This window comes from Benincasa hispida, chromosome 1 (assembly GCF_027475165.1).
Source record: "Benincasa hispida cultivar pf3 chromosome 1, pf3_genome.v1.1, whole genome shotgun sequence".
NCBI lineage: Eukaryota > Viridiplantae > Streptophyta > Magnoliopsida > Cucurbitales > Cucurbitaceae > Benincasa > Benincasa hispida.
This window is the reverse complement of record NC_143478.1, coordinates 86,632,399-86,704,487: the sequence shown is the minus strand read 5'-3', so window position 1 is coordinate 86,704,487 and position 72,089 is coordinate 86,632,399. Positions and strand designations below refer to the sequence as shown.

Below are 72,089 nucleotides of genomic sequence, written 5' to 3'. Positions count from 1 at the left end.
CTTTACGGTCCTCAGGGCACCTCATAACCTTAAAACATATTTCAATCAAATCCAACCAGATCTCAGCATTCACTAGATCCGTGGCTCCATCGAACGTTGTGACACTTAAAGCTTTCAGCCTCTCGACGTCGAATTTCTTTTCTGGATCGTTCTGAATCGATCTTACACTCGCTGTTAATCTTTGAGCGATTCTATCAAACACTCAATCTTCCATCTGGGGATCTACACCTACTTTTGGTGTACTAGACTCGTTTTCAGAAGTTGCCTCCTACTCTACTGAGTCTAACTCTTTTCCCCTTCAGATCTGGGTCTCGTCTGACCTCAGGATCTCCGCTGGTAGGGTCAATATTCCTCTCCTCAGTCTGCCTGCTCGACTTGCCTCTTCTCCTCAGCATTTTTGCCTAGTTATTAAGTACACATGTTAGGGACTTATCTATGGGACTTTAATCTAATACATGAACTCTCTCTTTCACCCAAAACTTTATGCTCTAATATTAAGCTAGCTCAAATCTTTTCCCAAGTTTACGTATACCTTTGCTCTGATACCAAGTTGGTATCAATTAACTCTTTAACCTTCCCAGAAACTTATAAGGGATACTGAGCTGGTATAAACTAATTCCTCAATTGTCCCAAAAACTTATGCTCTAATACCAAGTTGTCACACCCTGCCCCAGACCACACTCTTAGCTTAGAGAAGGGCGTGACTGTAGCTGTTATCAACACTTAGGCGGACACTTACACATAAGCCTATATTCTTATTTATGCGATGACAAAATGACACACATAAATAAGGCGGCCACATAATATCATAACCTACCTTTAGGGTGCATGCGATGTAGGTTGGGAAACAGAGCTTATCTCTAAGTCTCTATCTCTTACTTATACAGATCTAATCTTGCTCTCTCGAGTCTAGATTCTAACCTCGCTCTCTCAAGTCTTAGGTTCTTTCTTTAGACTCTCTCTCGAGTAGCTCTAAAGGGGTATTGGGCACAACATAAAACAAGATAATCGCATGCGATGAAGATCCTAGGACATGTTAGCTTAGTTCTTCTCAACCCATTTGGTAAATTTAGCTACTCATGCGTGCTTTCAAGAAAGTGAACAGATGTAGAATAAGAACTTCCATTGTATAAATATAGAGTTGAAATACAAAATAACAATGCAAGGAGAGAATAAAGAGCTTGGTAGTAATCTCATACTTCCTAAGGCTTTTACACTATCTTTTCTACTCTGTTTAAAAGATAGTCTTGCTCTCGCGAGAGTTGGCCCGCTCTCTGCTTTTCCACGCCTTCGGGTTCTCTCTTGAGTTGCCCTGAGCGATCTTCCGGCGTCTCTTCCCTTCTCTCGCTCCGCCTTAAAATAAAAGAAAAACTAAGAACAAGGTTATTCTATCTATGAGAAAATTCTCTAACTGTCCGAACTTGCTGAACTAGCTTTTCTAAAGGTTGCCTTCGGTATTTATAGAGCTCTGGAGTGAAAGGCTGATTCTCTCTTATGATTGCATAGATGGGATGACTTTAATTCTCTGACTGATGCGTCGAATATTTGTCACCGAAAAGCTGAGTGGACTTGTTATCGTTAGCGGCTTGTCAACTTAATTCGGATTCGACCGTCATCAGCTTTCTGTCCCATCATGATTAATTATGCTTTTCACCCAGATGCACCCACCAAGTTGCGTCGGCTCTATGCGAAAATCCTTCTTGAGTAGTTATTTGAGAACAGAAATCACCGCAAAGCCTTGCGGTAACGCTGCGCTCGACCATTGATTTCTTGTAATCGCACTTTTCGCCTTACGTCAACACATATTCTGAATAAAAATACACAAGTTAACTGTTTTTATGCGATGGACGCATGCGACCGTAATGTTATGAACTTAATACTTTTTGGATGCAATCTAACATATTTTATCAACGCAAACCTTCATTGTTTAATAACTTAGCATTGTAATAATGTGCCTTTCTGTCCGTTATAAAAAAGCAACAAGAAAAAGAAAAAAAGTTAGTATAAAATTTTATTCCTAGAAAGCAAATAAAGAAAAGTGAATAAAAGTTGTTTTATTCTTTACGCTTAGCTATTGCTCGACACGACCCATCTTTTATGCTTTTCAAGGTACATAAAAATTCTCATATTTCTCGGTCCTCTCTTGGATGAATAAAATATGTTAGATTGCGTCCAAAAGCATTAAGTTTATAATATTGCAGTCACTTGTGTTCATCGCATAGAAACAATTGATTTTTGTATTTTTATGCAGAATATGCGTTGACGCAAGGTGAAAAGAGCGATCACAAGAAATCAACGGATGAGCGCAACATTACTGTAAGGCTTTGCGGTGATTTATGTTTGCAAACATCTACTCAAGAAGGATTTCCGTATAGAGGCGGCACAACTTGGTGGGCGCATCTGGGTGAAAGGCATAATTAATCATGATGGGATAGAAACTAATGACGGTCGAATCCCAATTAAGTTGACAGCCGCTAACGATAACGAGTACATTCAGCTTTTCGGTGACAAATATTCGACACATCAGTCAGGGAATTAAAGCCATCCCATCTGTGAAATCATAAGAGAGAAGCCGCCCTTCACCACAAAGCTCTATAAATACCAAAGGCATCCTTCAGAAAAGGGGTTCAACAGTTCAGTGAGTTCGATTCTTTTTGTTCATAGTTTCGCTTTGCCTATAGTTCTCCTTTGTATTTTAAGGCGGAAGCGAGATTAGAAGGTCGTGTCAATAGATCATTTCGATGAGCTTGGGACAGCGCCGGAAGCTTCAAGATCAGAGAGAAGGCCAGCTTTTTCGGAAACAGGAATATCTTTTGAATCGAATAGAGATTGCCAGTATAAAAGCCTCGGTCAGCAAGGGATTGCTACTAGGTTCTCTACCTTTATCTTCCATTGCTATTTTGTATTCAAACTCATTTATAAAAATGGAATTTACTTCTCTATATCTGTTCACTCTCTGTTATTTATGCATGAGTAGCTAAATTTGTTGAAGAAGCACTTAGCTAGCTTAATTGGGGATATTCATTCCATGCGATCATCTTGTATTATGTAATCTTCATTCGTCCACTAGAGATACTAAGGAGAGTAGTCTAAGGATAGGATCTAGGCTTGAAAAATTCAGGTTAGAATCTAGGCTTGGGAGAGTCAGATTAGAATGCATAATCAAGAGATAGGAGCATAGGAATAAGCACTGTTTGCTTTTAACGCATCGTATGCATCCTAGAGATAGGATATGATTTTGTGCGGTCATCTTGCCTTTGTGCATCTTGCATCATTGCATAGGAAAAGAGTAGAGACTTAGGAATAAGCTCTATGGACACTTTTGCATTCAACACATGCGTCCTAGACTTAGAAGCACCGCATTTGCATTGGAAAATGCCTTGTTGTGCATGGGTGTAGCATGATCGCATAGTCTGATGCATTCCCAAGTAACGCTAGCTAAAGACCTTCTTAACCCATTCATCTGCATACTCAATGCATCTATCACACAATCAACTTTTCTCAAATCCGCCGCATTTATTTATTTCATTACCGCAACAAAAAAACCAACAACTATTTGAGTTACCCGTTATCGCAAGGTTTTCCTAAAAATTACCACTACAACCAGTTTTCCCAAGTCCCTGAGTTCGACCCTGAACTTACCAGGAAACTCAGTGGGGTTTACACTTGGATTCCACTGAGAAAACATGAGTGCTCAATGCATTTTCATCATCACATTTCATCCATAATTTCACATCATAAAATAATGCATCAAGTTTTTGGCGCTGTTGCCAGGGACTTCGCAAAATAGTGTGCTAACGGTAATTTTTCTGATTTCTTTGTAGACTCTCAATCTCTAGTGAATTATGACCTGAAGATTGAGAGGACATTCAGACGAAGATTAAGAGACCGCCAACAACAATAGTCAGATAAAGAAGATATGCCGGAGCAGCTTGGAAACGGAGCACTGATAACTTGTAAAAATACAAGTTATTTATGCCACCTTATCTAGATATTGCGGCCAAAAGTGAGTGAATATGCGCCGAATGTATGAAAATTAGCTTAGAATTATAATAATTATAAATGATTGCAATTGCACCCACTAACACCATAAAGATGGAAGACAAGCCAAATTTTACTCTGTTTGCAGGAAACCAAGTCACCGCTTGCGCTCAAGGCTCACGAGAAGCTGATCAACGCATCTTTGTCACATTACGCTTGTCAATCAAAAATGAAGAGACGATTATTGCAATGACGACGCAATGCGACAGTCGATCCAGAGCTGACTTTCAACCGCATGTGGTAATAAAAATAACACCGTATGCGAACTCATGATCGAAAGATGCAGCTGAGCAACAGAAAAGCGGAGGATTGAGACACGTGTACAACTAACGGTTGTGCAGAATTGGGTTTGATTGCATAACAGAAGGAATAATATCCCTCCATCTTCGGAATTATCATAACCATCAGTGGGGACCACAAGGCCAGAGTCAAAGACCTGCACCTATAAATACCTCATAGATTTCAGAGAAAACGTATGCTACTTGATATGGGGCTAAGTGCTGCTAAACTATTGAGAGAAAAGGCTGAGCTGAGTGCTTAAGTGAAGAAATCTGGGAAGAAGACGAGATAAGGCTGAAAGGTGAATCTCAGATCTAACCTGCCGAATAGGGAAGCTCTGTGCATAGATCTCTGCTACCGGTGGAGCAAGCCTGAGAGGGAAGCTCTTCCTACCATCAAATCCATCCTATCCGGCAAGCAGATCTCCATCGAATCAGTGCCAAGACATTAGCACCTATTTGTATCTGTTCTATTTCTTTCTTCGTTGTATTTCACTTTCTCTTTATCTCTTAATTCACACACCATGTATCAAATGCTTAATAGACATATTAAATGTTTCGATAGCTTTCATATACCATTCTCTGTCTATTTCTGTTCCTCCATTAATCACTTTCTCCATGATGTCTTTTTTTTATCCCCTGATAGTTAATATGAAGCAAACAAGTACTTAATCTATGTTAAGGTATAAAATTCGTTTAGTATCAAACGCTTAATAGACATATTAAATGTTTCGATAGCTTTCATATACCATTCTCTGTCTATTTCCGTTCCTCCATTAATCACTTTCTCCATGATGTCTTTTTTTTATCCCCTGATAGTTAATATGAAGTAAACAAGTACTTAATATGTGTTAAGGTATAAAATGCGTTTAGCTAAGGCATGCTAGACGACATCTTCACCTGTGAGAGCAGAAGTGAAGATGCCATTCTGATCTATCGAGAGAGGGTTAGAAGAATGCGTTAACTAAAGTGAGTAGTACTTCCAAACATGGAAGCAACCTTGCGTTCATTACGTTATTCTCTGTTTCACCACAGATATGTGGGAGCGCGGCCGATCACTGGAAGGTGTACGCCAAGAGAAGAGCGGAACAGTATTTCTAGCTTCAACACAATTGGGAACTTGCGCTGTTTATATTATTTATTGTTCTCTTTCTATTCTATTCATAAGACTTGTCGCCGCATTCCACGTTCTTTGCATAACCTTCGCAACCAGCCTTGACCCCAACATCTTGTATCAAGAGCCTGTATCTTGTATCATCTAGCTTAGGTTTACTGTATTTCATTTTATTATCGCATTTTTACTGCTTTACTTTACTTGACTGCAATTTTAATACTTGTACAAACACACCTTTAAAGATTGAAAAACCTGGTCGCATATATCATGAATATATCACAATAACCTAAAACAGTCCCTATGTTTTACCTCGGATCACACCGAGAAACTTACGGTGGAATTATACTTGGTTCCATCGTAAGGAAACTTGTGACAATGCATGGCATACTACGTGAACATCCATAATTAACGCATATTTACAGTAGTATCGCATCATTTCGAGCATAGAACGTCATCAATCATATCTATCAGCATTTTCATTGACAAGCACCAAACGAAAATAACGTCATGGCGAATCCAATCCTCCTGGAAAACGATCGTAATAGGCTCATTAGGGACTATGCATCGCAAAACCTCTATGATTTCTCTCCAGGAATCATGAAGCCTGCCCTTGATGGAAGCTGAATCGAAATGAAGCCGGTGATGCTACAGATGATCCAGACTGCAGGAAAATTCGGATACGCCCACCTCTATAGCTTTATAGAAATCTGCAATACTTTTGTGTTCCCAAACATCTCTGCCGAAGAAGTTTGACTAACTCTGTTTTCATTTTCTCTGTGTGATCAGGGAAGAAAATGGGTGTATTCCCTCGAGTCGGGAGAGATCACTTCATGGGAACAGGTCGTAGAGAAATTTATGAAGAAATACTTTCCACCGACTGAGAATGCTAGACGAAAGAAACTAATCACCAATTTTGAACAAGACATGGACGAATCGCTCAGCGATGCCTGGTGATAATGGGCAGAAATGCACGTTATCATAGTGTTAAGTTCTTAAAATATGGTGGATTTTGTTGATGAAATATGTTAATTTGCGTCCATTAAGCATCAATTTCATAATATTGCGATCGCATGCGTTCAACGCATTAAAACAGTTCATTTTTGTATTTTTGTGTAGAATATGCGTTGACGCAATGCAAGAATTGCGATCATAGGAAATCACTGGTCGAACGCAACTTCACCGCAAGGCTTTGTGATGATTGTGTTCGTAAACATTCGTTCGAGAAGGATCGCCGCAACTTGGTCAGCGCAACATGGTGGGCGCATCTGGGTGAAAGGCTAATTAAGCGCGAAGGGACATAAAGCTGATGACAATCGAATCCGAATTAAGTTGATAGCCGATAACGATCACAAAGTATAATAAGCTTTTCGGTGACAATTATTTGGTGCATTAGTCAGGAATTAAAGTCGTCCCATCTGTACAACCATGAGAGAGAAGCCGCCTTTCACCATCAACGCTCTATAAATACCAGGGGCATTCTTCAAAAAAGGGGTTGACGAGTTGACGAGTTGATCAGTTCACCATTCTTTAGTTCATATGTCTTTGTTTTTAGTTTTCTTTCATTTTAAGGCGGAAGCGAGGAAGGAGGTTGTGCCGGCAGATCGTTCCGGTAAGCTTGGAAGAGCGCCGAAAGATTCAAGGGCAGAGAGAGGACCGACGCCTGCGGAAGCAGGAATATCTTTAGAACCGAATAGAGATTTCAGTGTAAAAGCTTCGGTCAGCAAGGAATTTCTACCAGGCTCTCTACCTTTAACTTCCATTGTCATTTTGTACTCAAACTCATTTATAAAAATGGAATTTCCTTCTCTATATCTGTTCGCTCTCTGTTATTTACGCATGAGTAACTAAATCAGTTGAGTGGGTTGAGAAGCATTTAGCTAGCACAACTAGGGAATCTTCATTCTTTGCGATTATCTTGTATTATGTATACTTCATTCGTCCATTAGAGATACTCGAGAGGGTATTCTAAGGACAGGATCTAGACTTGGGAAGGTCAGGTTAGAATCTAGGCTCGGGAGAGTCAGATTAGAACACATAATATAAGAGATAGGAGCTTAGAATGAGCACTATTTGTTATTAACGCATCGCATGCATCCTAGAGATAGGATATGATTGTATGCGGTCACCTTACTTTCATGCATTTTGCATCATTGCATAGGACAAGAGTAGAGACTTAGGAATAAGCTCTATGGACACTTTTGCATTCAACACATGTGTCCTAGACTTAGGAGGATCGCATTTGCATTGGAAAATGACTTGCTGTGTATGGTTGTAACATGATCGCATAGTCTAACACATTACCAAGTAACGCTAGCTAAAGACCTTCTCAACCCATTCATCGCATACTCATTACATCTATCACACAGCTGCCTTTACTCAAATCCGCCGCATTTGTTTATTTTCTCATTAACGCAATCAACAACAAACCAACAATTTATTTACTCGGTTATCGCAAGGTTTTCATAAAAATTACCAACGCAATCTATTTTCACAAGTCCCTGTGTTCGACCCTGGACTTACCAGGAAACTCAAAGGAGTTTACACTTGGATTCCGCTGGGGAAACTTGAGAGTACAACGCAATTTCATCAATGCATATCATCCACATTTCCACTTCATAAAATCAAGCATCACCTGGGCGAGGTTTAAGAGGTTGGTTCGGGACTGTCCATACAACGGATTGCCAGACTGCCTTCAGATGGAAATCTTTTATCATGGTTTAAATCCCGCTTCGCAGACTGCTGCCAATGCGGCAGCTGCTGGTGGTCTGCTTGACAAAACGTATGTTGAGGCTAAGAACATCTTGCATCGCATCTCTAAAAACCATGAGGATTGGAGAGAGAGTGATCAGAGACTGAGAATTAAGGATAATGATGCAAGTAATGGTGTTGTTACTTCACTATAGAATCAGATGACTGCAATGATGAACTTAATTCAGGGAAATGCTATCAACAATCCAACACCGCAAAATGGGCAAGTCAATGCAATTAATCAAAACACCGCAAGGTGTGCGACTTGTGGTGATGGACAAGCAATGGAAGAATGCCCACAAAATCCACAGTCTATTTACTTTGTGAAAAATAATCCATTTTCTAATACCTACAACCCGGGTGGAGAAACCACCCCAATTTTGCATGGTATAATCAACAGCATAATTTCCAATTTGTGGCACAGAAAGAAGGGCCACCTGGATTCTTCCCACAAAATAATGATTAGACAAGCAATCAAGCCAGTTGCTCGCAACTGCCGTAATCCTCTCCTTGAAAAGCCTATTGAAGCAGTATATAGAGAAAAGCGAAACTGTGCTTCAAAGTCAGGCTATGTCCACCCGCAATCTAGAATTACAGATGGGCTAGATTGCAAGTAAGCTAAAGAACATACTGCAAGGGGCTCTATCGAGTTCAACAGAACTCCCACGCAACCCAGGGGGGATCAGGTAAAGAGCAATGTCAAGCTGTGACATTGCAGAGTGGAAAAACTGTGGAGGGAGAAAAGAAGGAGCTTAGTCGCACTGCTCCCATTGTGTTGGAACCTGAAATTGCGGTGACTCAAGATAAAGAAGAAGGAGAAAAAGAAGCAATAGAGCTAGAAGTTGCATCCACCTCAAAGCCAATAGAGAAAGGAACTGTGAGAGTGCAGTTACCACCTTTCCCGCAGAGACTCAGAAAGAAAAAGAATGAAGAGGTACAGTACCAACATTTTTTGTCTATGTTAAAACAATTACATATTAATATTCCATTCAGTGAAGCGATTGAGAAGATGCCTGCATACACGAAGTTTCTGAAGGAAATGGTAACCAAGAAGAGGGGTACTGGTAAGTTTGCCATGGTGGCTTTACAGAGTTCGAACTCAATAATTACATCGAAGATGAGCGATCTTGGGAGCTTTACTATACGTTGCTCCATAGGAGGACTGTACATCTGGCAGGCATTGTGTGACCTTAGAGCCAGCATCAACTTGATGCCTCTGTCGATCTTTAAGCAGCTAAATGTGGGGCAACTTGTGCCCACGATCGTGGCTCTCCAACTTGCAGATAGAGCTTTGGTGCATCTAGAGGGGAAGGTGAAGGACGTGCTGATCACCATTGACAAATTTATCCTACCAGCCGACTTCATCATCTTAGATTACGAAGTTGATAAAGATATGCCCATCATCATGGGGCGACTATTTTTATCAACAGGTTGTGCCCAAATTGATATGCATAAAGGGGAGATCACTTTGAGCATAAATGAACAGAAGCTCAAGTTCAACATCATCCATGCCATGAAGTTTCCTGACGAAGAAGACCTGCATGACTCAGATGACGACCAAAATTTGACTGAAAAAGAAAATCTTGAGGAAGAGAATGAAGAAGAAGATGCATGCGCATCCATTGCTACCTGTAATGCGATCATAAAAAAAAAACAAACAAGGAAAGATCATTTCCCTCTACAGTTCATTGATCAACTTGAACTTGAGCCACGAAGTTGAGCCACAAACTTGACTAACTTGTAATGCGATCCAAGAAGAAGAGCCAACAAAAAAAGAAGAAAGAAAAACAATGCAACCGTCCTTAGTAGAACCACCAACAATGGAATTAAAGACCCTGTCGAACCACCTAAAGTAAGCATTTTGGGTAGAATGAGAAGCTGCCAGTAATTATTTCCTCCGAACTTAACGAAGACCAGAAGAATGCATTGATGAGCATTCTGAGCAAACATGTGCGAGCAATTGGCTGGACGCTCGCCGACATTTAAAGAATTAGCCCAACCTAATGTATGCATCGAATTCGTTCCGAAGAAGACCACAAAGCAACGATCGAACATCAGCGCAGGCTCAACCCTGCGATGAAAGAGGTCGTTAAAAAGGAGATCATCAAGTGGTTAGATGCGACATTATTTATCCGATAGTAGATAGCACGTGGGTCAGCTTCGTGCAGTGTGTGCCAAAAAAGGGTGGCATGACGGTAGTCCCGAACGAAAATAATAAGCTGAGATCGCAAAGAACCATCACCGGGTGGCGTATTTGCTTGGACTATTGCAGGCTGAATGCGGCAACAAAGAAAGATCATTTCCCTCTACAATTCATTGATCAAATGCTAGATCGTCTAGCCGGAAATGACTTCTACTGCTTTCTGGATGGCTATGCCGGGTATAACCAGATTATGATTGCTCCAGAAGATTAGGACAAGACCACATTCACCTGCCCATATGGGACTTTTGCTTTTCGCCGCATGTCGTTCGGCCTCTACAATGCGTCGAGCACGTTCTAGAGGTGCATGATGGCCATCTTTTCAGACTATCTTGAGGACTCTGTTGAAATTTCATGGACGACTTCTTTGTCTATGGGCACAAATACGAAGTTTGTATTGCCAACCTAGAGAAGATACTGAAAAGATGCGAGGAGACGAATCTCGTGCTTAACTAGAAAAAATTCCATTTTATGGTGAAGGAGGGCATTGTGCTGGGGCATAAGGTATCGCGGGACGGGTTGGAGGTGGATAAAGCAAAAATAGAAGCAATTGAAAAACTCCCACCTCCAACAGATGTAAAGGCTTTAAGGTGTTTCTTGGGGCATGTCGGATTCTACAGACGTTTTGTCAAGGATTTCTCAAGAATAGCATGATCGCTGAGCGTGTTGTTGGAAGCTGATAGGAAATTTGACTTTGATGATAATTGTCGCAACGCATTCATGATTTTAAGAACGTATTGAAATAATGTGCGATGCAAGCGGGTATGTGAGGGAGTTAACTATGAGGAAACTTTCTCACCTATTGTCATGCTGAAGTCTATCAAGATTCTCCTGTCCATAGCCACATTTTATGATTATGAAATATGGAAAATGGACGTCAAGACTGCTTTTTTGAATGGTAATCTTGAGGAGACCATCTATATGACTCAACCAGAGGGGTTCGTAGTTCCAGATCAAGAGCAAAGCGTTTGCAAGCTTAATAGGTCCATTTATGGGCTGAAAAATAAGCATCTCGATCTTGGAACATCAGATTTGACACTGCTGTCAAGTCGTTTGGCTTTGACCAGAATGTTGATGAGCCTTGTGTTTACAAGAAGATCATCAATAGCTCAGTAGCTTTCCTGGTACTGTAGGTTGATAACGAGCAGAAATGCATGTTATTACAGTGCTAGGTTCTTAAACAATGCTGGCTTGCATTGATAAAATATGTTAGATTGCATCCAAAATCATTAAGTTTATAATATTGTAGTCGCATGCATTCATCGCATAGAAACAGTTAATTTTTGTATTTTTATGCAGAATATGCATTGATGCAAGGTGAAAAGAACGATAAAAAAATTCAACGGACGAGTGCAGCATTACCGCAAGGCTTTGCGGTGATTTGTGTTCGCAAACATCTGTTCAAGAAGGATTGTCGCATAGAGCCGGGTCAACTTAGTGGGCGCATCTGGGTGAAAGGCATAATTAATCACGATAGGACAAAAAGCTGATGACGGTTGAATCTGAATGAAGTTGACAACCACTAACGATAACGAGTACATTTAGCTTTTCGGTGACAAATATTCGGTGCATCAGCCAGGGAATTAAAGCCATCCCATCTGTGCAATCATAAGAGAGAAGCTGCCCTTCACCCCAAAGCTCTATAAATACCAAAGGCAACCTTCAGAAAAGGGGTTCAGCAGTTCAACGAGTTCGATTTTTTTTGTTCATAGTTTAGCTTTGCCCATAGTTCTACTTTGTGTTTTAAGGTCGAAGCGAGAGAAGGAGGTTGTGCCGATAGATCGTTCCAGTGAGCTTGGGAGAGCGCCAGAAGCTTCAAGATCAGAGAGAGGGCCAGCTTCTGCGGAAGCAGGAATATCTTTTGAATCGAATAGAGATTGCCAGTGTAAAAGCCTCGGTCAGCAAGGGATTGCTACCAGGCTCTCTACCTTTATCTTCCATTGCTAATTTGTATTCAAACTCATTTATAAAAATGGAATTTACTTCTCTATATCTGTTCACTCTCTGTTATTTATGCATGAGTAGCTAAATCTGTTGAATGGGTTGAGAAGCACTTAGCTAGCTTAACTGAGGATATTCATTCTATGCGATCATCTTGTATTATGTAAGCTTCATTCGTCCATTAGAGATACTCGGAAGGGTAGTCTAAGGACATGATCTAGGCTTGGAAAAGTCAGGTTAGAATCTAGGCTCGGGAGAGTCAGATTAGAACGCATAATCAAGAGATAGGAGTTTAGGAATAAGCATTGTTTGCTATTAACGCATCGCATGCATCCTAGAGATTGGATATGATTGTGTGCAGTCACCTTGCCTATATTCATCTTGCATCATCGCATACGAAAAGAGTAGAGACTTAGGAATAAGCTCTATGGACACTTTTGCATTCAACACATGCATCCTAGACTTAGGAGCACCACATTTGCATTGGAAAATGACTTGTTGTGCATGGGTGTAGCATGATCACATAGTCTGATGCATTCCTAAGTAATGCTAGCTAAAGACCTTCTCAACCCGTTCATCCGCATACTCAGTGCATCTATCACGCAATCAAAATTTTCTCAAATCCACCGCATTTATTTATTTCATTACCGCAACAAACAAAACCATCAACTATTTGAGTTACCGGTTACCGCAAGGTTTTCCCAAAAATTACCACCGCAACCGGTTTTCCCAAGTCCCTAAGTTTGACCCTGGACTTACCAGGAAACTCAGTGGGGTTTACATTTGGATTCCACTGAGAAACTTGAATGCTCAACACATTTTCATCATTGCATTTCATCCATAATTCCACATCATAAAATAACACATCATAGGTCCATTCATGCTTGTATATGGAGCTAAGAACCCGATCCTTACGGGATACAACATTGCTGATCCCTTTACGATGGCCCTCACAGTTAATGACGAGGGTCACCTAGAGAGTCTAGGTCTGCGGGACATGCGGCATCTTGTCTAGGGCAAGTGGGAGATGATAATGGGGTATGCCCTAATTTATTGTATATTGTACATTTTTATATTGTATTGTACATTAGTCTCTCGAGTCATTAGGACAAGTGGGAGATTGTTGGGATTGGTGTCCTAATTCTCCCGGAGTCTCGTTGTTTTGTAAAGATACACATTGTTCAATGAATAAAATAAGTGTTATTTAATTCTGGCATTTACTCATATCCAATAAACAAAGCTCTTTAGTTATCCTATGTGAACTTAAGCATATATATGTGATATACAAGTGGATCATGCCTTAAATGATAACCTAAATCGGTCTGTAGTATAAGGATTAAGGTGGGATACTTGATCTTGATGACACTACGGATACGGCCCACTTTGTAGAGGTTTGCAAGTGTTGTAAACTACTACAGATGGTAGATCCTGACCATTCGTGTAGAGATGTGGAGCAGAGGTGTCTTATACAAAGAGTTTATATAAGACCTTGACCACAAGATGACTAGACTCTGTATATAACGCCGTTGATACTAGAGACTTATATCTCCCCTAAACGACCATAGGTGACACGACCTTAATCTCGAGTGTTTTGGGAACTCTTGCCTTTGAGGGCAGTCCTTTGATTAGTATGGGTGAGAGTGGCCAGATTTCCAACTCAACATGCCTACTTTTCTGGTGACTTGTCTAATCTGGGAGCTGGGAACTCAATCCACAAGATGGAATTCACTTCTTTCCCAAAGCAGGGATAAGTAGAGAGATTACTCCCTTAAGGGCTGATTCTGGGGCTTGAACATAGTAGCCACAGCTTCTCTTTGGAAGAGAAAACTCAGTCATAATGGGACTATAACTTATGTTCATTAGAGGCATCAGTGGTACTTAAAGAGACAGATGTAACTACAGGGGCATAACGGTTATTGGCTCAGCTGTACTTACGAGCGATCTGTGAAGGGTTGTCGCACTGCTGATTGGTTAAGATGGACACATAATATATCTGTAGTAAGGAGAGTTCAGCTATCGGAGTAGAGTGTCTGGCAGTTAACGGATGGTGGATCCCGTGACTAAAGAGTTTAGTCAGTTATTCATGTATCGTTGGAGCTTCGGAGCTACAGATCCATGAGGTCCCCTTGGTAGCTTGGATTATGTTGAGGATCAGTTCATGGTGTTGATTTGAAATGTTCAAATTGACAAGAGATATTTTTATTATATATGATATAATTGGTGTGATGTATAAGATACATCTAATGGAGGATTGATGTAAATGAGATTTACGTTAAGTACCATGGAATAGAAAAAGAACTATGGTTTATATATTTCATGAGATGAAATATTAAAACTATAGGTTATAAATATAGTATGATAAGCTGATTATCATTTATGTTTATAATAATATTAATTATTAGATAATTAATTCTTTTTCTTTTAAATAACCAAAGTAGTGGGTAGTTATTGGATCATGGTAACCGTGAGTTTAAAAGGAAAATTGGTTTTCCTATTTGAAAAAGAAGTTTTACAAAAGATTTGAAAAGGATTTTGAGTTTTTCTCTCTCACGCAAAGAAACTCACGGGTCGTCAAGTAAATACGGATTTACTAAACGACGGCTAGGCAAGCTAAACGATCGTGTAGGTGCGAGCTAAATGATTATGCAGTATTTACTAAACGATCGCATAGTTTTCCTAGGCGATTGCTGGCCCAAGATGAACAATCGTGTAGTGTCTGTAGGCGACAGACTGAGCTAAACGATAGACTAAACGATCGCATAGCTTTTGCTAGATGATCGCATAGCTTTATCTAAATGATTGGGCATTGACCTATATGATAGGTCTCCACCATCTCCCACTTGCCCAGTCGTGTACGTGATCGTTGTTTCCTCCATTTGTCTGCCTCATACCAAGTTCGAACAGAGCCCACCCTCTGGATTCTCACATTGAGAATACCAAGGTCGCCTTGTTGGTGGTGTCAGACTCAACTCGACACCGTCGAGGTTTTCTAGGAGGCCATTCGTGGTGCTGTGGAGGCCGTTTGTATTGCTGAGGACAAGCGCAGTGTTCGTTCGTGTTGCGGAGGAGTTTGTGACCGAGGAGATCGTTGAAGACGAGCACGAAGTGTTCGTGCTGTGATGCGGTCGTGTAGATCGAGTGTTCGTGATCGCTGTTGTTCGAGCGGTCGCACAACGGAGCGTGGAGACGCTTCTGCCTATGTGCGTAGAGTTTTAATCTCCATTCCTTTGTATTTTACATGCTGTAATTTTTGTATGAATCATATAACCGTTTGTTTGAAGTCGATTTTAAATGATTTGTTGATTCATGATTGTAATTTAAAACAGTCTTGTTCCGTTGCTCATGGAAATCACGTTTCCGATTTCCTTCACCAACCCCATACTAAATCTTGTCAGAACAATGAAAATCGATTTCTTTAAGACTATAAGCACCTTCTCAAGAAAAAAGAATATTGATTTATGAAAAGTGGGGTGGCCAGCGAATTACCTTTTTTGAGCTATTGAATATTGTTAGATGAAAATCAATCTTTTTAAGATTGACAATCTTTTTCAAGAAAGATGAAAACCGATTTATGAGAAGTGGTGTGACTAGCAAATGGTTCTATTTAAAATTTTCTCTAGAAAGATAAAAATCGATTTCTTAGAGATTATGCACTCCTTCTTAAGAAACATGAATGTCTATTTCTAATAGGTGGTGTGTCCAGTAGGTGGTCTTCTTTGGAGCTTAAGATTTTATTCTAGCAAGATGATAATCAATCTCCGAGAGATGATATGACTTTAATATACTTATCCTTGATTTTAAATATGGGTGTCCAACCCCAATTTCTACCAAATAATTTTACTCAAAAAATTGTCTGGGTCCCAACTGGGTTTCCCACGACAATTGCCTTTGTGTATAATTTAGTCTCCTTTTGAGGGTGAAAGGTTGATTTCATAAAATTTTACATCCAAATAACTTATATTTTGCGGTTTTGTACATATCCATAGAACTTTGCAAAAATTGTAGTTGTTCAATCCCTTGTAGCTTCTTTCACCTTAATTTCCACAATTCAATATTTGCAAAATTGTAATTAAAGACGGTGTTGAGACTTTAATGGGGCCTTTGATAATGGGGCGTTTAATGGAGTTTCTTCAAAATGCAGAGGTTGGTGTAAATGTAGAGGCACCATGGGACCATGTAAATAGGTTGTCAAAAAGTTAAAATATTCATGGTTGCACTCCACCATTTGTCTTTGGTTCAGGTGGATTGTGAAGATATTGCGTTGAATATTGATTAGCACCTGCCACGTCATCGCAATACTGCATTGCACCTCTGTGTGGCTCTCTTGTAACTCCATTATTCTTTAGTAGAAGAATTTTTGTTGATGAGAGAGAAGAGAACGCATCTCTGCTAGGTCAGCAGCAAGGGTTGCGGTGGAGGGGTGTGCCTGCTATGTTTAACCAGCAGCGGTTTGAGGTTGAGCAGAAGTGCCTTCACTCAAACTGTGTGGGTCGTCAACATGCAGCGATGGAGGAGAAAAATGCGGTGGAGATGGATGGGAGGAAGATGCTATTGGGAATGTGTTGGGTGAATCGGGAGCAAGGAGGAGATTTGTAACTTGTTCCAGGAGTGGGGAAAGGGGTTCCGCTGGTGAGCTTGGAGGGAGAATAACTAAAGGTAAGGGGTCCAAGGGTATTTGGTCTTGTGTTGATTGCTCTTGGACTTTTTCCTTGCCTTTGTCATCTTTGCACTGCTTCTTTGGCCTTGGCTGCTGGAGCGCATTTAAATCGATAAGGGGCCGTTTAAGTGGAGGCTCGGGGTAATGAGAAGAGTCCTTGAGAAGCATTCTAAAGATCTTTGTGTTGATGAGACCATGGACTTCCAGCATTGGCTCTTCTTCAATATCTACACCCACAGAGAGGCATGAGCTCGAAACCGTCCAAGGAAAGAAAAATTGGCCTCTCACACGCCCCACAAAACCTCGAATTTTCTTTGCAATCAGTTGGTCCACATCGATCGGAATACTACGCGCTATGCAATACTCGATCCCTTGAAATTGTTTTGTCATGCGATGTAGGGATGAGTCGCCTTTTCACCAAGTAAACCCAAAGACACGCTTTCGAAAGTAGTTTATTGGACGCAAGGGTTTTAATGCCTTTCAAAGGTACCGACACTGAGTGCATGATTGTGTTAATATTCTCAGCGCATCCTCCATTTGCTCTTCTTGGGGATCATCAATAATTTTGTTACCCGATGCATCCGTGATGTCCTTCATCCTATATAACTCGTTGATGTCCCTTGCGTAAATGGCACTGTACACCTATTCATGATCATCGCATCTTTAGTACCATGAAGTAATCCATTGTAAAAAGCTCTCACTACTGTTGGAATTATGATGGATGGGCACTGGCAGAATGTCTCCCACCCATGCTCCAGCACAACACTTGTAATTAAATCTAGTAGTGGCGTTGACGCAGGAAAGAACCCCATTTCCATCATCATGTCATCATTTTCCTTCTTCTTTGATGGGCGCCCTTTGGTAAACATAGGCTCACTGCTTTCAACTTTCGCTTTGCCCTTATCTTGTGCCAACACAAGGCGGGACCTTTGTCTTTGTTTACCTTCCTATTCCTCGCGCTGATCTTTTTCTTCCCTTTTCCACTCGCAACTTCTTTTCTTTTAGTCTCTCTAATGCGCTACACGTTTGCTTTGCGCCATTTCTCCTTCTCTTCCTTCTTCTTCTTTTCTTCCTCTTCTTCTTCTCTCATTTCTCTTTCAAATTGCTCCGAGGCCAGCAATATGCGTTGTTTATCCTCGAGCCCTTTTCTCTCTTCTTCTGCTAAAATTGCGTTGTTACCTTGTACTTCCTCATCTTGGAGTTTTCTTTTCAAATTTCCTGTTGCGATGATTTGTTGCGCTCGTAACATCTTTTCTTGTTTTTCCTCTTCTTCTTTTCTTCTCCTTTCCTTCTCTTCTGCTAGACTTTGACAAAATTGTGGGTCGCTTGTTGACCCTTGTGGCGCATTCTCCTTGTGACGCTGCATTAGAGGGGTAATGTCTGGATCCTCTCGGTCTTCAGTCGCAACCGTCCTAATATGCGTTGATGCTTCTTGAGGTTGCGCTGATTCTTTTTTTTGCGTTGACATCCCCTCTTCCACCCTTGCGGTGGTGGATTCTCCGTCGACATCCGAGCTTTCCACCCTCTTCCTCTTTTCTTCTTTCTTTAGGCGGTTTTCTTCTCGCTTGCGCTCCTTCTTCTCACTCGGTTCTTTTCTTTCTTCTTCTTCTTTGGCTAGGCCTTTTCATCTCCTTCTACCCGCTTGCCTTTGCTTTTTCTTTTTTTTTCTTCCCTTCAACCGTCTCAGGCTGCTTCTTCGCTTCCACCTCATCCAAAGCGACCTTGATGGGTCCCTCATAGGATTCTGTTTAAACAGTTTCCTTAGGATCCGCAACGGCCAAGGCGCTTCTCCGCAAAGCTTCTACCATTTCCTCCTCCGAAGGCAAGGGCTGATTAACAACTCTAGCTTTGGATAGCCCTCCCTTCTTCTCCAGTTGCTCAGGATGCTCCCAAACACTTCTTTGTCATCTCTTCTTTTCTTCTCACTTTCCAATGACAGAGCTGGGAATGTGGCTCTTCGTGCTCGGCCCCTCTCAGATTTGGAGTGGTTTGGCTACAAAAGGTTTTCGCCGATTCTTTGGATAGGCTTTGGCTGGGCAGCGAGGTGGTGGCTTGCTGCAAGAATGTCGCCTTCCTTGCAATGACTTGGGCTGGGGAAGGTGATGAAGGTAGGGAAGATGAATGTGAGGACTGTTCGGCCATGGTTCCGGTGAGTGATAGATTTGGAAAAAATTCTTTGGGATTTAGGAAGAAATTTCAAAGGTTGGGTATGCAGAGGATTTTCCTAGGGTTTCTTTTTCGCAAAAGATTCAAATAGACTTCCTCAGACGAAGGAGGAGGGAATTTTAGGCCCAACGCAAATTCTGCGTGGCAGGCTTTGAGGTACTCAAAAAGCCTATCCGCCGCGCTCCTCACATTATGAAATAGCAGAAAAGGACGTCCCTTCGTTTGCTAAATCATCATTTCCTTGGAAGCCTAAACGATTGGACTACTCTCTTCGAAAAAAAAAATTATCTTTTGTGTCTTATTCGGACGGGCGCAAGGTTAAAGATTAATGCAATGCATTCGTTACTGCAAATGCATATTTGCAGAGGACGGGCAACAACGCATGCATTAGCGTAACACACCCCTCAACTCAGCGCATTTCTGGAGGATGAGCGCATGGTATTTCTACTGGTGCAAACTACCTAAACATAGTGCGTTTTCGCTAAGGACGAGCGTAGAATACATATGCGTGCAACACACCCCTCAGCGCAATGTATTTGTGTAAGATGGATGCAAAGTGTATCTTATCAACGCAAGATGCACCTGTCATTGCAATGCATACCGAATGTTTATTAAAGTTTATTATTTATTATTTTATTTTATTTTTATTATTTTTAAAAAAAAATTCATCAACAACGCAAGTCGATAAGACTTTGCGGTGTTCATTTTCATTCACAGAAATTTTAAGAACAACGCAACTAATGCAGAAAAGTAAGTAAATTGAACAAGGCAGGGAAGTAACGCAATTGAATTAAATAGAAAGTAAATTCATAAAGCAGTAAAGGCTAATTTTAATAAGCAGTAAATAACACAATGTAGAAAGCAGTAAAGGAAAGCTGTAAAGAAAGCGATTAAACATAGATTTTAGAGATGCAGATTGAAAGACAAATTTCTCATGATTATCGCAATCCACACCCCTGTAGACGGTCAAACTTGCATGCACAATGTCATCAAGGACATTGTTCCTTCCCATGAGATCCCGGGGCTTCTGAGTTACTTCATAGCGTTCCCGGTGTTTTATTGCGAAGTTCGGCTGCCAATTGCCCGACTTGGATCTCCAAGTTCCTTATTGAAGACGCCTGCGACTACATGACTGCGTCATTTTTCTCAATATATTGTTTCAGCAGGGACTCCAATGATGACAAATTCACAGAGGTGTTCGATGAGGACGGTTGGTTATGCAGTTGCCTTTGATGACTCTGATTCTGATTCTGGTGAAAAGATGGAGGATTTCCTCGATTCCCTGAATTACTGTTCTGATGGTTACTTTGGCCTCTTTGGTTGTGATTCCCTCCCCAACTGAAGTTAGGGTGATTCCGCCAATCTGGATTGTAAGTGTTGCTGTAAGGGTTGTTTTGGATAGAAAACACTAGTTGCAGGTTCAATGGGCACATCTCTGTAGCATGGCCCCCTCCGTATTGGACTCAACTTATTGCGGCCATTTGCACCGGCGCATTGGGTTGCGCTGAACTTTGAGAGAGGGCACCTTGATTAATTGCCATCGTTTGAAGGAGAGAGGTCACCGTGGCCATTTGTGTGGCTAAAGTTGTCATTGTATCTGCTGGTACAATGGCGTTATCAGTTCTTCTTCTCTCGGGGCCTCTTCCCCCATACCCATCATCCACCAAGTCATCCGTGTTTCGCGAAATGCGATCAAGGATGACCTTGGCTTCCATGTAGGTCTTATCCATAAATCCTCCTACTATGGAGGCATCAGCAATGGCTTGTGTTGTATGATTCAAGCCGTTATAAAAAGTTTCCATCAGAACACTGGCAAACGCAGAAGATATATAATGTAATGCATGTCCATGCCATAAACTTGTAAATGCAAAATGTAATCTTATGCGTCATAAACTTGTTGTGACATAGATTTTATGCGATGATGATATGTGATACTACTTCTAGATATGCATTATTGACAAATGTTCTTGTAGTATGTTGTGTGTTGTCACAAGTTTCCTTGTGTTGAAACCAAGTATAATTTCACTGCAAGTTTCTCGGTGTGATCCGAGGTCGAACACAGGGACTGTTTTAGTTTATTGCATTGTGCTTGTGATATATGCGACCAGGGGTTTTTCAACTTAATAAAGATTTTGTGTACAAGAAATTAAACATGCGATAAAGTAAAGTAAAGCGGTAAAAATGCGATATTACATAAATTGTGTTAAAGTAAATTGCGATAAAATAAATTGCGTTAAAGTAAATCTAAGCTAAGATGATACAAGATACAGGATTCATGATACAAGATACTGAGATCAAGGCTGGCTGTGAAGATTATGCAAAGATTGTGTAATGTGGTGACAAGTCTTATGTATGAAGCAGAAACTGAAAAGATAACTAATATAAACAGCGCAAGTTCCTTAGTTGCGTTAAAGATATAAGTACTATTCCGCTTTTCCCTTGGCTTACACCTCTCGGTGATTGGCCACGTTCCCACATCTTCCCACATCTCTGTGGTGAAACAGGGATGACCGTAATGAACGCAAGGTTGCTTCCATCTCTAGAAGTACTACTCGCTTTAGTTAACGCATTCTTCTGACCTTCTCTCGACAGATCAGAATGACATCTTCACTTCTGTTCTCACAGGTGAAGATCCCGTCTAGCATGCCTTAGCTAAACGAATTTATCTCTTTAGCACAGATTAAGTTACTTGTTTAATCCATATTAATTATCAAGGTATTAAGAAAACTTCATGGAGAAATCGATTAATGGAGGAACGAAAATAGACAGAAAAGTGGTAATGAAAGTGATCGAGACATTCAATAAAACTATTTAGCATCTGATACATGTTTTGTGAATGAAGAGAATAAGAAGATGAAATACACTTGATGAAATAGAGTAAGAAAAAAATAAAAAAAAAGCGCCAACGTATTAGCGTCGATCTGGATGGAGATTTGCTTGTCGGCGTGGATGAAGTGAATGAAAGGATGAGCTTCCCTCTCAGGCTTGTTCAACCGGTAGCAGGGATCTAGCATAGAGCTTCATGGCAGGGATCCGGCAGATTTGTACTGAGACTCACCTCTCGGCCTTGTCTCTTCTCTTCCCAGATTTCTTCCAATCAGTACTCAGCTCAACCTTTTCTCTCAATAGTCCAGCAACAATTAGCCCTCGTATCAATTATACCCGTATCAAGTATATCTTCTCTGAATTCTACGGGGGTATTTATAGATGAAAAGCTTTGACTTTGGCTTATGGACCCCACTTCTTGTTATGGGAAGATGAAGGAATAAATATTCCTTCTGTTATGCAATCAGGCCGTCAAATCTACACAACGCTTAGTTGTACACGTGTCACAATCCTCCGCGTTTGGATTGCTCAGCTGCATCTTTCGATCGGTTGCTCGTATGTGGTGTTGTTTTTATTACCACATGGGTTGAAATTCAGCTCAGGATCGACAGTCGCATTGCGTTAATTATCTCTTCATTGTTGATTTGACGGGCGCAATGTAACAAAGATGCGTTGTTCAGTTTCTCGTTGAGCCTTGATCGCAAGCGATGACTTGGTTTCCTACAAAACAGAGTAAAAATATCCTCTTCTACCATCTTGGCGATGTTAGTGGGTGTAATTGCGATAATTTATAATTATTGTATTTCTGAGCTCATTTTCATACAATCAACACATATTCCTTCTCTTTTTGCCGTAATATCTAGATAAGGCAGCATAAATAACTTGTATTTCTACAAGTTATCACACCCCCAAATTTAGATATATGCTTGTCCTCAAGCATATCTTCTACTAAGACAATAAAGATAAATTCCTCTCCTATATTTTTGCGTCGATTGGCTACTCTGAATGTTACACTTAGGCACATTTCTTAACAACATAATTTCCTTCTATCCTTGTTAATTCTTAACAAAGCCCTACTTTATTCTTCTATATAACAAAATTCTGCTCAAAGATGCCTTTCTAGTTTTCAAAATAGAATGTTTATCTCTTCTTTGTCAAAACAACTTGATATATCTATATGTGATGGTCAAACTTTGCGTTATTTACTAGAGACTGTTGGTCATGGTTACACTCTTCATTTTGGTTTGTTCCCATGGGTGTCATGCGAACATCCAACTATGGTTGTGTGCCAATTTCAACCTTAACTCATGGTATTCAGAGGAGTTGTCTCTTACACTCTTTTATTGTCTTTCATATTGCGTTGTTCTTGGAAACCCACCTTTGTTTTGGCTTGCTCCTACGGGTGTCATATGAACATCCAACTACGAGTAGGCTCCTTTCACAACTAAACTCTTATCAGGTTCGGACATTTTTGAAGTTTTCCCTTGCGCTGACATTGGAGTTTTTTTTTATATTATTATTATTATTATTTTTAAAAAATGAAAATGAATGCATTTTTTTGAAGATCGCATATTCTTGATCTTATCTGCCCAGACCTTCCCCACCCCCAAAGTTAAAGATAAGCAAGGTCCTCATTGTGTTGTTTGGATAGACTAGACAAACACTTAGAATAAAAATTTCAAAACGAAGGTTTGCGCAGAACTTTGAAAGATAAAAGGTAAAGTACTGCTAAACTAAGAATTAACTAAGTGTTGGTCAAAATTTACAAAGTATGGAAAATGTTTCTAAGTATAAACATATATTACATCAAGGCAGCGCAATGAATAACGCAAAAGTAAAAGATTAGAACATTGCAAATATTGACAAAGGATGATAAAGAAAAAGGCACATGCAAAGGAGTGAATATGTACTTTGATTGTATTGAATTTTAACAAAGTATACAAATAATTAAAAATTAACGCAATACAAAAATTTGTTGTCTATACAAAGAATCAAAGAATTTAATGAAAAATAATGAATTGAATAACAATATAGAATGGCTGCAAAAAAAAAAAATATAAAGATTATTATTGAGAAGCAGGAGTGTCTTGAGGAGGATTTTGAAGTGGTATGGCAGGAGCTTCTTCAAAATTCAGTTGCTGCCTGAGATGCGGAGGCACCATGGGACCATGAAGATAGGCAGTGAGAAAATTAAAGTACTCATGGTTACGCTCCGCAATCTGTCTTTGGTGGCGATGGACTTTGTAAATATTACGCTGAGTATTGATCAACGCCTCCCTCGACGTAGCAACACTACGTTGTATATCGTCGATTTAATCCATTACCACATCAAACCTTTGGTTGAAGAAGGCTTGTTATTGTGCGAAGAGTTGTTGTTGTTGGGAGAAGAAGGACCGCATTTCAGCTAACTTTGCAGCCAAGGAGGGGATGGAAGGTTGTGCCTGTGATGTCTCGCCAGCATCGTTTTGGGGTTGGGCAGAGGTGCCTTTACCCAAATCGTGTGGGTCATCAATATGTGGCAGTGGAATGGAAGGTTGCAGTGATGAAGCTAAAGGTGAGTAAATTGGTGCGTATGCGGGTGGAAAGTTTGGAGTGAGGAGAAGGTTGGTAAAATGCTCATGGAGTGGAGAAGAAGGTTGTGCAGGTGGGCTCGAAGGGCTTGGATGGCAGATTATTAAGGGTAAGGGGTCCAAAGGTTCTAGATCTTGCGTTGTTTCTTCTTGGACTTTCCCTTTTCCCTTATCCCCTTTGCGCTATCTCTTTGGCTTGGGTTCTTGCGGCGCATTAAGATCGATTGTGGGCGTCTTTAAAGGTAACTCTGGGCAATGCGGGGAGTCTTTGAAGAGAAGCCTCAGGATTTTGATATTAATGAGGCCATGGACTTCTTCCATGGGTTCCTCCTCAATGCCTACGCCCACTAACAGGCACAGACTTGAAACAGTCCATGGAAAGAAGTATTGTCCTCTAATGTGCCCCACAAAGCCTCGAATTTAACTTGCGATCAACCGGCCAACATCTATAGGAATGTCGTGTGCAATGCAGTATGCGGCCATAACTCGATCCCTTGAAATGGTCTTGTCATGGGAAGTTGGGATCAACCACTTTTTAACCAAATAAACCCAAAGCCTTGCCTCCAGAAGAAGAGTCTTGGGCGAAGGGTCTTGATGCCTTTTAAAGAAACCGACCACTTCGTGCCCGGTTGCGTTAATACTCATAGCGCATCTTCCAACTATTGTTCCGTGGGATCATCAATGATTTTGTTACCTGGTGCATTCGGGTTATCCTTCATTTGGTATAGTTCATTGATGTCCTTTGCGCTGAAAGGCACCACTTGCCCATTTATGGTCACTACATCCCTGGTGCCATGTAGCCGTCCATGGTAAAAGTCACGCACTTCCTTTGGAACAACAATGGTTGGGCACTGGAAAAATGTGTCCCAACCATGCTCCACGATCACGCTTGATGAGGTCAAGTAGTGGCATTGGCGCAGGGTAAAATCCCATCTTCATCAACAAGTCATCATTTTCTTTCTTTCTGGATGGACGTGTCTTTGCCAACATGGGCTTGCTGCTTTCTTTGACCGCTTTGCCCTTTCCTTTGGCCGACGGAAGGCGGGATTGTTGCCTTTGTTTTCTTTCCCATTTCTTGCGTTGTTCCTTCTTCTCTTGCTCGGCAAGTTCCTTGGCCTTCTTCTTTTGTAAGCGCCTCCTATTAGCTTTACGCTTCTTCTCCTTCTCCTCTTCCAATCGCTTTTTCTCTTCTTCCTTCTTCTTTTTCTCTTCCTCTTCTTTTTCTCTTTCTTCTCTCTCAAACTCTTCTACAAACTGCTCAGAGGCCAGCAGCAGACGTTGTTCCTCCTCACTCTGCCTTATTTCTTCAAGCCTTGAGAGCTCATTATTGTGGCGAACTTCCTCATCATGCAATCTTCTTCTTCTATCACCTTTTATGGTGATGAGTTTCACCCGCTCCATTTTCTCTTGTCTCTCTTCCTCTTCTTTTCTCCTTCTTTCCTGCTCTTCTAATGTGATGATCGAAATTAAAGGGTCAATAGTAGACCCTTGCGGTGCATTCTCCTTGCGACGCCGCATTAGGAGGGTATCTTCTCCTTTTTCACCTTCTCCGTCGCAACCAATTGCGTTGTTCTAGGTTGTGCTGGCTCCATCAATTGCGTTGTTTCCTCCCTGTCTTCCCTTACAGAGGTTGATTCTCCATCATTTTCTGGGCTCGTAGCCCTCTGCTTCTTTTCTTCTTCCTTTTCTAGGTGTCTTTTCTTCACGCCGTCACATTCTTCTTTCTTCCTTCTCTTTCTTCTTCCTCTCCTTTTTCTCTTCCTCATCTTCATCATCATCCTTTTTCTCTTTATTCTTTTTCTCCTTGCGATGATGAGATGACTCAGCTTCTCCAGCCTTTCTCCCTTTACTTTTCTTCTTCTTCTTTTCCTCTTCAACTACTTTCGGTTGCGCCTCCATTGCAACCTCCTCCGCCGTAACTTTGGAGGTTCCGTCATAGGTTTCTGCATTAGCAGTTACCTCAAGAGTTTCTAAGGTCAGAGTGCCTCGTTTCATCTCTTCTTCATTCACCATTGCCTCCGCCACCACCATTTCTTCAGCCACCGCCGCCTCTTCAATCACCACCGCTGTCACCTCCTCCGTGGACAGTGGTTGGTTTACAACCCTTGCCTCGGGTAATCCTCCTCCTTGCTCCAAATGTCTCAGAATGTTGCCAAACACTTCCTTGTCATCACGCCTTTTCTTCTCGCTCTCTTTGAGACAATTGTGGTTGGAACAGGGGTACCTTCAGTGCTTTGCCCCCTTTTGAACAGAGGAGGTCGGACGGACAATGGGTTTCTCCAGGTTCTACCCATGATTCTCGGGATGGTATGGGGTTGGGCAGCAAGCCTACGACTGGCAGCAAGGAATGCTGCCTCTCGCATGGCGATTTGGTCAGATGAAGAGGTTGATGGTGAGGTAGCTTTGTTGGAAGCTTGGTTAGCCATAGATGATAAGCTCGGGAGAACTGGAAAATCGTTGGGATGCTGGAGGAAGAAGAAAGCTCTGTATGCTGGCGCTAGGGTTTTTTAGAGTGCAAATGAGGTAAAAATCTCACAGACGGGGAAGGGTTCCTATTTATAGGTTGGGCCACAGCGGGCCCAACGCGATTTTTACGACGACAAGCCTCGAGAAGCTCAAAAGGCTCGTCGTTCGAACTTCCCTCATTTATGAATTTTCAGAAAAAACGTCCTTTCGTCTGCAAAGTCATTATTGCTTTGGGATACGAAACGATTGGACTTCTTAAATGCAAAAAGAATTTTCTTTAATATTTTATTCAAATGGACGCAAGATAAGGATTAACGCAATGTGCTCACCAATGCAATTGCATCTTCGCAGAGGACGGGCAACAACACATACACCCCCGCAACACACCCCTTAACTAACATATTTTTGGAGGATACCTCAACATACTGCATTTAGCTAAGGATGGGCAAAGGACATATACGTGTGCAACACACCCCTCGGTTTCAAAGCATTTGAGTTGGATGAACGCAAAGTGTGTCTTACTTGGCTTAAGATGCGTCCATTATCGCCTTGCATACTTTGTTGTTAATTATATGGCTTTATTTTATATTATTTTATTTTATTTATTAATTTTTTCATCAATGCAAGTTGCTAAGACTTGCGACAATAAATTTTTCTTTATTTCTCAATCATTCACCATTAAAGACTAACGCATTAATTACGGAAAAGCTAAAAGAATTAAAGACGATATAAAAATAAATGCAAAGAAAATAAATGAAGAATTAAATTCATAAAGTCAAGATACGAATTAAATGCAGAAGTAAAGACAAAATTCAAGAATTCAATAAGACAGAAATTAAAGAAAGCATTAAACATAGTTGTGAGATATGGACCGAAAGATGTATGTCTTCGAATGAGCGCACCACACCCCTGCAGGCGGTCCGACTTGCCTGCCTAATGTCCTAGGGACATTGTTCCTTTCCATTGGATCCCGGGGCTTCTGAGTTGCTGGGCAACGTTCTTGGTGCTCTATTTCTCACCTCAGATGCCAGCTAACCCACTTGGATCTCCAAGTTTCGAATTGAGGACGCCTGCGCTTGCATTACTGTGTCATTTTTGTCCATATATTGTTTCAGCAGGGCCTTCAATGAGCTTCTAGAGGTGTTAGAAGATGAGGGTTATTGGTTGTGCGATTGCCTTGATTGCCCCTGGTTCGAGTTATGGTGAAAAGGAGGATTTCCTCGATTGCCACTCTGATGGTTGATTGGCCCCCCTAGTTAGGATTGCCTCCACAACCAAAGTTAGGATGGCTCCTCTAGCCAGGATTGTAGGTGTTGCTGAAGGGGTTATTCTGGATGGCGCATACTTGCTGAAGATTCGATGGACACATTTATGCTATATGAGCCCCTCCACAATTAACGCAACTTATTGCGGCCACCTGAGCCGGTGTAGTGGGTTGCGCTGATTGTTGAGAGATGGCTCCTTGATTGATTGCCATCGATTGAAGGATGGAGGTCACCACGGCCATCTGAGCAGCCAACATGGTCATTGTCTCCGCAGGGACAATGGCAGTTTCATTCTTTCTTCGTTCAGCGCCTTGGCCTCCATAGCCATCATCAATCCAATCATTCATGTTCTGCGATATGCGATCAAGAATGACTTTAGCCTCAGTATAAGTTTTGTCCATAAAACCTCCTGCCACGGAGACGTCAGCAACAGCCTGCGTCGATCTATTCAGATCGTTATAAAAGGTCTCCATCAAGACGCAATCGGGGATCTCGATATGCGGGCAGTTTTTTACCAATCTTCTAAATCGCACCCAGGCAGTGCTCAGGGTCTCATTCTTCATTTGTTCAAAGTTCAGCACGTCCTTTCATCGCCTTGCGTTGGCGGCTGGTAGGAAGAACTTCTTCATGAATCGCTCTACTAGTTGATCCCATGATGTGATCTCGTTTGGCTTCAGTGAGTGAACCCATCTCTTGGCTTCGTCCCTCAAGGTATAAGGGAATAGATACAATCTAATACTCTCCGGGGTTACGCCAGGTAATGAGAAGTTGGTGCACATTTCGACAAAGCTGGTCAAGTGGACATGCAGGTCTTCACCTTGCAGACCCCCAAATTGCCCTGCATTTTGGATCATTTATAGCATGACCGACTTTATTTCGAACCTTGCGTTCTTCTCAACAGTAGGCCTCGAAATCCCAAACGAAAAATCATACAGGTTGGGTGCCGCATAATTCTTCATGGGGATGTTGCGATCAGCAGCCAGGAACACAGAATCCTGCGCTGGCCTAATAGCCTTTTGATTTACTACGGGAACTGCATTGTCGTTATTATCTGCCATACTCGTTGCTTTCTTTCGCCTTATCCGATTCTAATGTGCCCGTGTGCGAAAGGTACGCTCGATCACAGGGTCAGCTTCGAATTCTGGTTCAGCACTAGTACTCATAAACTGCCAAGCTGCTCTCCACGTTGAACACCCAGTACAATGAGATCTGTCCTGCAAAATATAACAAACACACTCAAAGAATAAGTTATTAACCAATCCCCGGCAACGACGCCATAAACTTGGCAAATGCAGAAGATGTATATGCAATGCATGTCCATGCCATAAACTTGTAAATGCAAAATGTAATCTTATGCGTCATAAACTTGTTGTGACATAGATTTTATGCGATGATGATATGTGATACTGCTTCTAGATATGCGTTATTGACAAATGTTCTTGTAGTATGTTGTGTGTTGTCACAAGTTTCCTTGCATTGAAACCAAGTATAATTTCACTGTAAGTTTCTCGGTGTGATCCGAGGTTGAACAAGGGACTCTTTTAGGTTATTGCATTGTGCTTATGATATATGCGACCAGGGGTTTTTCAACTTAATAAAGATTGTGTACAAGAAATTAAACATGAGATAAAGTAAAGTAAAGCGGTAAAAATGCGATATTACATAAATTGCGTTAAAGTAAATCTAAGCTAAGATGATACAAGATACATGATTCATGATACAAGATACTAAGGTCAAGGCTGGCTATGAAGATTATGCAAAGATCGTGTAATGCGGTGACAAGTCTTATGTACGAAGTAGAAACTAAAAAGATAACTAATATAAACAGTGCAAGTTCCACGGAAATAGATAGAAAAGTGGTAATAAAAGTGATCGAGACATTCAATAAAACTATTTAGCATCTGATACATGTTTTGTGAATGAAGAGATTAAGAAAATGAAATACACTTGATGAAGTAGAGTTAGAAATAAATTCAAATAAGCACCAATGTCTTAGCGTCAATCTAGATGGACATTTACTTGTCGGCGTGGATGAAGTGAACGAATGGAAGAGCTTCCCTCTCAGACTTGCTCAACCGGTAGCAGGGATCTAAGCATAGAACTTCAGGGCAGGGATCTGGCAGATTTGTACCGAGACTCACCTCTCAGCCTTGTCTCTTCTCTTCTCGGATTTCTTTCGATCAGTACTCAACTCAACCTTTTCTCTCAATACTTCAGCAGCAATTAGCCCTCGTATCAATTATACCCATATCTAGTATATCTTCTCTGAATTCTACGGGGGTATTTATAGGTGAAAAGCTTTGACTCTTGGCTTGTGGACCCCACTTCTTGTTATGGAAATTCCAAAGATGGAGGAATAAATATTCCTTTTGTTATACAATCAGACCGTCAAATCTGCACAACGGTTAGTTATACACGTGTCACAATCCTCTGTGTTTGTGTTGCTCAGCTTCATCTTTCGATCAATTGCTCGCATGCGGTGTTGTTTTTATTACTGCATGCAGTTGAAATTCAGCTCAGGATCGACTGTCGCATTGTACCATCATTCCGTTAATCGTCTCTTCATTGTTGATTTGACGGGCGCAATGTAATAGAGATGCGTTGTTCAGTTTCTCGTTGAGCCTTGATCATAAGGGGTGACTTGGTTTCCTACAAAACAGAGTAAAAATATCCTCTTCTACCATCTTGACGATGTCAATGGGTGTAATTACGATAATTTATAATTATTGTATTTCTGAGCTCATTTTCATACAATCGATGCATATTCCTTCTCTTTTGGCCATAATATCTAGATAAGGCAGCATAAATAACTTGTATTTCAACAAGTTATCAAAGGCAATCGGGAATCCCGATATGCGGACAATTTTTCAGCAATCTTCTGAAACGCACCCAAGCGGTGCTTAGAGTCTCATTATCCATCTGCTCAAAATTCAGCACATCCTTTCATCTCCTTGCATTGATGGCTGGAGGGAAGAATTTCTTCATGAACCGCTCCACCAATTGGTCCCATGACGTGATCTCGTTTGGCTCCAACGAATGAGCCCACCTCTTTGCCTCGTCCCTAAGTGTGTATGGGAAGAGGTAAAGTCTAATTCCTTCAGGGGTGACGCCAGGGATGGAGAAAGTATTGCACATCTCCATAAAGCTGGTCAGATGGGCGTGCAGTACCTTGTAGCCTCCGAATTGCCCCGCGTTTTGTAGGATGACCGGCTTAATTTCAAAATGTGCATTCTCCTCAACCATTGGTCGTGAAATCCCGGGCGAGAAGTCGTAAAGATTCGGCACCACATAGTTTCTCATGGGGATATTGCGGTCAGCAACAAGAAAGACAGGATCTTGCGCTGGCCGATTCGCCCCTTGATTTCCTTCGGGCCTCTCGTTGTTGTTTGCCATGTTTACTCTTTTTCGCCTGATTCTGTTCTGGCGTGCCCTCGCGGGAAAAGTACGCTCAATCTCTGGGTCAGCTTCGAATTCCAGTTCCAATACTCGTAAACAGCCTGCTCTTCGCGATAAACAGACAGTACAGCAGAGATCAAAATAAAAAAGTATTCTAACCATTACCAATCCCCAGCAATGGTGTCATAAACTTGTTGACTTTAAAAATAAAATGTTGTGCTATGTATTTATCGCTTATGCACACTACTGGTGAAAGAATGATTGATTCACGATAAAGACATTTGATGCGATACTATGGTCTAAGTGTATGCGTTGATAGTGATATGCTCTTAGTATATGATGAAGTAGTGCGTGTCACAAGTTTCCTTGTGTTGAAACCAAGTATAATTCCAACGCAAGTTTCTCATAATGATCTAAGGTCGAACACGGGGATTGTTGTCGTTAAATGTGATACTTATGTGATACATACGACCGGTTATAATAATGAATAAAGAATTTTGGTTTGTACAAAAATATAAATTGCGCTGAAAGTAAAAATGCGTTGATAAAGTAAATTCTTAAACTACTATGATACATGATACAGGGGTCGAGGATTGGCTGTGAAGTTGTACAAAAGAATCGATGAATGCGATGCAAGTCTTATGAATGAAGCAGAAAGAGAATGAGTAAAAAGTAAAAACATCGCAAGTTCGTCAATCGCATTAAGGAGGCAACTAAGGTTCCGCTTTCCCTTGGCGAACACCTTTCAGTGATCGGCCATATTCCCATACATCTATGGTGAAACAGAGATGAACGTGATGAACGCAAAGTTGCTTCCATCTTTGGAAATACTTCTCGCTTTAGTTAATGCATTCTTCCAACCTTTTCTCGATAGGCGGAATAACATCTTCACTTCTGCTCTCACAGGTGAAGATGTCGTTGAGCATGCTTTAGGTAAACTTAATTGATTTCTTGACACAGATTGACTCACTCACTTAATTTCGCTATTTACCCCAGGGATTAAGAACACATCATGGAGAAAATGGATGATAAATGTATGAAAAGAGACAGAGAGATGATAACGATGACGATGATAACATTTAATTCTAAATTTAAGAGTTTGATACATGTTTGTGAATGAGGGATTAAAGAAGATGAATTAGAGAATAGAAAAAAATACGGAAAGAGTGTCAACATCTTGACACAGATCCTAATCGGAGACTTGTGCTTGTCGGTGTATGAATGTGGTGGAGAGGAAAGCTTCCCTCTCAGGCTTGCTTTCCCGGTAGAATTGACCTTTTGCACAGAGCTTCAGCTTCAGGAATCAGAAGAATTCTTTGCTCGGAGACTCACCTTTCAGCCTTGCCTCGTAGTTCTCCCGGATTTACTCTGTAAGTCTCTTCAGACCAGCCTCTCTCCCAGTATCAGTATATTTTTCAGTGAATTTGAGGAAGTTATTTATAGGCAAGACCTTGGCTCTTAGAATTCGTGGTCCCCATTGTATAATTATAGTAATTCCTACAATGGCGTAATGGAAAATTCCTTTCTGATCCATGATCAATCAGTCAAAATTGCACAACAAAAAGCTGTACACTTGTCAGAATCGTCCGCGAATGCGTTGCTCTTCACATCTTTGATCTATCGCTGCATGCGGTGTTATTTTTTATTACCGCATGTGGTTGAAATGCATTGATCACTAAAGCTCTTGATTGATTGTCGCATGCGTCGTCATTGCGTTGATCATCTCTTCGTTCTTGATTGATGGGTGCATGCAATGTAGATGCATTGTACATTTTGCCTTTGAGCCATTAACGCATGTGGTGACCTATTTCCTGCAAAATAGAGACTGAAACATTCTATTTCGCCATTCCAAGTGTTAGTGGGTGCGTTTACGACATTTCATAATTTTTGTATTTCTTAGTCAATTCTTATACTATCGATGCAATTTTTCTCTCTTTTTGCCACAATATCTAAATAAAACAGCATAAATAACTTGTATTTCTACGAGTTATCACCCCCAAGTTGGGTTGGGTTGGGTGGGTAAAAAAAACCTACCCACCATTTGATTCACCAATTATTAAAGAGGTTTATTACCTCATTATTCACATTAACTTACATTTCTCACCTCGTTATTCACATCAACTCTCCCAATTACTCTCCTCCTATAATAATTACCAACTCAACTCAACTCTGCATGCCAAACGCCCCCTAAGTGATTTTTTTTTCTTGTAGCAAATAACACTAATAGTAGAGCTTTTGTATGCGTTGGTCCTCTACATAACTTTGTCTCATATTGCTTCTTCATCTCAACTCTCGATAATGACAGGACAAATGTGTAGAGCTAAACGACATCTACTAATCTAAATAACTTTTGTGTTTGAAAGGTCTGAACGACAACGAATCCGAATGGCAATTGTGGATCTGAATGACTTCAAATGAATCTGAACAACGTTTGTCTTGATAGTTATGGTGGTCGCAAAAACAAATCTAGATAGATTCGATAAATCCAAATAAATTGTGGTCACATGTACTAGTGAGACCCACTGGCCAGATGAATGGCGATAGATCTGGACACGAATGATGGAAGCTATCGAAGGTAGCCAATTTGGCGTCGGTCGACGGTGTCTATAGCAAAGCTAGGACTAGGCAGTGCTGCAATTGCGAGTTACGTACGAGTCTGAAGTGTTGCGTGAATGATCGACTGTTAGTTCTATGTGAAGACAGTGACAAAGTACGATGGATGGAAATCTAGGCGACGTGAACGTGTGTTGTTTGCGCGTTGACAACCTTCAATCGAGGACGACGACTAGTGTTGAGGAGTCACTTGTGCAACTGCTGTTCGCCAAAGATCTGTGCACCCCATAAAGAAAAATCCAAGTGACCTGTGGCTACCTCCATTGTGAAGGAGAGAGAATGAGTGAGGGAAAGAGATGAACGCTAGGTACCCCTTCATAGGATGATGAGAACTAAGTCATGGTAGCTTAATCTTATCTTATCTTTTTTTCCCTCTGATTTTTTACTTATTTCATCAAATCCAAATTTACCCATAAAAAAGAGTATCCCATAGATCACTAACACTATCACTAATAATTTACATCTTTCTTAATTTCTATTTTCATGATGACTGAAAAAAGAACTGAATTTTGGGCATTTTGAAAAAAGTATAGTCGTCAAAGGATTGTTTGAGTCCAACTTTAAATTGTAGAGTGGACTATTATACCCCACTTCATGTTTGGGAGCCAATTACTATTTCAAATATCTCTTTGTTGTATTGTTTACTATTTCTTCCTCATCCTCTCTTTCCCTCTTTGTTACCATATTTAATATTTTTCCACCAAGATTAAAATAGTTTGTACTTTAAACATTAACTATTATAACCCAAAACTAATAGTTTGCATCCCTACTTTAACCCACAAACTATAATAACACACAACTATAATAATCAACTTAGAGCCTCAAATGCCCCTAAATCCCTCCTCAATTTAACACAACTCTACAAATTTAGTTATCTTTGTGTAGAGCGTATCAAATTTACCTCCAAAAACCAAACTTTATAGTGTGAGTGTGTGAATATATATATACCTTCACTTGAAGGAGTAGATGTTTGAACCATCAAGTACAAAAATAAACAATGTTAGAAAGAAGAAATTTTCCAATATGATTTAATTTGATATAATACATTTATCTACCAAGAGTCGGCTGAAGTCCAACATAGTATGCAGCAGAATGCGCACAAGTATATTGTCAAAAAGAACCAATTCCAGAGAGTATTTCCTTATCTTTGTACAAAGAATCATAAGTGACTTTAAGTAACACAGAACCTGCAAAGAAGTAAATAACAAACATGTTTTATTTGATGAATTACTTAGCCGATGGTTTCATATTATCCACACGACGATGATTCTCAAGGGGATCACTCGATGCAGAATGGTAGTGATTATTGCCATTGGTATCAATGGACACTGAAGAATCAGTACATCGCCCATCCATTAACATGCTTTTTTGAGGCTCAGCATCTAGAGAAACCGTTGAGCCTGAAATCTGCGATCGGCTGTCGCGTGAGGGCTTCTCAAAAGCTCTAAACCTTGGATCAGGGCTGGAAGAAGTGCTCTTGATGATTGGTGCTTGGACCATTTAGGGTGTGTTACTTATAAAATTGTTATTAGGCTTCCGCCTACTAGCAATTTCGATAAGGTTTTGACACGCATCCCAACAAATAAAGATTAGATAATTAAAAATTTTCAAAAGTGGCCAACCGGACAGGACCCTTTTGGAATCTTTCTTTTTTGAAAAATATAGGTGGGACAGGACCTCCACTTGACCTTATCTCATCTTAATGGAAAAAGTAATAATAAAACAATAAAGCACAAAGCAATATTAAAGCAATAAAGCAATAAAGGTAGTTAGATGGGATATATCTGTATTATCTTCAAGCACACTTGATAAGATCTTCAATTGATAGCTATTGATGATGTCACCCGGTTTCTCCTAGCCTTGATTGGAACGACTATTGAATATATCTACCGTATTAACTCTTTTGAGACTACGATCCAGGGTCTTACTCTTTCGGCTACCCTACCTATTTTGATTGCCCAATGTAATCCTTATGAGTTAATAGGATATTATAGTCATTTCTCTCACAGTGATCTGTCCGACCTTTCCAATCTTCAGCTAACCGTTGTGGCCGGTGGGTGGTTAATTCACTTAAAAAACATACTATCTCCATCATCTCTGCCTCAAATGTAGGTTCTTTTGAACGACGACAACAATTGCAGATTGATTACACACCTTTGTACAAAAGTGATTTAAATAATTTACATAATTTTAAATTTAAATAAGCATTTTAGTCATCATTTCTTAGACTAATTTTCCTGTGAGTCTAAAAATGGGTCATTGATGTCGTAATCAACGAAGGGGTCATAATCATCTTCGTCATCTTCGACTTCATTATTTACAGATGCAAAAGAATTTGCATCTTCTTGAGTTTCGTCATAGTCTAAGAACTAAAATAAAATCAACGTGTGATTCTACTCCAGCGAGAGAACTCATGATTGAATTTTTCGTCAAAGTACATTATTCATCTTCTTGATGAGATAGATCTTGTAGATGAACATTGGCTTTGAACCAATCTTTTAGCTTTGGCGCTTCTAGGTGAGAGTAGTCATACTTTTTCCACCACTTGATCCTTAGTGCTTTGCTTAAGGCTTTAAAATTTCCATATGGTTCTAGTTGGAAATTCCAACAAAAAATCCACAAAATTTGAAAATATAATGCAAATCTATGCGTCTCCGTGTTATGCCATAAAATCTAGATATTGATCTACCTACATTCAGTTTCTTTGACGTATGGAGAGTCTTTCTTGAGGCACTTAGGAACTCTGCATGTAAGAAAAATCAATTACTTTCAATCTTTGAAGAAAGGGTTAGAAAAACTATTTTCATTTCTTACTGATAATTTCTGGAAGTTCCAGTAAAAAAAATAATAATAATAAAAACTAGGCCATAATGTAATATTAGTAATTCTTTTTCCTTGCTCCCTTTGGAGTACAGAAACTTATACAGGTGATTGTTGGCAACCAGCAAGAGTAGGTCCTGAAAAATTGACATATATATCATAAAGATTTATGTGTAATGTAATTAACAAAATACCAAAATCTGAAGTTTCTATTAATTCTTATCATTCAATTTTTTATTATTTTCTTAGACTTGAAATTTAATTCTTATCATTCAATTTTTAAATCATTCCAAAAATTTTATTGGCAAATTTTTCTGTTGGCACGGCCGTTGATATTTTAGACATTAGTTGCAACAACCGTTTCCGTCCCTCATTTTATCCAAAAAGAGAATCTCCAAATGTTTTTCTTTTTTACTTAATAATAAAAATAATTATTATTATTATAAATTAAAAAAAAAAAAAAAAGAAGAAGAAGAAAGAAAGGTCTCCTAAGATCTGATGGTAGACCATACGATATATAAATGCCTCTAACATTAGTCATTACAAAATTCACTGAATAAGGCTAAATACAAGGAGCATTGCTGCAAGCTTGAAAAAATATATGGCCAAAAGAGAATAACATTCCAAGTTTAGAACAAAGATAAAATTATGAATATTACATCTCATGAATATTTTTTATTTCGTACAAGAATTTAGATCTGATAGGTTTTGAGCATAGGCCCACTCAAAAAGCAAAACTAAACTCATCGTTTATAGCACCAGAACGAATACTCAGTGACCAAATAGTAGGATTTGAGGTAGTGTAAATTCAACCAACGAATTGCGCAACTTTGAGACTTCCCCGATTAGCTGAGGACTATTCTTGTTGATTGTTATGCACACTATTAGACCATCCACCAGCATTAGGTTGTTGCATCCCTCCATAGCTATTCTGTGTCCATGGCTTGCCAGAGTTTGAAGGTCCACCGTAACTGTTTGGCTGTGGTGCTCCCCAATAGTTGTTTGGCTGTGGCCCCTCATAGTTGTGCGGTGGTGCTTCCCCAGGGTTTGGTAATGGTGGCGAATAGTTGCGTGGTGGTGGTCCGTTAAAGTTGTTCGATGGTGGTGGTGGTGGTGGTCCATTCAAGTTGTTCGGTGGTGGTGGTGGCCCGTTAAAGTTGTGAGCTGGTGGAGGTGGCGGTCGGTTAAAATTGTTCGGTGGTGGTGGAGGTGGCGGTCGGTTAAAATTGTTCGGTGGTGGTGATGGTCCATTGAAGTTGCATGGCGGCGGCGGCGGCGGTCTGTTAAAATTGTTCGGAGGTGGTGGTCCTCCCGGATAGTTGCCTTCGGGAGGACTAAAGTTGTTGGGAGGCATACTACTTGGAGCTGGTGGACTTATGTTCGGTCCAGTAGGCTGATTCGGTGAAGCATTTGGAAATTCTCTATTTTGCAAGTTTTCCCTCCTCCTCTCAAAGTTTCTTGACCTATCAAAATTGCGAGGCCTATCATTGCGCCTATTCCTCTCATTTGCTCTAGCATTGTTTCTAATCCATTCCTCATGGTACTTTGGGTCATACGGAACAGCTTGTCCATTTATAAAAGGCTCTCCTGCCAAAAGGTAAAACATACACAGAAAATCAGATAACAGTTCCGTACAACTGCATACTAAAAGGCAAAATAGCTGTAACCTTAAGTGTACCAGCACAACACTATTTGATCAGTTCTCCAATAGGTAAGGGAGACACTACAACAAAAATAGATGTTGGCTTTACAATTGACCCCTAATTGTTTGAAAGTAATACAAGCTCTCCAATTTTGTTCGTCTGATGTGATGACAAGAAACTTCAAGATTAGAGCTTTCATTGAAATGCCCCTATACTGTCAGTCTGCTCAGGAGTGCATTACAATCATTGACGCATTTTTTAGCTTTCCAACATCTTAAGAATGTGACATGAATGAGTCAGGATCCTAAACCATCATCAAGAGCTTCAACTTTTCAAGCAAGTATCTAACATTCCATCCCCTATATAGTCTTGATTTTTGTAAAGAGTAAAGCTACTTACTAACTTAGAATGGCATATTTCTACTTTCTTTTCTCGGAAAAATGTATCATGTATACTTTCATATGATATTGTGAACATTTTAACTTCTAGCAGCTTTAAATTGAAATAAAACCTTCTTCAAGGGAAAAAAAAAGGGAAAAAAAGGGAGAGAGAGAGAGAGAAAAATAAAACCAATCTAGTTAAGATCTCAGCATAGAAACTTGTTTTTGACTCATTTCTGCCTCCTGACGAGGAATATTCAATCAGAACTATTGACCTCTATTTAGAACTAAAGGGTGAGGATGTCATAGAAACAGTAAAATAGAAATTGAAAGAGGTAAAATGTTCATTTGCATACTTAAAAATTCAGGAATTACCTCCATAATCTTTATTCTTAACGTCCAAGTATGAATCCGGAAGGACCCAACGAACCTTAGGTAGCTCTGAGGAGGAAAAGGTACAACTTCATATAATCAATACAAAAGAAAGAAATAACCAAACTAATATAACGAAACAAAAGAAAATAAGACACAAAAGTGTACCTTTGATTTTGTAAGAAAGTTCTTCAGAAACAAGACACCCGAATGCAAAGTAGCATCTGGTTGAAACAGAGTATATTTTCATCCTAGCTTCTTCCTCACTGTAACAACAAGAAACCAAATGAGCAAATGCAGTAAAAACTAATGACTACAAATACCATTTATCACATAGACGCCGATATACTGCAAATTATTCTTTAGAGAAGGAAAGTATAGAGAAAATAGTACTTGTGCTGACCCGGAATTCCATCCAGAATTCTCAAATTTCATCTCTCATTTAAAATTCAGAGAATATGGATAAAGAATCGATACTGATAATGAACCTTTTTTTAAAAAAAATTGATACTGGCGTCATCAGAGACAAACGGTTCCGCTAATCATCTCACATCCTCACATGCCATTTACTTTGAAATAAAAAATATACTTGAATATATTTTACCACGAGAGAAATATTTCAAACATTGGATAAAAACTAAGAAAAATCCCATGTGGAAATGTTACCGTAGATAACACAAACCCAACCCTAGTTTCTTCTCTGCATATGTTTCTTCAGCATCCATTAAAAATGAAAGAACTCACCATTATGTTCTAAATACCAAACTATAATCACTTGAACGCCAAAAGAGACACACGATTAAATGCAATCATCAGGGTAGCCAGACGTTGGGGGAGAGAGAGATAGAATACAATCAACGAAAACGAGAGTTCACCTTCCGACAACCATGGCAAGCGTTTTGATATAGCTGTCTATAATCTCATCCCTCGTGAGATTCTCCTCTGGATTCTCCATGACAACGAGCCAGTGTTCAAAATCACAGCCATCAAGCAATATGGTCTCCTTGGGTGGGCGATTAGACCAGTTAGGATTCGGATCATTAAGAGACGAAGAAGCGGCACGGGTAGCGAACTCCCTCACGCTCGGAGCTGCAGAGAGACAGCGGAAATCAGCGGCGACTACAGCAGCGAGAGGACGGAGGCGGCGCAGAAGGGAGAAAGAGGAGTGAGAGGAGGCAGAGATGGCGTCTCCGGTGGCAGTGAGAAAGGAACGAGAGAACATAGAAGCCAAAATTAGGGTTTTAGGGAGAGAACGAGAGAAGAGCCGAGTCGCCATGGGAGAAGTTGAAGCAAAGACGAGGGTTTTGCCAGGACTTATTCACTCTTTAAAAAGGAAGCTTGTTGCAATTATAAAAATTATATTATTAAAATTCTAAAACTTAGAAAATCAAAATCATCTTTAAGAAAATAAAAGATTAGTTAAAACTTTATTTTTCTTTGAAGAATTCTCTTTTCTAATATTCTTTCCTTTTCCCACGACCTTTTTTTTAAAAAAAAACGAATTACCTTCTCTTGCAGGCCTTTATGACTCGCTCTCCACTATGTTATGAATTATAACCTTTTACTTAGGTCAGATGGCACTTTCAGCCTTTCTAATAAACTCACACTTGGAATGAGATCTCCAACTCGACGACTTTTTCAAATCCCGAATCCAATGTTATCATAATAAAGCGACGAAGAAATTTAAAGAGAGACCCGACGACCCAATGATATTGGGTTGGGAATGAACTCACCAACCCGATTGTTTTTTCGAAGCCCAAACCCGATTTCAAATATGCACCCCGATTGAATAAAATTCAAAACTAAGATGATTACCTTATGACATCGTGAAGTAGTGAATGTCTCAACCCGATGGTGCCTTTTCCAAAGCCCCAACCCGATCGCGACATGGTGCCTTTTCCTTAAGAAAATACGTGATGTATAAATTTAAAAACTTATAAATCTATTCAAGTTCTTTGCTCATTTGTCGACCGTTGTGGACTCTGCATTTTCGTAAGAAGCATCTTCTTAGTATCTTCACTCTTCTCAATCATTGTGGACTCTACATTTTTGTCGTGAAGTCTCTAAGCAGGTTAATCATCGCTTCCCTTTGCTTTCAATTTCCCATTGATCTGTTGGTCATATTTGAACAATTTAATGTTAATAGAATTAGAATGTTCTATTTTGGAGAGTTCCTTTTCGGAATCACGATTCATGAAGAACTAGTCCATATATTTAATGTCCGTTTGTATAAAAGTTGGATGATGAAGTTACATGGGTGCGCAAAATACCCATATTCTTCTAGGGCACATAACTTAGTAATCCTAATTCCTCAGCATTCCTAAATTACTCGCATATTATATCTGTTTGGATGATTTGTAGGCAATATTGTTGGGGTTGATGCCCTAAATCTCATGGATCCTGTAGTTTGTAATTGTAATGTACAAACAGTTTATTTATTTAATAAAATATAAGGTATTTTATTCGACATTTAGTAGCATTAACCCACAAAACCAATAAACAAACATCAAAGGTTATCTTTTGTAGCATAAACATGTGTATAGAGATATACAGGTGGATTGTGTTTAAGTGATATCCTGAACAGTATGTAGTAGATGGATAAGGCTGGGTACCTTATCCTGGTGACACTAAGAATACGACTCACTTTGTAGATGTTACAATTGTTGTAAAGTTCTACAAATGATCTGATCTTAGTCATTAATGTAGAGACATGTGACTGGAGGTGTTATATACAAAAGGGTTTGTATAAGATCGAACCATAAAATGAATAGTCTCATTATATATGTTCGAATGTCTGTCGCGGACCCGAAATAAAAGAAGTTTTTGTTTCACCGATTCAAGGCTTATACCACAAACGCAGTAAAGCGGTAAGATCGAGGTCGAATCCATAGAGAGACTAATGATTAGCTAGGATAATCTAAGAATTCCAAGTAATGGGGGGGTTGGTTGGTTTTGTAAATCAACTAACAAACAATCAAAGAAAACAAGAATGAGTGTGGAAAAAGAATTAAATTCAATCGATGGAAAAACCTTGGGATTAGTATGCATACTTTTTATTTCAATCATCAGGCACTAGTTAATTGTACTAATTTTGTGACCCCTCAACCTATTAGAAAATCTAATAGCCCAATTAGCCAATTTTGATAATAAACCAAACTAGCACTAATTCAATTTAAGACTCTTCCTTTTTAGCAACATACAAATAAAAATTGAATTGCAATACGAAAGAGTTCAATTGTTGAGACATATTACAAGCCGAAAAAGCCATATCTTATAGCATGATTAATTGGGAAATATTATATTAGGGTATACATGGGTTTGACTAGAAAAAGTCTAGACCTTAAACATGCAATTCTAATACGTGCAACTTAATCAATCAATATATGCATAGGCTATGATGATATTGCAAAAAAGAGTTTCGATAAATTAATTTGTCAGATCAATTCATAGAAATTCTATTAAAAATCATTTAAATCTTCCTAAAAGTTTCACAATAATTAAACGATCAACTAGCTATCCTTCAAGAATCAAATCATACTATTAATCCCAAGAAAATTTACCTAACCTCGCATCAACATAACGGAATTACAATGATTAATGGAGAAACGAGGCTAACTATAGGGAAATTACACAATAATTCGACTGAAATTGCTCCTAAAACTGAACTAAACTCTTAAATTTCTTCACACCTTCTGCCGGAACCCTAAATGTTGTATTTATAAGTTTGTTGCAGCGTCGCGATGCTGGGGAAGAGCGTTGCAACACTGCGGCAACATCGTACAGAGTGTTGAGGAAGCGTCACAATGGTGACTTGATGCTCGGTTGCGCGTGTGCGGAGGGGGAAGTCCATCAAAGTCTGTAGCGTCACGAGGCTTTGGGAGAGCGTTGCAACGCTACCCATTCTACCTTATAGCGTTGAGCTAGGGTGTCGGGCTAGCGTTGCGACGGTGGTGTTGTCAATCTTCGGAGCGTGCAACACTCGGAGTAGCGTTGCAATGCTACCCTACACCCTGATAGCACAAAAAATGTGCTATTTTCCTCTTATTTATTCTAGGCCGTTACTATGTTTAATGTGTTTATTTAGTGATTTTACAGGTATTAAGCATCTTGGAGGTAGAATTAGTCATTATGATCTATTCGGGGTTAATTTGGAGCAATTAGGAGCTAATTTGAGCAACTGGGCTTCAAAAGGATGTGAACGGACGAAAATATCCCTGGACGGAGCATTGCAATGCTTAAACGAGCGTTGTGCAATGCCATACGGCAGTAGCTACCTATTTTGGCAAAACAGGGCAGCATTGCAAATCTACAAATTGAAGACGAAAACACTCATTTATACAACACTCGGAGTAGCGTTGCAACACTACCCTACACCTTGATAGCACAAAAAATGTGCTATTTTTCTCTTCTTAATTCTAGGTTGTTACTATGTTTAATGTGTTTATTTAGTGATTTTACAAGTATTGAGCATCTTGGAAGTAGAATTAGTCGTTATGAGCTATTCGGGGTTAATTTGGAGCAATTAGGAGCTAATTTGAGCAACCGGGCTTCAAAAGGATGTGAATGGATGAAAACATCCCTAGACGGAGCATTGCAATGCTTAAACGAGTGTTGGGCAATGCCATACGGTAGTAGCTACCTATTTTGGCAAAACAGGGCAGCGTTGCAAAGCTACAAATTAAAGACAAAAACATTCATTTGTGCAACATTGCAATGTTGGGACGTTGCCCTATATATACGTTTCTTCGCTTTAGGTCAGATTCATTCACCCACCTTCAGCCTTCAGTCGAATTTTCCCTCTATTTTCTCTTCCACTTGTATTTTGAGCATTTCTTTAGTAGTTAATCGAGCAATGCCGGATTATAGCTTCTCATCCTCCATGGGAAGGTAAGGTTTTAGTTTCTTAGTTTAGGGATTTAGAGGAACTCGATGTAATTTCGTGAGATTTCAATTTATTGATGTATACAAACTTGTCTATGGGTTTTAATCCAAATTTACATTAATGAATTGCATGATTTTAATTATTGATTGACACCCAATAATTTTGTTGTGTGATTCTAATGCTTTATGATTAACTTGTAATATTTGACATATAATTATAAGTTAATCCCATTGGAAGCAATAGGTTAGTTAGGCAAAAAAGACTGTTCCTAGCAACCTACAGAAAACTCATATTGATTGTTTAATTAGACGTTGGAAGTTAAACACTCATCTTATTGTAATCCCTAGAACTTAATGCGATTTGTTAATTTGTATGGAGCAGATCGTTTTCTATGCATTTTGATTAATTAGATAATTAGGACCATTGGTTGTAGTACTAGTATGGACTGTCTAGTACTACAAGCGGCAAGTCTTATATGTCTCCACATATATGTTTAAGTTACAATGATAACCTTGGATGTTAGTTTATTGGTTTGTGGTTAATACAACTAAAATATCACATATTTTATAGAAAAAGTGAATAAAAATATCATATATTATTAATCACATAAGAGTTTGTTCATACAATGTTTACAAACTATAGGACTCTACGAGATTTAGGGTATCAACCCCAACAATTAGGACCATTGGTTGGGATTTCAATAAATTAGGCTAAGCATAAACAAGAACTTTAAGTCATAAATTGGTTCGATGATCTAAATTACATTGGGTGAATCTATTCTTCTAAGCTAAGACATCTCGATTAATTGCGCTTCTATCTTTACTTTTTTTGCCCTCTATTTTATGCAATTTCACTTATCAATCCACCCCCCCTCCAATTTATCTCTTTAACTGAAAATGAGCTTCGATGAACAAATCTTCTGCGCTTTCTTGAAGTTCGACCCCGGACTTACCGCTTGTAGTACTAATTAGTATAAGTAGTTAGTTTGGTGATTTATAAATATTATTTGTGTAGCGAGGGTTTACGGGCGACGATAAACTCGACCCTGCTAAATTGGCATCATTGCCAGGGAAGCCAATTAGTTCTTCTTAGTTAGTTTTTAGTTAAAGTTTCTTTTGCTTTAATTTGTTTTTTTTTTTTTTATGTCAGTTAAGCATGACCGGATTTCCAAATCAATCTTGGATGTCCGAAGGTCAAGTTGCAAATTTTGATGATGAGGTAAGTGGTCCTCACCATGAGCTTGCCGAATTGACTTCCATGGTTAGCCAGAAAAGAAGATTGTAGCAAGTAGAGGTATGCAGGAGTTACCTACTCGAGGGGCATCCCACGCAAGCATGCCCGAGGTTGCAGTGGATGCCAGCACCATATGGATTCACCGAGGAGGAGTATTATAGTCCTTGGGACTACGAGCCTCACCATTCTTGGTAGGAGGAGTCCTTTGACCATGGATACTCAGGATGGCAACAGAGCTTTGGCGGCCAAGATTTCACAGCACCACACCAGTTGACTCATGCTCAGTCTTCAGGGTTAGGTAAATCTTTAGAGGCTTTAGTTATAGAGCTTGCTAACAGAGCTTTTAAGATTGAGCAGGACAACCTCTGTAAGCAACAAGAGTTCGAGCGCATCTAGCAGGAGAGTCTTTGTCCCAAGGCAGAGTCTAAAACTAACTTGCAAAGCTTGAGTGACCATGTTGTTCGGCTTGCAACTTCAATTGGGATGTTGGACGAGCCATTACTAGACTGTTCCTTTGACTTTCCAGAGGCCCAGAGGCATGAGGTAGTCCATGTCGACATGGTGGAGCAGCATGAACCACTTCCTGGAGATTTGTGTCCAGGTATGACATTGAAGTTTTCAATTTATGAACTTGCTAATAGTACTCTTCCATTTCAGTAGGATCTTCAAGCTCGACTGAAGGATTGATCACCCTTGTTGCCCAACTGACTGAGGCCATGCAGAGACTGGAGAGCACTCCAGAGTAGTCCATAGTTTGTACCTTCGAGGCCAAGTTCCTTGTGGAGTGCTACTACTCCAGTGATGATGAGGACGTCACCTCATGCTTGTCAATTTGTGAGGTTAAGGAGAATTCTGAGCCTAAATCCGATGAGATCCAGGTGATAGAGTTAGAGGTTAAAAGACCTCACCCTGTTCTGACTTCTGATATTTCGTATATATTCGAGTTTGTTCCCCTAGTCCTCACGAGTCTGTTGAGTCTTTAATTTGTTTAGACTCTTTTGGTTCACTTGAGTCTTTTGATTCTTTCGATTCTTTCCTTTTACCTTTTTTGCCATATACTAAAAAACCCAAATTCAACCTGTCTAGTTCTCTTTGGAAGATGAAAAGTCTTATAGCCTTACCAGGATATATTGACTCATCCAAGAAAGGATTAGAGAAATATGAGAATTTATTTGTACCTTGATAGGGGATATGTCGTGTCGAGCAACTGACGTTAAAAATTTGCGCTTCTTGAAGGCAGTCAGGTTTTAAAATTTTTTTGCTTCTTTTCTTTCTTAATTTTTATTCTCTTTTTATTTAATTTAATTTTATTAGGTTAGATTTTTATTTTTATTTTCAACTTTTAAATTTTAGGGTAGATTTTTAAAATAATAATAAATCGAAAATTAGGTCAAAGCTTCGCGATGCTGCTATCACAGCGTTGCAATGTTGCACGGCAGAACAACATTATAACATTATGCTATAGCACCCCTCTTCACCTTCCTCTTCATTTTTCCTCTCAAACCCGAGCCTCCCTCCCCATTTTCTCTCGATTTCCTTCATCATGTTTCATCTTAAACATGTTTTCCTCTTCATTCCTTCCAATCCTCACGTTTCACCTAGATTTAGAGTTTATTTTTGTGGGTTTTTTTTCCAACTTTCAAGATTTAGCGAGTTTTAGCGTCTTTTGGATTTCTCCGCTTCAAGGTAAGTTGTTTTTCATTCTTTGTCTATTATTGCAAATCTTTGTCGAATTGTTGGAGATTTCTTTATTTCACATGATTTCTTGCTTATTCTTGAATGGGTTGGAAGATTTAGATGTGTTAAAATTGAATATATGAATGAAATTGTTGGGAATTTTCTGTGTACAGGTGAATTTTTTGTTGGTTGTTGAGAATTTGGGGGTGGTTTGGATAGGAGTTGAGAAGAGAAGTTGTAAGAGTTTTCCTAAGAACTAAAATTTGTGAACTTACCATTTTTTAGAAATCTTTATCATGGGTCCTAGGAGAGAAGGAAGGAGGGAGCCTAGTTCCAGTGGGGATAGACATAATCCTGAGCCAATTTTTGAACATCCTAGGTTTAGTTCTCAAGAAGCCCTAGATAGATACCACTTCGTAGTGTCTTCTAAGAAACTTGTCCCTGAGAGAGCCTTAACCTTGGAGGCCAATTACCCCCCCATATCATTGCTGAGATACAGGAGAGAGGGTGGGAGTCTTTGGCTAGTTGTCCTTGCAAGGCGATTGTCCCTCTTGTTAGGGAATTCTTTGCTAACATTAACGAGGGTAGGGACTACTCGTTAGTTACAGGCATTACGGTCCCTTTTTCATTGGCTCGCATCAATGAAGTCTATAGTTTACGTGACTTCAATGATGAGTACAGTGGATTCTGCTCCCAGCAGTTCTCAGAAGAAGAGGTTATTGAAGCCTTGTGTGGTTCTGGAGTTCAGTGGGCCAGGTCTAGAGGAGTTTAGTGAGGTTTGGAAGTACGGATATGTCTGTTTCTGGCCAGATCTGGCATGCATTCGTGTGTTCCAGGCTGATACCAGTGCTACAACTCACTAACGTCACTAAGGACCTGGCCAAACTCCTGTATTTTCTTGTTCAGGGGAAGTCCATTAACACTGGATGAGTCATTAGGGCTTTGATCTGTCGTTGTGGGTGTTATTTCACCACAAATAGTTTAGGGCACCCAAGTTTAATCACGGAGCTGTGTCGGAGGTCTGGGGTGGAGATTCCTGATGACGAGGAGAGGATGGGGCGTTGAGCTCCCATTTGCGGGTCTTCAGTTGCCACCTTCCGTGGACGTGGGGTAAATCAGTTAGACGATGATGAGGAAGACGAAGAGGATGAGCAGGTTCCCGCGGTAGAGGAGATTCCCCGTACTGGTCCCCAGGATCAGTATGATGTTCCAATGGTAGGGGAGTCCTACGCGGAGTAGATGTTAAGGATGTCCACGGAAGCGCTTAGGGTGGCCACTGAGTCACTGAGAGTGAGTCAGAGATTGCTCGTTGGGTGAGGCATATGGAAAGGATGGTGAACTTCATCGCTAAAGAGAACCGTCTCTACTACGCTAGCATCGGTTTCCAAAGTGGTCTTCAAAGGGATCTAGACTCTCCAGATTCCAACTGAGCTAATATTTTCTTTCTTACTATGTGCCCTTAGTTTTATCTTTTCTTTTCTTTTTCCTTTGTTATTTTTCTTTCTTTTTAGTTTGCTAACTTCTTTTTTGTTTTGTAGGTTTTCTTTTGTAGTGCTTTTCTTTTGTTTTTCTCTTGTTGTAGGATCTTTCCCTCTGCCCTAAAGAAGAAGAAAATCAATTTAAAGCAGCCTTCTTACCACCATCCCATGTGCGAAAACGTCATCAAGGGAGGTTTTCTATTCCCTTGAGTATTTTATTTTATTAGGCTTATATTAGAGATACATTGGGGACAATGTATTATTTTAAGTTGAGGGTGGGGTATGTTGTGATTGTTGGGGCCCTTGAGTGCTGTGCTCGGACGATGTTTGTGTATTTAATTTGCTTGCTTGCTCTCTTACTTGGTTTGTTACGATGAGTAATTGATGATGCACCCTATTTGTGATTAAGTTTGCATGAAACTATGTTAAAGAGCATGATCATGATTTTTAGCTCATTTTAAAAAATCTTCTAATCTCTCATGCATCTTTAAGTCCCTTGTCCAGTGAAATTGGGACTTGCATGCTTAGAGTTGTATCAGCTTATATTTTTGTTGTCACCCCGAAAGGCCTAGGTGATACGTGTTAAGTGACTGAAAGTTCAACCTAGTAATGTATGCCTAATTTTTTGCCAAACTCTTGTTATGTATTGTAAAAGCCAAGTGTATGGTATGTAAAAAGCAAGTGTGTAAAAGGCAGAGTGTGTTGTAAAGTGAAAGCAAGTTTGTATGTTATTTTTTAAGGGGATTACTCCTCTTTCTTGGGGTTATGATTAACCTGAGGCAGCTATGACACTCGTAGTTTCCCTTTGAGCTAAAGTACCCCAAGGAATGAGTAAGCTTTCGCACCTTGTTAGGAGACATTGCTCGTAGTTAGATGACCTGCATGACACCTATGTGGGCAAGCCAAAATGAAGGTGACATGTCTAGATAAGGTTTCCTCTTTTGTGTAAAGTAAAATAAAATGAAAAATAAAAAATAAAATGAAAATAATAATAATAATATATAAATAAATAAATAAAAAGTTTGGTCTCCTTAATTGTTCATTATAAAGTTGAGTCTAGGAAGCTTGGCTCTTGAACCTTCGAGCCAGTGTAGGGGGAAAACGAATTGAGGGCCCTATAAAACCATTCCGGGTTTTGCGAGCTTAATTAGTAGGGCTTTTGACTCACTCATGCATGAAAAGTTTAGAATCATTTTTAAATGTGCTTCATTGATTGATTGTAATCTGATTGCATTTTTTTTATTGCAAATCTCATCTGACTATTGAGACTAGAGTAATGACCTATGCAATTGAGCAATCATAATATTTTTTCTGTGTGAATGTATGGTTCTACCTTGCTCGAGGATGATCAAGAATTAAGATAGGGGTGTTTGATAGCACCAAAAGTGTGCTATTTTCCTCTTCTTAATTTTAGGTCGTTACTATGTTTAATGTGTTTATTTAGTGATTTTAAAGGTATTGAGCATCTTAGAGATAGAATCAATCATTACGAGTTATTCAAGGTTAATTTGGAGCAATTAGGAGCTAATTTGAGCAACCAGACTTCAAAAGGACGTGAACGGACAAAAACACATCTAGACGAAGCGTTGCAATGCTTAAACGAGCATTGCGCAATGCTATAAGGCAGTAGCTATCTACTTTGGGCAAAACAGGGCAGCGTTGCAATGCTACATGTAGCATTATAACGCTATGAATTAAAGACAGAAATGCTCATCTGTGCAGTGTTGCAATGCTACGACGCTGCCCTATATATACATTTCTTCGCTTTAGGTCAGATTCATTCACCCACCTTTAGTCTCCAACCGAATTTCCCCTTTCTTTTATTTTCCACTTTGTATTTTGGGTGTTTCTTTAGTAGTTAATTGAGCAATGCCATATTATAGCATCTCATCCTCCATGGGAAGGTAAGGTTTTGGTTTCATAGTTTAGGGATTCGGAGGAACTCGATGTAATTTCGTGAGATTTCGATTTATTGATGTATACAAACTTGTTTATGGGTTTTAATCCGAATTTACATTTATGAATTGCATGATTTTAGTTATTGATCGATGCCCAATAATTTTGTTGTGTGATTCTAATGCTTTGTGATTAACTTGTAATATTTGACATATAATTATAAGTTAATCCCATGGGAAGCAATAGGTTAGTTAGGCAAAAAGGCTCCTAGTAACCTAGAGAAAAACCATATTGATTATTTAATTAGACGTTGGGAGTTAAACAATCATCTTAGTGTAATCCCTAGAACTTAATGCGATTTGTTAATTTGTATGAAGTGGATTGTTTTCTGTGCATTTCGATTAATTAGATAATTAGTGAAGAAACTCGTTTTACAAGGAGATCCTTGAGTAGAAGTGAATCGTCCAAATTCCATTTTTTATTGAAAACTAAATTTACAGTAAATATATAAGATATGCATTCATAAACAAATTACAGCATGTTTTTTACAAGGAAAAAAGGATTCAAAAGATATCACCTTTGAAGAATCTTTCTTCGTGTAAATCCCTCGAACAGTCACGAACCTCGAACTCAGCAAAATCTTGAAGACCTTCTTCAAGAACTTCACGAACCAAATAGAGAGGATACTACCACAGTGAGCCTTTGGTATTCTCAGGGTGAGAACCCAGGAGTGGTGGGCTCTGACTATTTTGGTTAGGAGGGATTGTTTGTGTTTGGAGGAAGAAGATTGAAGAACGCTCACAGAAAGATTATGTAAGGCAAATCTTCAATCATGTAGTCTTTAACGTTAGTCTTAGAAGGAAGAAGATAAACTAGTTTTTTTATTCCTTTTGCCATAAACCAGATAACCACCCACTAAGGTGATTAGAGAGAAAATAGGAATTTATTATTCAAAATAATAAAATAATATAAATATGATATGATAAGTTAATATGATAACTAACTTATCATATCATATTTATATTAAACTATATGTTATATCAAATATAACACATAACCTATAGTTTTAATATTGTATCGTATACAATATGAACTATAGTTTCTTTTCTCTATTTTATGGCATTTAATATAAATATGTTTAACAACTATGAATCACATTCATAGAAAGTATATTTGAATCCCATTCAAATATTTATTTCCTCCAAATAAACTATAATGTATCAAATACATTATAAAAATTATATCATATATAATTGAATCAATTTAAATATATCATATATAATTAAATTCCCTCTTATTAATTTGAACAATTCAAATTAACTAAAAAACTGATTCTTAACTAAATCCCTTTGAGCTACCAAGGGGATCTTATGGACCTATAGCTTGAAGCTCCAATTGTACGTGAATAATTAATTAAACTCTTTAATTACATTATTCACTATCTGTTAACTATCAAACACTCCACTAAAGACCGACAGCTGTACTACTACAGATATATTTCTATGTCCATTGGATATAACCAATCAATAGTACGTGACCCTTCACAAATTGCTTGTAAGTACAGTTGAGCCAAAGTACCATTGATCCCTTTAATGAACAATAGTCATAGTCCCACTATGACTAAACCCCTCTCGAGCTAGGAGAGGGTGTGACGCCACATTGTTCAAGACTCGGAATCGACCCTTAAGGGAACAATTTATCTACTTACCCCTGCTTCGGGGAAGGAGTGAATTCCATCTTGTGTAGCTGTGTTCTCAGCTCCCTAATTAGACGAATCCCTACAATGGTAGACTTGTTGAGTTGGTGGTCTGGCCACTCTCACCCATACAAATCAAATAACCGTCATCATAGGTAAGAGTTCACAACTTACTCAGAATTAAGATCATGTTACCTATAGTCATCTTGGTGAAACGAAAGTCTCTCTTATGAATGGTATTATAAACTGAAACTAAACATTTCGTGGTTTGGTCTTATACAAACTCCTTTGTATAGAATATCCCTACTTGCATGTCTAATACATGAATGTTCAGGATCAGAACATTTGTAGCATTTTACAATATTTGTAACACCTACAAAGCGGGCCATACTCGTAGTGTCACCAGGATAAGGTACCCAACCTTATCCATATACTATAGACCATTTAGGTTATCAGTTAAACATGATCCACTTATATGTCTCCACATACATGTTTAAGTTACAATGATAACCTTGGATGTTAGTTTATTGGTTTGTGGTTAATGCAACTAAAATATCACATATTTTATAGAAAAAGTGAATAAAAATATCATATATTATTAATCACATAAGAGTTTGTTCATACAATGTTTACAAACTATAGGACCCTACGAGATTTAGGGCATCAACCCCAACAATTAGGATCATTGGTTGGGATTTCAATAAATTAGGCTAAGCATAAACAAGAAGTTTAAGTCATAAATTGGTTCAAAAATCTAAATTACATTGGGTGAATCCATTCCTCTAAGCTAAGACATCTCGATTAATTGCGCTTCTACCTTTACTTTTCTTGCACTCTATTTTATGCAATTTCACTTATCAATCCACACCAACACCCCCCCCCCATTTATCTCTTTAACTGAAAACGAGCTTCGATGAACTAGTCTTCCGCACTTCCTTGAGATTCGGCCCCAGACTTGCCGCTTGTACTACTAGTTAGTATAAATAGTTAGTTCGGTAATTTATAAATATTATTTGTGTAGCAAGGGTTTACGGGCGATGATAAACTCGACCCTGCCACACCGAGCCTTTTTCCTTCAAGCATCGAGTGAGCATTGGACTTAGGCTATTGATGAGCGTTACAATGCTGGAACATGGCAGATTGGTCTTTTGTCATCTCAACTCCATTTGGGTGCACTTGACTCCTGAATTTTCATCCTTTTTGCTTGATTCTTCAACCTTGCAACGTATTTGCTCCATGGGATCAATTCTCCTAAAAATAAGAAAAATAGACACAAGAATTACTAGAAAAATAGTAAAGTTAAGGTCATAAATTTAGCTCTTTTTTAGAGCTAACAAACAGCCCCAACTTAACTTTTGATCGTCCCCAGCAAGATCATAACACTCAATCATGAAATCGACATGAAAATATTTGCTTCATTCATCAAATCCAATCTCAAATCTCAATAGTATTTTGGGTCGCATAATAAATCACATAATAATCACTCAATTGAGACTTGATATAAAAAGGACTTTTACAATAAAGGTTATGCATAAATGAAACACTAAGGCACAAAAAAATTTTCATAAATCGAAAATTACCCGGAAAAGTTTTATCCTGGCCCCATCTCATCTTCCCTCTACTCTAGCTCGATCATCAGCTCAAGAGATACTGTTATTGCTAATCAAAGAGCAACACTAACCAGGAGTGCCCAAAACTCACACACAAAAAACGTAGAGGGTATTGGTTTTACCTAGAGGGCTAGTTTTCACACCTAACCGCCGAAAACCTATCACTCTTTTCTCGCGGACCCTAACTAGATATGCGAAGGCAGCTCTTTTCACCTCTATCCATGCACACACGCACACTATTTTTTGTAGGCACACCAATTTATGCCTTTTTTTATGTTTTTTTTATTGTCATAGAAAAGCAACTAGCTTGATTCTCTTTATTTTTTCTTTCTTGCACACTAGGCCACTATTTTCTCAATGTCTAATTCTGCTCTATGGAACTAAAAGTTACTCTCAAGCTAAAAGGGAGCCTTTCAAGGTGACAATGAAGATCCGAGATGGATAATCCATTTCTAGGACTTTTAAGGGATTTAAAAAAAAAAAATTAACCTAGGTTCATTATGCATAGATCTCATGAAAATATTTTTGTAAAAAGCTCAAAATCATGAAAGTTACTCCTCTTTAAGCACAAATAACCCAATGAGTGTGTCATCAATTTGTCATTGAAAGGAAATGGCAAATAGAATAAGCAAACATTCAAAAGTTCCAACCAACAATCAAATATCCCAAAGCATGCTTCGCCCACCCCCAACTTAAGAGTCATGCATTGTCCTCAATTTATATCTAGCTATAATTCATGCTAAGGACAAAAAGAGGGGACAAGGGGAACAAAAGAAAAGAAAAGAAAAGAAAAAAACTCCCCTAGAATAGGGCATATGCATAATCATTTAAGAAGCCTTCCTCCAAGTAGCCAAAATTGTAATTCTTCTATGACGAAAAGTAAATGTAGTGAGTCATTCTTTCAACTTAATCAAAAAGAAAATAAAAGAAGCGAAACGAAAGGAAAAAGAAAGCAAATAAAATCTTAAACGCCTGGTTTCCTCCAGGAAGTGCAACTTTTAACGTCTTTTGCTCGACATCTTGTGATGCGGGCTCAAGTGATAGAGGGCAGAGTCAACAAAAAACTCGAGCAAGCTGAGTTGACTTCCCTTTCATTGAAGATTTTAAGACGGTGCCTATTCACCTCGAACTCCTTCCCTATCTTCAAGCTCCTGATCTCAACTACACCATAGGGAAACAAGTTAACAATCTCAAAAGGACCAAGCCATTTGGACTTAAGCTTATTGGGCATAAGCAATATATGTGAGTTATAAAGCAGAACTTTCTGACCAATCTTGAATTCCTTCCTTAAAAGACCCTTGTCATGAATAAATTTTGACTTTTCCTTATAGGTCTCAAGTTCTCATAGGCTTCTAGGTGAATTCCTCCAATTCTTGTAGTTCTGAAGTCTCTCTTGATCGGCTTGGGCTAGATTCATATTGCATTGCTTAATCACCCAATAGGCTTTTTGCTCGACCTCTACCGAAAAATGGCACGCCTTGCCATAGATAAGCTTGAAGTACATCATCTCAATGGGAGTTTTGAAAGCAGTTCTGTAAGCTTAAAGAGCATCATCAAGGCGTGTGCTCTGATCTTTCCTTGTCGGATTGACAGTTTTCTCCAGGATACTCTTGACCTCTCGATTAGATATTTCTACTTGACCATTCGTTTGAGGATGATATGAAGTAACAACTCGATGGTGGACTCTATACTTCCTCATAAATGCCTTAATGGCCAGGTTGAAAAAGTGTGTACCCCTGGTCACTAATTATGGCTCAAGGAATGCCAAACCTGAAGAAGATGTTAGCACTTAAGAATCTTGAAACAACAACAACATTGTTAGTCCTAGTGGGGATAGCCTCCACCCACTTCGATACATACTCCATTGCCAACAGGAATACAAGTACCCATAAGAAGGAGGAAAGGGTCCCATGAAATCCATGCCCTAAACATAAAAAATCTTACAAACAAGAATGGAATTAAATGGTATCTCGTTTCTCCTAGAAAAAGAACCCAACCTCTAACATCTCTCGCAAGATTTACAAAATGCAAAACACTCAGCAAACAGAGAATTCCAAATCAATCCACTATCCAAAACCTTCATAGTAGTCCTCCTTGGGCTAAAATGCCCTCCACATGCCATCTCATGACAAAACGAAAGTACTGACTCAAACTCCTTATCTGGGACACACCTCCTAACAATTTGGTCAAAACAAATCTTCCAAAGGTATGATAGGTCCGAAACAAAATATTTCGAATCACTTCTCAGCTTAGACTTCCTAGAACTAGGCATATCATAGGGGAACTTACTTGTAACCAGGAAATTTACCATGCCAGCATACCATTGGTGATTTGGAATAAGAACTTGATAACTTGTAGAAATACAAGTTATTTATACTGCCTTATCTAGATATTGCGGCCAAAAGAGAATAGATATGCGCCAATTGTATGAAAATTAGCTTAAAAATACAATAATTCTGAATTATCACAATTACACCCACTAACATCATTAAGATGGAAGAAGAGGAGATTTCTACTCTATTTTACAGGAAACCAAGTCACCGCATGCGATTAAGGCTCAAGACAAACTGACCAACGCATCTCTAACACATTGCGCCCATCAATCAACAATGAAAAGGCGATTAACGCAATGACGGCGCAATGCGACAGTCGATCCAGAGCTGACTTTCACCCACATGCGGTAATAAAAACAACACCACATGCGAACACTCGATCGAAAGAGGCAGCTGAGCAATGCAAATGCGGAGGATTGTACCACGTGTACGCCTAACGGTTGTGCAAATTTGATGGTCTGATTGCATAATAGAAGGAATAATATCCCTCCATCTTCGGAATTTCCATAACAATAAGTGGGGACCACAAGGCCGGAGTCAAAGATCTTCACCTATAAATACCTCATAGAATTCACAGAAAAAGGGGTTACTCGATACGGGGCTAATTGCTGCTATTATATTGAGAAAGAGGTTGAGCTGAGTGTTAAACTGAAGAAATCCGGGAAGAAGAAGAGACAAGGTCGAGAGGTGAGTCTTAGTTTTAATCTGCCAGATCCCCACCACGAAGCTCTACACTCAGATCCCTACTATCGGTTGAGCAAGCCTGAGAGGGAAACTCATCCATCCACATGATCCATCCATTCCGGCAAGCAAATCTCCATCCAAATCGGTGCCGAGATGTTGGCGCTTGTTTGTATTTGTTTCTGTCTCTTTTTTCATCATTGTATCTCATAATCTTTATCTCTTCATTCACACACCATGTATCAGACGCTAAATAGATATATTGAATGTCTCGACCGTTTTCATTACCACTTCTCTGTCTATTTTTGTTCCTCCGTTTATCGTTTTCTTCATGAAGTGTTCTTAATCCCTGGGTAGTCAATATGAATTAAATGAGTACTTAATCTGTGTTAGAGAGATAATTGCATCTAGCTAAGGCATGCTAGACGGCATCTTCACCTGTGAGAGCAGAAGTGAAGATGTCATTTTGATCTATCGAGAGAAGGTCAGAAGAATGCGTTAACTAGAGCGAGTAGTACTTCCAGGAATGGAAGCAACCTTGCGTTCATTACGTTCATTTCTGTTTCACCACAGACATGTGGGAACGCGACTAATCACTGAAAGGTGTACGTTAAGGAAAAAACAGAACCGTACTTATAACTTTAACGCAATTAAGGAACATACAATGTTTATATTAGTTATCTTCCTCTTCCTACTTCATACATAAGACTTTCCATCGCATCACATGATCTGTGTATAATCTTCACAGCCAACCTTGCCCTCAATATTTTAGATCATGTCGTCTGTATCTTGTGCCATCTTAACTTAGGTTTACTGCATTTTATTTTATTATCGCATTTTTACTGCTTTCCTTTACTTCATCGCAACTTTATATACTTGTACACAAATACTTTTATTAAACTGAAAAAACCTGGTCGCATGTATCATAAACATAATGCAATAACCTCAAACAGTCCCTGTGTTCGACCTCGGATCACACCGAGAAACTTAAGGTGGAATTATACTTGGTTCCAACGTAAGGAAACTTGTGACAACGCACAACATACTACAAGAGCATCCATTAATAATGCATATCTAGAAGTAGTATTGCATGAATTGAATCCATTAACGCATGCATCATTAATAAGGAAGCAATTTTATTGTGACAAGTTTATGGCGCCGTTGCCGGGGATGGTTAACGGTTTATTGTTTGAGTGTGTTTGTGGTATTTTGCAGGACAGATCTCTCTAAACTGCCTGTTCAACGCGGAGAGCAGTCTAACGGCTTATGAATGCGGGAGTGATCTGGTAATTCTAAACGGACCCAGAGATTAAGTGTATTATTCGCGCAAGAGTTCATCAGGGCCAAATTAATTGGGAAGAAGCATGGTTGATGAGAATGTGGCACCTGCAGGAGACCAAAGGGAAAATTTGCCAGTGCAAGATCCGATTTTTCTTGCTGTTGACCATAACATCCCTATGAGGGAATATGCGGTGCTAGATTTTTATAACTTTTCAACAGGAATTTCAAGACCCTTGGTTGAGGGGAATGTAAGCTTTGAGATAAAACCTATCATGCTACAGATGATTCAAAATGTGGGTCAATTTGGAGGATTACAAGGAGAAGACCCACACGCTCATTTGACGAATTTTGTAGACATATGCAGCGTATTCTCCATGCCTGGTGTAACTCAAAAAGGGCTTAAATTATATCTGTTCCCATACACATTGCGGGATGAGGCAAAGAGGTGGGCTCAAGCATTAGAGCCAACTGAGATTAATGGTTGGGAGCAGTTGGTTGATAGGTTCATGAACAGATTCTTTTCTCCAGCAGTCAACGCAAGGAGATAGAGGGATGTTCTGAATTTTGAACAAAAAGGGTACGAAACCTTGAGTACCGCCTGGGTGCGATTCTGACAGTTAATGAAAAGTTGTTTGCATATCGGGATTCTTGATAGTATTTTGATGGAAACCTTTTATAATGGCTTAGACCAATCAACACAAGCAGTTGCCGAGGCCTCTGCAGAAGGAGGATTGATGAACTAGTCATATACGAAGGCAAAGAATATATTGGATCGCATCTCGCAACATTCTGATGAGTGGATTGATACTGGTTGAGGTAAGAGGTCTGGAGCAAGAGAGAGTAGAAAGTGTCGATGTGTCAACCGATATAATAAGCGCACTGGTCGATCAGATGACCACAATGACCTCAATTTTCCAGAAAATGACTAACCAACAAAGAACTCTCTCTCAAGAATCAGCGTAAGTTAATGCATTAACTCACGTGGCCTAAATGAATTGCGTTCAATTCAGAGAGGGACATTGTAATACCTCGCACATTTTTTTTTATCATAATGTAATTTCAGTAACGTTATTATTTGGTAATTCATTTTGGATCTCAAGTATAAATGCGAGAATTTAAGTTTGGGGGAAAATTATTCAATTTTGAATTTCAATGTGAAAGTTATGGCAAAAATTAATTTTCCTTTCGAAACGGAAAGAATTTATTATAATTATACCTTCCTTTTTAGTTATTACATTTATTATTATTTTTTTTGTTAAAACCCCCTACCAACCCTTCTCCTTCTTCTTCCTCGCACCTCACGGCAACACCACCATCCCCAATTTTTCTTTCTTCTTTCCTCCCAACCGCACGTCGCCTCCGTCCAAACCCACGAACGCCACGCCCTCTCTTCCGACCGCGAGCATCTGTTCAGCGGAGTGCCTCCTAAGTCAACTCGACTCTCTTCAGTTGTCTAGGCCACGAAGTAGTCGCCGCCACTCGATTCACGAGATCGGCTGTGTCTCTGATCGTCGAACCCCAACGATATCGCTCGTCATCCGCGCTGGTCTCCATGGATTGCAGATCGTCGCCCAGAGTCTCGAGATTCCACAGTCACTCATGCCCAGATCTGAAGATTCACAACCCAATGGCCAAGTCGCTCACCGTCAGTCATGCAAGGGTGCTTCGAATCCATATATCTCGTCGTTTGTGCTGCCAACAGTAAGAGTCGTCGGAACTTGTGGATTTGGGTAAGATTGTGCCATTTTTTTAAATTGGATTTATTGGCTAATGGTGTTCTGCTTCAATCTATTGACACATATTTGTTTGGGCTTTAAAAATCAAGTTTTGGAGAAGCTTTGAAGTTAAAAGTGTGCTGTCAAGAGGATTTGGTTGTGGTTGCGACAAGCTTTTGGGTAAGATTATTGGGAATTATTTGGCTAATTTGGTTATTGGAACTAAGCTCTTTTATTAATTGCAATTTGGATTATGTTTAGGCCTAATTCAAGATCCATCTAAGCTAGGAGGAAGATTAATTTGCTTGTCACTTAGACATAATTTTGACTTCGAGGTAAGTAATCTTACCACTGGAACTGCCCACGGGCCAGACTTTAGTTGTATGCTAGCATGATGAGTGTATGTTATGGTAAATGTTAGCATGTTGATTGATAGTATGACCTGAATCAAATTATTTTCTGGCACGAGTTCTAATTTGTTTACTATACACCTAGGCACTTGATTGTTAGTATGAGGTGGTATGTGTTTCCATATGTTGGTATCTGATCTACTGATGTTGAGACATAGTTGTATGTTGTGGAACTATGATGTTAAGGTATACATGAATGTTGTAGAATATATTGTTGAGGATTATGTGTATGTGGTAGAGCCATGGTATCGAGGATTACATGTATGTCATATATTCGTACGGTGTTGATTTTTTAATGTTGAGACTGTGTAAATGTCCTCACTGATTAGTTAGATGCTCACCAGTTTATGTTTCCTTCGGGATTCACCAGTTTTGTGTTTCCTTCGGGATTCACCAGTTTTGTGTTTCCTTCGGGATTCACCAGTTTGTGTTTCCTTTGAGATTCACCAGTTTTGCATTTCCTTCGGGATTCACCAGTTTTGTGTTTCCTTCGAGATTCACCAGTTTTGTGTTTCCTTCGAGATTCACCAGTTTGTGTTTCCTTCGAGATTCACCAGTTTTTTATTTCCTTCGGGATTCACCAGTTTGTGTTTCCTTCGAGATTCACCAGTTTGTGTTTCCTTCGGGATTCACCAGTTTGTGTCTCCTTCGGGATTCACCAGTTTATGTTTCCTACGGGATTCACTAGAGGTAGTGGGCATACTTCACTACAGTAGGATAGGACTCAGTCTCTTACCTATTTCATGTGTGTATATGTGCCATAGGTGGGTATCTAGAGGACATAGATGCCTAGCCTGACCCTAGTGGTGGGGCTACTTACTGAATATTTCATGCTCATTCTTTCTTATATTGATGTTTCAGGTAAGGGTAGAGATGCACCGGCGATGGCGCAGCGGAATTCGTGATCGTGCCACTGGGACTAGTTTTTACGCTTCCGCATCATGAAATTTAGGGTTCTTATTTTTCCCTTAATGTTTAGTTTTACTGTTTGAAACTTATTATGAAGGATTGTTTTTTTTATACTTTTAATAGTCTTTACGAATCATGGGTACCCTATTATTGTTTTAACAATTGTATTTAATAAATGGCTTTTGAACTTCTCTTGTCTATTTAGCATTTATTTCAACATAAAGTAGTGTCGTTTTAAGTGACATGCATGCATGTATTTTAGTAACGGCCTAACTTAAGGCCTAACTTAAGTCCAAGGTATACCACCCTATGACCAACCATTCCTATATGATACCTCTTGCAACACCTCGTCTCTGGAGACATCGTTAAAACATTATATTGAAAAGAGCAAGGCAATGAGACAATCGCAAGCTGACACTCTTAAAGAATTAGAAGAGTAGATAGATCAGCTTAGGAAGGAATTAAAGAAGAAAGCGCCTGGTACGAAACATAGCAGTTCAAAAGCACAGGCGCCACGAGGAAAAGAACAATGTCATGCAGTGACATTGAGGAGTGGAAAAACAACAACCCCTATGTCATCAGATGTAACAACAACACCAGATGCAACAACAACACTAGTCGATTTGACTGTTAATGATGACCAGTCAGTTAATATTGGAAAAAGTACTGGTTCAGAAGTAAGTTCATCTACAAAAGATGAAGCTCCTCAAGACATGAATGCTAAATCAATGTAACCTCCAACTAATGAAGCACAGCAAGCACCGGACCTCAGCAAGCAGCTAAGTGAACAGGAAATACGGCGGGTTCTTCCACCTTTCCCGTCTAGGCTGAAGAAGAAATATGATAGCAATCAATTTCAGAGGTTTCTGGACGTTCTCCGATAGCAACACATTAACATTCCCTTGATAGAAGCACTAGAGCAGATGCCGAGTTATGTAAAATTTCTCAAGGACATTCTTGCCAATAAAAGAAAGATTGGTGAAAATGAAACGGTTGCGTTAACATATGAATGTAGCGCGCTATTCCAAAACAATCTCCCCACTAAAATGAAGGATCTTGGGAGTTTCACATTACCCTGCATGATAGGAGGGAAGACGGTTGAGAACACGCTGTGCGATTTAGGGGCAACCATAAATCTAATGCCCCTATTAATTTTTAAGAAGCTGGATATCGGCAATGCAAGACCAACTACTATCACAATACAGTTGACTGATAGATCGATAAAGCTTCCTGAGGGCAAGATAGAGGATGTTCTCATGCAAGTGGACAAGTTTATCTTCCCGACATACTTTGTCATATTGGATTACGAAGTGGATAAAGAAATCCCTATCATTTTGGGTCGCCCATTCCTCGCGACAGGGCGAGCACTGATCGATATGCAAAAAGGAGAATTGACCATCAGGGTCGACGATCAGGAAGTAAAATTCAACGTATTCAATGCGTTGAAATACCCAGGTGATGTGGAAAATTGCCAATACATTGAGGAACTGCGAGAAGAGCCTTGGCATGAACCCTTGGAGGAGCTGGAGGAAGAAGAATTGGAAATCGGCGCAATGTTCGAAGAAGACTGTGCTGCAATTCATATTGGACCAAATTTTGAATCACTCAAGTTATCTGAACAGACATCACAATGCATTAAGCCATAGTATGCTTACTTAGGAAGTAACGACACATTTCCGGTTATCATTTTCGCATCGCTGAGTAAGGAAAAAGAAGATGCACTCATACAGATCCTAAAGAGTAATGCAAAGGCATTAGGATGGACCTTGGCAGACATTCGAGGAATCAATCCTTCATATTGTATGCACAAGATTCGTCTGGAAGAAGGAAAGACTAGATCAGTAGAAAAGGCAACGCCGCTTGAACCCTACCATGAGGGAGATCGTTAAGAAGGAAATAGTGAAGTGGTTGGACGCAAGTGTCATTTACCTGATATCTGATAGTAGCTGGGTAAGCCCAGTGCAGTGTGTTCCAAAGAAAGGAGGGATGAAAGTCATCACTAATGACAAGAATGAATTAATTCCCACAAGAACGACTATGGGGTGGAGAATTTGTATGGATTATCGTAAGCTGAATTTGGCCACTAAAAAGGACCATTTCCCACTCTCGTTCATTGATCAGATGTTAGACAGACTTGTGGGGAATGAATTCTTCTGTTTTCTTGACGGCTATTCAGGGTACAACCAGATAGCAATTGCGTCAGAGGACTAAGATAAGACAACCTTCACGTGCCCATTTGATACATTTGCATTCTGATGCATGCCATTTGGACTTTGCAATGCGTCAGGCACTTTTCAACGATGCATGATTGCAATATTCTCAGATTACTTGGAGGAGTCAGTTGAGGTATTCATGGATGATTTCTTAGTTCTCAGCAATAATTATGACTCCTATCTATCTAACCTTGAAAAAGTCTTGAAGAGATGTGTGGCAAGAAATCATGTTTTGAATTGGGAAAAATGCCACTTTATGGTGGAAGAAGGAATAGTTCTGGGTCACAAAATCTCTAAGGCCGGATTGGAAGTTGATCAGGCAAAGATTGACGCAATTTCCAATTTACCCCACCAGTGAATGTAAAGACACTTAGGAGCTTTTTGGGACACGCTGGGTTTTATAGAAGATTTATTTGCAACTTCTTCCAGATCGCAAGGCCCCTAAGTGCACTACTAGAAGCTGATCGAGAATACACTTTTGATGATGCATGCACCAAAGCATTCAACACATTGAAAGATGCACTCATCTCCGCACCTATTTTGATTGCGCCAGATTGGACACACCCATTTGCGTTGATGTGCGATGCTAGCGGATATGATGTGGGTGCAGTTTTGAGTCAGTGCAAGGACAAGGTATTTCATCCTATTTATTGGACAAGGTATAACATTGAATGATGCGCAGGAACACTATACAACCACAGAAAAGGAAATGCTCGTAGTAATGTTTGCACTGGAGAAATTCCGACAATACTTAATCAGAACAAACGTTGTGGTGTATACGGATCACTCTGCGATCAAGTACTTGATGACAAAAAAGGATACAAACCAAGGATTATACGGTGGGTGTTGCTACTGAAAGAGTTTTACCTAGAGATCAAAGACCGGAAGGGCACCGAGAACCAAGTCGCAGATCATTTATCAAGATTGGAGAATTACGAGGTTCAAGGGACAGAAAAAGATATTGAGGAAAGATTCCCCGATGAGCTACTGATGGCAGTAGACATTAATGTTCCCTGGTATGTGGACATAGTAAACTTTATCTTTTGCAGTCAAATACCAGATGACTATATTTACCAACAAAAGAAAAAGCTAAGACATGATGCCAAATTTTATTTCTGAGACGATCCATTCCTATATCGACTCGAACCTGATCATATATTACATCGATGCATTCCTAAACACGAAGTCAAGCACATTTTAGAGCTTTTTCATGAGTCCTCATATGGAGGACATTTTGGGGGGCAGCTGACCGCAGCAAAGGTCCTACAGTGTGGCTACTTCTGGCCAACATTGTTTAAGGATGCCCACGCCCATGTTGTGCAATGCGACAAATGTCAGAGAACGAGGAATATGTCTAAAAGAAATGAAATGCCATTGACGTCAATCTTAGAGGTTGAATTATTTGATGTTTGGGGAATTGACTTCATGGGCCCGTTTCCACCATCAGAAGGTCATCACTATATTATGGTCGCGGTTGACTATGTATCAAAATGGGTTGAGGCCATCGCATGTGCCAAGAATGATGCGACCACAGTGGCGAAGTTTCTGAAGAAGAACGTTTTTGCTCGATATGGGACGCCACGGGCCTTAATTAGCAATGAGGGTTCCCACTTTATCAACCGCATAATTGCCAAACTGTTGACTAAATTCAACGTCAGCCATCGAGTTGCAATTGCGTATCATCCACAGACTAATGGGCCCATGGAAATTTCTAACAGAGAGATCAAAACGATCTTGGAGAAGGTAGTCAGTACTTCCAGGAAGGATTGGTCACCCAAGCTTGATGAAGCATTGTGGGCATACAGGACTGCCTATAAGACACCAATTGGCATGTCCCCATATGCCCTGGTCTTTGGAAAAGCTTTTCATCTGCCGCTCAAGTTGGAACATAAGGCAATGTAGGCATGTAAAAAGCTAAAGTTTGATTTAGCAAGTGTGGGGAAAGTCCGAAAGCTGCAATTGAATTAACTGGTCGAATGGCGACGGGACGCCTACGAAAATGCCAAGATCTATAAGGAGAAAACCAAAAAATGACATGACGACTGCATAAACGACCGGACATTCACCAAAGGTCAACAGGTATTATTATTTAATGCTTGTTTGCGGTTGTTCCCAAGAAAGTTGAAGTCCCGCTGGTCTGAGCCATTCCAAATCAAGACAATCTTTCCTCACGGCGCAGTAGAACTAACAACTTTAGATGGGAACAGTGCGTTTAAAGTCAATGGTCAGCGGATTAAGCCTTACTATGAAGGTGACTTCGAACGATGCATGGACACCATTGACTTGGGCAAGCAGGATTAAACCACTTGCGGGGGAAGCGATAGTGGTAATTCTGAAACATCTGACAATCAGCATCCTTATCTATGTTTACATGCTTTCTCTCCAGTTTTCTTTTATCGACTTCTAAATGTCGCTATTTACTTCTCATTAGAATTAGTCTTTAATACTTTCTGTGTTTCCTTTCAATATACTTTCGTATGCATTTCTATTCCTTAGATTTAGTAGCGCTGTTCGTAAATTTCTGTGAATGATTGGATGAAGCATTAAACACCACAAAGTCCTTTTCGACTTGCATTTTAGATGAATTGAAAAGAACAATAAATACTGATATGAAATGCGATGATGGGTACATTGTGAGTTAAAAAGAGACACTTTGCATCCATTACACCCAAATACATTGCGTTGAGGGGTTTGTTGCACGCATATGTGTCCTTTGCCCGTCCTTAGCTAAATGCACTATGTTGAGGTATCCTCCAGAAATATGTTAGTTAAGGGGTGTGTTGTGGGGGTGCATGCATTGTTGCTTGTCCTCAGCAAAAATGTTTTTGCGTTATTAGGAGTGCGTTGCTACTTTTTAGCGTGCACCCATTTGAATCAAATTTAAAAAGTTAATCAATTCTTTGATTCTTGTACAAGCACACAATTTTATATTGCGTTAATTTGTAATTATTTGTATACTTTATTAATATTCAATACAATGAGTACATATTCACTCCATTTTTTGCCTGTGCTTTTCTCCTTATCATTCTTTGTCAATATTTGCAATGTTCTGAATCTTTTACTTTTGTGTTCTTCATTGCGTTGCTATGATGTAATATATGTTTATACTTAGAAACATTTCCCATACTTTGTAAATTCTGACTAACACTTAATTAATCCTTAGTTTAGCAGTACTTTACCTCTTTATCTTTCAAAGTTCTGCTCAAACCTTCTTTTTGAAAATTTTCTTCTAAGTGTTTGTCTAGTCTATCTAAACAACGCAATGAGGACCTTGCTCATCTTTAAATTTGGGGGTGGGGAAGGTCTGAGCAGATAAGATCAAGAATATGCAGTATTTAAGAAAATGCATTCATTTTCTGATTTGAAAAAAAAAAACTTTTCATGCAAAACTCCAATGTCAGCGCAAGGGAAAAAATGTTCCCAACCTGATAAGAGTCTAGTTGTGAAAGAAGCATGCTCATAGTTGGATGTTCGTATGACACCCATAGGAGCAAGCCAAGACGAAGGTGGGTTTCCAAGATCAACGCAGTATAAAAAAAAAACATATAATAAAAGAATGTAAGAGACAACTTCTCTGAATATCTTGAGTTAAAGTTGAGATTGGCACACAACCTAGTTAGATGTTCGCATGACACCCATGGGGACAGGCCAAAATGAAGAGTGTAACCATGACCAACTGTCTCTAGCATATCACACAAAAGTTTTGACCACTGTATGTAGGTATATCAAGTGTTTTGACAAGAAGAGATAAACATTCTATTTTAAAAAAAAAAAACTAGAAAAGCACCTTTGAGCAGAATTTTGTTATATAGAAGAATAAAGTAGGGCTTGTTAAGAATTATCAAGGAAAGGAAGAAAGTGCGATGTCAAGAAATGTGCCTAAGTGTAACATTCGGAGCAACCAATTGACGCAGAAATATAGGATAGGAATTGAGCTTTATTGCCTTAGTAGAAGATATGCTTGAGGACAAGCATATATATAAATTGGGGGTGTGATAACTTGTAGAAATACAAGATATTTATACTGCTTTATCTAGATATTGCGGCCAAAAGAGAATATATATGCGCCAATTGTATGAAAATTAGCTTCGAAATAAAATAATTATGAATTATCACAATTACACCCACTGACATCATTAAGATGGAAGAAGAGGACATTTCTACTCTGTTTTGCAGGAAACCAAGTCACCGCTTGCGATTAAAGCTCAAGACAAACTGACCAACGCATCTCTGACACATTGCGCCCATCAATCAACAATGAAAAGACGATTAACACAATGACGGCGCAATGCGACAGTCGATCCAGAGCAGACTTTCAACCGCATGTGAACACTCGATCGAAAGATGCAGCTGAGCAATACAAATGCGGAGGATTGTGCCACGTGTATGTGTAACGGTTGTTTTGACGGTCTAATTTCATAACAGAAGGAATAATATCCCTCCATCTTCGAAATTTCCATAACAACAAGTGGGGACCACAAGGCTGAAGTCAAAGATCTTCACCTATAAATACCCTATAGAATTCACAAAAAAAAAAGATTATTCGATACGGGGCTAATTGCTGCTATTTTATTGAGAAAAATGCTGAGTTGAGTGTTAAACTGAAGAAATTCGGGAAGAAGAAGAGACAAGGCCGAGAGGTGAGTCTCAGTGTTAATCTGCCAGATCCCCGCCCCGAAGCTCTATACTCAGATCCCTGCTATCGGTTGAGCAAGCCTGAGAGAGAAACTCATCCTTCCACACGATCCATCCATTTCGGCAAGCAAATCTCCATCCAAATTGGTGCCGAGATGTTGGCGCTTGTTTGTATTTGTTTCTATCTCTTTTCACCATTGTATCTCATCTTCTTTATCTCTTCATTCACACACCATATATCAGATGCTAAATAGATATATTGAATGTCTCGATCGTTTTCATTACCACTTCTCTGTCTATTTTCGTTCCTCCGTTTATCGTTTTCTTCATGAAGTGTTCTTAATCCCCAGGTAATCAATATGAATTAAACGAGTACTTAATCTGTGTTAGAGAGATAATTGCGTTTAGCTAAGGCATGCTAGACGATATCTTCACCTGTGAGAGCAGAAGTGATGATGTCATTATGATCTATCGAGAGGAGGTCAGAAGAATGCGTTAACTAGAGCGAGTAGTACTTCTAGAGATGGAAGCAACCTTGCATTCATTAGGTTCGTCTCTATTTCACCACAGACATGTGGAAACGATACTGATCACTGAAAGGTGTACGCTAAGGGGAAAACGGAACCGTACTTATAACTTTAATGCAATTAAGGAACTTGCGATGTTTATACTAGTTGTCTTTCTCTTTCTGCTTCGTACATAAGACTTTCCATCGCATCACATGATCTGTGTATAATCTTCACAGCCAGCCTTGTCCTCAGTATTTTGTATCATGATGCCTGTATCTTGTACCATCTTAGCTTAGGTTTACTGCATTTTATTTTATTATCGCATTTTTATTGCTTTCCTTTACTTTATTGCAACTTTATATTCTTGTACACAAATAATTTTATTAAATTGAAAAACCCGGTCACATTTATCATAAACATAACACAATAACCTCAAACAATCCCTGTGTTCGACCTCGGATCACACTGAGAAACTTGCAGTGGAATTATACTTGGTTCCAACGCAAGGAACTTGTGACAACGCACAATATACTACAAGAGCATCCATTAATAACGCATATCTAGAAGTAGTATTTCATGAATTGAGTCATTAACGCATGCATCATTAATAAGGAAGCAATTTTACCGTGATAGAACTCGTTTGGGATGTCTTCTCATACAGAAATAGGTTCTTTCTTATGCACAATCCTGCTTAAGTGGTCTACCACCGAGTTTTTTGTTACCTCCTATCCTTAATGGTCAAGTTGAACTCCTGAAGGAGAAGCATCCAATTCATTAGGTGGAGCTTAGACTCGTTCTTGGTCCTGAGGTACCTAATAGCAGAATGATCAACATAAATAGTAATAGAAAAGCCAAGAATGTAAAAGCGAAATTTATCTGAAGCGAAAACGATTACCAAAAATTCCTTCTCAGTCGTGGTGTAGTTTATCTGGGTAGGATTAAGGGTTCATGATTTGAAGCATATGACATGGATTTTCTTATCGACCATTTATCCTAGAACCACCCCCACTGCTAGATTTCTAGCATTACATATAATCTCGAACGATATGTCCTATCGTGGTGAAGAATTGGGGTGGTAGTCAACTTTTCCTTCAAAGTGTCAAAGGCCTCCTAACACTCCTTGTCAAAATTGAAGTGTACATCTTTCTGTAAGAATGTTGATAGTGGTAATGCTAGCTTCGAAAAGTCCTTGATGAAACGCTTGTAAAAATCTGTGCTACCAAGAAAAGAACGAATCTCCCTGATACATGTTGTCACACACCCCTTCCAGATTACCTTCTTAACCTGTAAGGAGATGTAACGACAACAGTTATTGACCCTCTCGTTGGCACTTACTGCCTAACTTACAAATATAACCTGCTTAAAAAACCTGATATGCATTTATGACTTAATAGAAACAATATTTTATAATAGAACCAGCAAGTGCAACATATTTACAACATCAGAGTTTAACACACTTGCATGAAATCCTATCATGCCACCTCATCCATTAATGGCTTATGGCCCAAGATTAAGCCAACTGTCTGGATTAATTAGTGCTTAAAACTGATCGCTCATGCAAAACTTGATGCTTGATGGAATACTCGATGGTATTTTGGTAATTACTCGATGGAAAACTCGATGCTCGATGGATTACTTGATGCATGATGGCATACTCGATGGAAAACTCGATGCTCAATGGCTTACTCGATACACAATGGCATACTCGATGGAAAACTCGATGCACGATCCTTCCTCGATCACACATACTCGATGCACGATGGCATTTACTCGATGCTTGCTTAATGCTTACTCGATGCTTGCTTAGTGTTTACTCGATGCTCAGTCACTATTTTCACAGCCAACACTTAGCAAAGATTTCTTCTTGCAAGGCTAACTTATTAAACACCTGAGAACCAAGTTTCCCATACTTAAGCATTTTCCTTCTTCATTTCCTTATCCTTTACCCATTCCCCTACAATTCCATATTAACATAAATATTAAGCCCCCTTCATTTTACTAAGCTCAACAATAAACATATTTAAATAGGAAAAGTAGGGTTTGAGTTTCACACCTACACCAAGCCATAACTTTATTATCACCTACTTGGGTAGCATTTACATAGCTTATATACTTAGATAAGAAAAGTAGGATTCGGGTTTTACATATGTAGGATAGGGTAGGTTTTAGCAATAACATCTATCTTTGCCATGTCTACCTCAACTCCCCTTGCACAAACTAGATGTCCTAAAACAATCCCATGTGAAGCCATAAAGTGACATTTTTCATAATTCAGCACAAGATTAGTTTCAATGAAACGTTTCATTACCAGACCAAGATTATGCAAACAAGAATGGCATCCTCCTGAAGGCGTAAGTCCCATAAGTGAAAGTGAAGGTAGTCTTTTCCTAGTCTTATTGAGCGATTGGGACTTGGTAGAACCTAGAGAATCCATCAAGAAAACAAAAGAATGGTTTTCCTGCAAGCCGTTCCACCATCTAGTCAAGAAAAGGGATAGGAAAATTATCATTTTTAATTACCTCGTTGAACATTTGGCAAATTTGCTTTTTTTTTTTTTTTTGTGCTAGCAATTTTTTATATTCTAGGCCCTTTTTATTCCTTTATGTCTAGACTTGCCTCTAAAATAAGATGGCTTACTTTAGACCAAAGTTTGTCCTATCGGAGTGACAAAGAAAATTAAGTGGGTATGACGTTTCTAAGAGTTTTGAGATTCTAAATAAATCTAAAGACTAAGTATTCAATTTTTTATGAGGTTAAAAGAAAAAGAAAGATTCTTTTGAACAACGAGTTTCAAAATTTTGTTAGAAAAGATTTTAAGAAGTTTAAAATTGATTTGTATCATTGCTTGAGAAAGTGTATCATCAAAGATCATTAATAAGAATCAAAAGATTGAGAAAAACAAATGATCATGACAAACAAAGTGAATGTTATTCTTAAATGAATGAACATACTTAGTAATGAATCATGTGTTGAAAGCAAAAATGAGTCATATAAAAGAAAAAAATGCCAAGATAATGGTATGGTGTTTCTTTAGAGAATAAAAAAGAATGACATAGAAATGTAATAGAGCCTAATCAAGATCATAAAATCCACATAACTCGAGCTCAGGTGCTCAAGGGTTCCAGACATGCAAAGATAGTAAAGATAATCGAACAAAAATTTTGTAAGGCTGATTTTTACAACCCTAATAAAAAAAAATGTTAAGAACACGCAATGTACCTCCACACCCAAAATTAAAAATAAATATTGTCCTCAATGTTTATAAAACTAAGATAAGAGCGAGAAGACAAAAAGAAAAGGGAATAGAAAACTCCTCTGATTTTGCATAATGGGTGGTGGTAGAAATTTTTCTTGTTCGTTCTTTGTTCTTTGTTGTTCTTTTCCTGCATCAAAATTTTCTTTTTCTTTCCTTTTTTTCTTCCTACAAAAAAGAGA

The 72,089-nt window shown here is 39.3% G+C and overlaps 1 protein-coding gene across 1 annotated transcript; it reads right to left on the bottom strand.

The window, feature by feature from the left end:
• Positions 1–37,703: 37,703 nt before the first annotated feature.
• On the bottom strand, positions 37,704–40,831 carry LOC120090681 (uncharacterized). The gene is made up of 4 exons (XM_039048403.2): positions 40,372–40,831; positions 39,665–39,762; positions 39,500–39,565; positions 37,704–38,688 (listed from the first exon to the last, which is right to left on the bottom strand). The coding sequence occupies exons 1-4, from the start codon at positions 40,770–40,772 to the stop codon at positions 37,958–37,960; spliced, it is 1,296 nt and encodes a 431-aa protein (XP_038904331.1). The 5' UTR covers positions 40,773–40,831; the 3' UTR covers positions 37,704–37,957.
• Positions 40,832–72,089: the final 31,258 nt, after the last annotated feature.

Bases quoted from the DNA above. Each gene is read 5' to 3' on its own strand.
- LOC120090681 (XM_039048403.2), bottom strand. From the start codon at position 40,772: ATGGCGACTCGGCTCTTCTCTCGTTCTCTCCCTAAAACCCTAATTTTG. The intron at 39,763-40,371 runs GTGAACTCTCGT...TTGTTGTTACAG, and splicing joins CTTGCCATGGTTGTCGGAAG to TGAGGAAGAAGCTAGGATGA. The intron at 39,566-39,664 runs GTACACTTTTGT...TTTCCTCCTCAG, and splicing joins ACTTTCTTACAAAATCAAAG to AGCTACCTAAGGTTCGTTGG.